Here is a 72,089-nt window from a genome sequence, read left to right as displayed (position 1 = left end):
CACTATGGACTATTTTAAACTCATTTATGTCCTGTGCCCAGATGACATTCACATACCACCCACCAAACCCTATACCAGTCACCCCCACAGCCTAAACACCCTACACCCCCAAGATCTTCCCTCTTGCCAGCTTAGTTTTAGTTGTGCTAAACTGGCTCAAAAAACCCAAAAAGACCAAAACCAAAATATTCAAAGTTTCCTAAATAGTTAGATAAATTGAGGCATAAAATAAGTGAAAGACATCTCCAATTTCAAATGTAGTATTGCTAATTAAATTATGTTAGGAGTATTGATACAAATACTTCTTGTGGGTTATCAAATTACTTAAACCACCTTCATCTGTGCAAAAGTAATGTGAGACATCATGTTTATGGCTTAAAGTAGGACATAAACTTTCCATTTCCACCGAGCATACATTTGATAAAGTTAAAGACTTAAATTGAGTAATATCTTTATAGGAAAACTGTAACCAATTTAGCTAATTTGTTAACAAACTAAATGTACTTATTTGAAAAACAGAATCTTAATAAATTAGTTACTGCCACCCTCCTTTAAGGTATAATGTATTACTATTCCTTGAATAGATCAACTTCAAAAGCACTGTTCATATTCAAATTACTGGTTGTACCCTGTCATACCCCCAACTACCCATATGATTTTCCTTTCCTTCCTGTTTTATCTTATATTCTCTCCTTGCTTTGAGCAATAATCAAGCTCTCTTTATGCTGGACGTGCTAAAAAAAAATGTGTCCTTTAATTAACGTCCTCTGATCCATGCTTTTTATATATCCAGGCAAGTACCGTGATCTCGACGTGTAGAACAATTTAGCAATGTTTTAAAATCACCTGGAGTGTTATCAGATTTTGAGAGACGGCTAGTAATGCCAGAGTCAAGTAATCACTGCTGATTTTAACTTGATCCTGTGGCCATCAAAATCAAGGCATAAAATTGAGTTGAAATGAAAAGCATAGTGAGACAAACAGACTTGGAGATATTCTTTTGAATAAATATCAAATGCAGTTAATCCAGTATTATTTGGGTGCTGACCTCAAATAAAATGAATAGATTCAGTGATTTAAATTCTTTTTAAAATTTAAGCAATTTCTTATATTTTAATGAGGTTGATTTGACTACATACTACATAAATACTGTATCGACGAATGGATAGATTTTCACACAAAGTAAAGCACTTGATGATAAGTAAGCATAAAACAACTTGCAAACTCATTGACTATAGATCTAGAGGTGCTGATAAGCCTTTGATTCACTATTAGTTTGACATGATATATACTGTCATTAATATTTGTGAATAATGCACATGTATGTTAATCTATCTAATTTATTTCAATGTCACATGCCTTTCATCAAGCATCAGCAATTCAGCCCATGACAGAATAGTCTCGTTTGTAATTAAGGGTAATTAAAGGTAATATAGTAAAGAAGATTTTATATGATTTGAACAAAAACTTTTTTTTATGAATGGGTGAATTTTTCTTTATTGTTGTAACTTTTTGCTATAACATTATCTTATGATATTGATATTCACATGTGGATAAAGGTAACCAAACGTGCATTTCTTTGAATTTTTGTTATTGGTCTAAGTCGTCTCTGACATAGCTTTCCTTTTTTTTTCATTTACAAGCATTCCAATCATGTATTGATATAAGTGATATCTGATATAAACTAAATCACATTATACTTCTGAAAATATTGGCCAATCTGACACAATACTGTATGCTCTCAAATTGTCTCATATTTGACTGACCAAATCCTCAGGCTTTAGCACTTATTTATAATTATTGTTAATGATCATTCTTAAGTCATCTTTCTCCTCCAATGGAGTATACACTCCTTCGGGGCAGAAATCTATTGGTTTTGGTCATTTTTCCACCATTGAAACCTTATATGCTGAATGAACCAAAGTCAATAATATTAATAATAACCACAAACATGGGAAAACAGAGCCTTTTGAAAAAAATTGTTTTACATACACTAAAACAAATTCCCCACAAGTTGATCTTTGAAAATAAAAACACAAAAATGTCGCTGTGTCCTCCTGTGTTTGTTTTCTAGGCATTGCAAATTATGATGACATTAAAATCAGTCATAATAAGAATTCATATAAATTATCTTCTCAGTTGATTCTTATTATCATAATTTCGTAATTCTCAAGATATGAAGGTGGAGAAAGTCTGCATCACATATAGCAGATGACTTTTTCTTTTCGTTCGGTTGTTATTTATCTTGTTAATATTCTAAGTGGTCATTTTATGCATATATTTAAAAGATCTGGTAGACAATGACATTAATGGTACAGTTCTTTAAAGGCAAAATATTGTCTTAATGAAGAATATTATCAGTTTAATGTGTTTTTTTCTCTTCCCTTGAATGAAAAAAAAGATCACCTGTTTAAGTAATTAAACAAAGCGGCCATTATACTGAGTGGCTCTAATGCCTTGGTAGCCTACATAAGCGAACCAAAACTTAAGCCAGAGTCAACGTAATTGAACTCAAGAAAATGAAACTTAAGAACAGCTGATCACAAACAGCCAAGTAAACTTCTTCAAATAAGGTAACTGCTTAAGCTGTAGACCATCAAATCATGTCTCTGTTTGCTTCTCCATCTTCTCTATAAAAACCTCCTTCCCAGCTCCTGTCATTGGAGCACTCCTAGCCACCTTTGGTTTGGTGTTGCCCAATTCCGATAGATGGGTGCTTAAGTAAACTCTTGAAAAAAATTGTAGGGTGCCTCAATTTACCTTTTAACACACCTATGACTTCTGATCATCAAGCTATTTATTCAGTATTCTTCAAAGTCTCTCAATGATTGTAATCTAATCATAGTCTTCCTCAAATTTGAGAAATTCTACTTTAATAGTACTCAAATTACATAAATTCAAAATCCATAATGTCTTATTCTCAAGGTTTATACAAGTGTAATCACTGAATTCTAAAGACATCAGTCAGAGTGATTTATACATCTACTAGGGCTTGATGATCATTATTTAATGTTATAGCACCAAAAGAGGCCTCCAAAAGTCTTTGATTAGACTATTTTGTCATTTTAGTTTGCAGAAAGAGCTAAATTTTTATTTACCACACAATTTCTCAATATCGTCAAACCACCCTAGGAAAGGCTTTGCATTTCCCCCCAAAATCTTAGTTTGGTGAAACAGAGACAAATATAACACCAGCTTTGAAGCATGAGAACTTCCGCAGAGCGCAACTGCAACAATATTAATGGAAGGAAAGTGGGTCCAAAATAAATAAATAAATAAAACTGCACTGAATCTTCATCCTTTAAATTATTGATGTGGTCAGAAAGAGTATTTTGATGTTGGAAATATCCTTCAGTGCTGGTGATTTTTGCAAAAATCATGCTATTATTTTTGGCAAATTATTTTACTCAGATTGTGCTTAATTTATATTTATTTCATTTAACACTTACAGAATATTTTTATATGCCTATTTTTTTATATGTCCTATGTTAGTTTCTGGAGATGTAAATGGAACATACAATCATTGCCTCTCATTTTGCTTAAAATCTAGTAGGAAAGACTCATCTTCAGTTCTAGTCCAGAAACCTCTGATATAATGTCTTTTGATACAATTATGAGAATAGATAGAAGTAAAGCCAAGTTTTGCAATTTCATTTTACTCTACCAGCCCTTCAAACACAGATTTGGAAGGGAATTTGCAAAATTGATGAGAAAGCCTTATTTTCAAACACTGATTAGCATGGTATTCTCTGCAAAGAGTAAAGCTGAAGAATTGACAAATTCATCCCATTGTTTGGTTAAATTAATTGTAAAGTTATATTTGAATTGTTTGAATGATTCCTTTGCAAACAGGTAGTATTTTAAATTTCCTAAATGCCTTATATTTATGGGTATATGGATGAATAATAAGGTTATAGCTCATAGATAATGCATATGATGTGGCAATAAACTTTCAAAATAACACCACCAAGAGTAGAAACAAATATAGCACTGTCTTCAAAATTCTGATGGAGATATATTTCTAAGCTAGACTTTCATCAACTGTGAAGATTAAAGTAAACCTTCTTCAAACATACAAGTTCTCAAAGAAAATTTAAAAATCCTCCCACAGATCATTTTCAGGAACTGCCATTGAATGTGATTTGACAAAACAAGCGAGGAGCACAAGAAAGAACATATAAAACCAGAGCTGGGGAACAATCCACCAAAGAAGATAGTGAAGGAAATTCCCAAGATTATGAAAAAAGCGAGTCCCAAGGATGAGAGCTAAGCAATCAGACTAGAATGCAACTTAGAAGGGAACCAAACCAAACCAAAATGCAACCAAAAGGGAAAGGGATTCAGGTGAAATACCTCCATCTCCAGGACTGAAATGAAGCTGATATTACCTGATTCCATTCTCTGTATCGGGATATGATTTTTAATTCTTTCCTGCTTTTGTGGAGGAATTCAAATAGGAAAAAAAAAGAAAACTAAAAATTTAGATCACAAAGTCTCAAGTGAATGTTATGAGAGGAAATACAGTCATATCACACTAACAAAACTTAGATAGATATAAAAATTAAACTCTGTATATCTATGAAAAGAGTTATAAAATATGCAGTGAGAATGGGACAACAAGAAGTGTGTCTGGGGGTAGGAGTTGAGGGGGATTATGTATTAGATTGCCTAAATGCTAATTTACCATAGTAAGAATCAATAGATTATGCTTAAAATTGAAGAATCAGGAAATAACAGAGTAGGTTTTTTGGTGAGAAAAATGGAAATGAATGAAATATAAAACACATAAGAGAGTTGCAGTGGTTAACTCTAGCATGGAAAGGAGTGAGTACAGGATGCAATTTTGTTATAAGCATCATAGCGTTATGTGTCTCTAATAACATGATGTTTTAATTGATAAAACAAAAAATAGATTAAAAATAAAAGAAATCACTTCCTATTTTTCAATTTTTTCTTGACAAAATGATATTAGGACATTCTTATTGCAAAAAGCTTCCTGATAAACAAAATAAAATAATGCCTTCTTTGGTAGATATTTTTATTATAATTTATGTCATATGAGAGGTAATCAGAAATAGAATGAAATGGCCTGAGATTTGAAGCGATGATAAGGCATTCAATTATTGTAGAAGAAATGAAATCGTATGAGAATTACAATGAGGCTCCTTGGCTTCATCAGCAATGCAGTTTTTGTTTTGAAAACTGGGCAGAGGGAGAGCCAACTGTATGTTTACCCAAGTTTTGTTGAACTGAATTTCACCTACTCTTTGTATTTGGGCAAAACTGTCAGTAAACCTGCTATGAGGCGCCCTTTGTGGGGTGCAGGGAGGGTAGAGGCCGGGAATAAACGGGGAACAGAAAGAATTCTACAACTGACAAATATGCACAGCTGGAAGTGGAAAAATCCACGTGGTTTGTTTTATCTCTCAGAAACTTCAATGAGAGCAGATAGGGGAGTGATGATGGAATAACATTTTCACTGTATTCCAATCAAAATTTACAAAGAATGGTAAAATATTTTAAGCATAATTTTTACAAGACTGTGCTACGTGTTCTTAAATGCCTAATTTCTTCTTTTACACTCATTTCATGTATAAACATCAATATATTCCCAAGTGTCTAATTCACTACCTGTTATAAAACTAAAAATATAAAATGTTACATTAAATTTTTCAGCTTTTATAACACATTTGATTAAAAGTAACAGATTCAAGTGCTTGTTACTTTGCCTTTTAAATAGGTCTTGGGGGAAAAAAAGTCATTAGAAATCACACTGGAAATAAACTGTTGAAATCTGTTACTGACTTCTGTCACCCATACAATTCCTTATATGACATGGTAATGAAAACAAATGAGAGAATAAAATATAAAATCTGACAGTCTTGTAGGATACTGGGAGCTGTAATGTGGCATACGTATGTCATAATAACTTTTCACAGTTTGCATAATAACAGCTTATAATGTAGTTTCCCCAGTTTATTTCCCATAATCCAAACCACAAATCCAAGATATTATTTTCCTAAAGATGTGATTTTCACTTTTTTCTTAAGTGAGGAGACTGGGGCTCCATGAAGTTAAATACTAAAATCTCAAGGCTGTAGAATATATGATGTCAAATATCATGACATCAAGCTAGTGGTCAAACAAGTAATTATATCTTGTCACTATTTTAATAGGAGCAATGTTTCTGGCAAAAGAGCTTTGTACACTCTGGACATCTAAATCATGTCTGAAACATCTGTTTAAGAAAATTTGGGGTTTTGCCTGTGACATAAAAATCATCACTTAATTTTTTATATGTCTTATTTTCATCTGTAAAATTTGCTTCAACATGCCAGGTAATTGTTTCATATTTGGAATGTCAGGAGCCTATCACGTTAGCTGAATCAACGTGACCCCTAAGCCACCCACGAGAATCAAGAGGGGAACACATACAGTTCTCTAAAATGGGTGTGCGACTTTTTGCCACATGGTTTTGCTTTAAGGGATACATGCAGACAGTAAATAAACAAAGGGACTGTAAAACAGTCACTGGAATCAGACTGGAGTGGCAATGCGACACACACATAGAAAGGTACATTAAACAAAAATTCACATTCTGTGACGTTGCCTGAAGTTATGGGGTCAGAGAAGGGTTTTAAAATTTTTTTTAATTCTAAAAAAGCAAACAGAGAAGGATGTAGAAGTCCAAAAAAGGGCAGCATTTTGAGTGAAACAACACTGGATCACCAGTAAATGCTCAAAGAATATGGTCTCTTGACAAACTAATCCTAAAAACTTAGGAATATTAAATGTGAAAGAATAGAAAATACAGTGTTTAAAAGGCAAAACAAAAAGAATACATCTTCTCTGAAAACAAATGTTTTATAAAAGATTGGAATTCTAATATAAGCAATATAATTATTAATATAAACAATAAGAATAACTAAAGCAATGTTATACAAGTACAGACAAATAGTTCAATGCACTGGAATAGAGAGCCCTGACAGACCTATTTATAATATGTATCCCCATATTAAATGAGAAGTTGAGGAAATATGACTGTAAAAAAATAAAACCTCTGTTTATCTGAAAATCTATTTCCAATATTATTAAAAATTAATATAAACTATAGTCAATTTAAAATGTCTTTGAGAGGGCCCAGCCCCATGGCTGAGTGGTAAAGTTCCCTCGCTCCGCTTCAGTGGCCTGGGGTTTGCTGGTTTAGATCCTGGGCACAGACCTACCCACTGCTTATCAAGCCATGCTGTGGCAGCATCCCACAGAGAAAAACTAGAATGACCTACAACTAGTATATTTAACTATGTATTGGGGCTTTGGGAGGGGGAGGAAAAAAAAGAGGAAGATTGGCAACAGATGTTAGCTCAGGGTCAATCTTGCTCACCAAAAAGCAGAAAAAAAAAAAAAAAGTCTTTGAGAAACTTGGAAACTGAGAATCCATATATGGAGCTGATTTTCTCCTTTGTGCATTAGAAATTCCTCAATTTTACATGTTGGAATGAACACACAAGATAACACTGACTAGATGTACTTATTTTGACACTAAAAGACAACATGTGATATGGAATTTTTATATACATTTGTATGCTTTCATATTTCTTAAGGCAAATAGTCTACGAGGTACAAAAAATATGTTTTACATCAAATATGGGAGGAAGGAGACATAGCCATGCTGGAGAGCAGAAGCAATGCCCCCTTAATAATGTGAAATCCAGACTCATGAAGGGCCGATGCAAGCCTTTGTGGAAAGGAAGAAAGGCTAGGTTCGCCTCTGGCTTTAGAAGTCTCTGCAGATCTGTCTTGGATCGATTAGATTTCAGGAAGCCCACTGTGCTTGTGAATGTCATCAAACCAAATCATCCCTGTCCCTTTAGATGTAACTTGTCCTTGAATATTTGCCTGTGGTACCAGAGCCAAAGCCAATTACGTGGAATCCTCTGGGTTTCCTAAGGAACGGCTAGAAATGTCACATAGCTTGCTTCTGAAGTCCAAATTCTGACGAATTGCTAGTGACTGCTTGAGACAGTATGTCCAGAAGAATTCCTCAGTTAATTCTCCACACAGCTGGAAAAATGCAGTTATCAATTAGGCAGCATGCATGCTATTTACTTGCCAACTCTGAGCTACATTGTTGCAAAACCTAGAATTCCTTAGTGGTCTTAATAGCTTGATCGGCAGTATCATGAAAGTATAGCGATGTATAACACAACATGGGGAAACCAATATTTTCCTCATCTCTGAATTTCAATCTACAATATGTCCACCATTTACAGTTTCATGAAAGTGAGACAATAAGGCTTCCACTGCTATGCAAATACTATTTGAGATGGTTAACATAGCAGCTTTTCATGTGACTTAAGCAAACTCTTAGCGGAATCCAGTGGTAAAGGGACCACTGATTGCTTTGCTCTATCTGCTCTTCTATGGAGAGATGAGATTGCTGTGATGTAGTCAGTACACATGAGGGCTGGGGAGCAACGCAGGAAGAAGCAGACAATGAAAGGAAAGAACAAGTGAAAATAATCCATAGGTCTAAACCCAAAGGAAATTTTCCCTCAGGTTGATTTCAGATACTTGGACTGACATCAATAGAGCTCAAGATTCTCTGGAGCTCTTTTATCTCTAAAATCATTCATTGGGTTTTTAAACTATTTGATCACAATCTTTCAACATTGTGACTCTGTATGTCTTTAAGACGTCCCTGGTTTTATCTCATTTTGACTTTGTTCTTTTGATCTCTCTTCTGTCTCATTTTCCATATTCCCCTTCTTATTCTCCCTTCTTTTTCTGTGCATGGATTATCACTTAAATCATTCTGTTTCTAATATTCTCAACTCCTTTGGCCTTTTCATCCAGCAAAACTGCTTCTCTAGACTGAAAGAATTGTTACTAATGATACCGGTGGAGATTGAAGAAGTGGGAGTTCATCGCCAATGTAGACGGATCAGTTAAGTCTCTAATCACATTCAAAGTCCAGTCCTGTCCTACAGTAACTCCTCCAATTTAGTAACTTTAATTTGGTCATCTCTTTCCTTGAAACTTTGCCACCTCTTTCTTCAGAGGAAAATAAAAAGGCCATCAGATGAGAATTTGGTCAACGTCCTACTATCCAACCCACAAAACTCTTTTTCTCTAGTCCACAGTTTTCTGTCGACTTGAATGCTGATGAGTGAGGAAGACCCGATGTGGAGGGAGGGTGGTCTTGCGCTCTGACACAGCCCATCTCAACCATGTTGTTACAATCATAATTTGTCACAATCAGGGCGTTGATGCTGGCAACATTTCATCTTTGTTTATAAACTGCTTCAGATCCAAAACTATCCTTACAACCTCAACATTCTCCCCTCTGCATGGTGAGTGCAAGGGAAAGGAGACTGTGGTTAGTGGCCATCAATACACAAAACCCAACCAGTGGCTTCTCTTATCCGTGCTGCAGCCTCCATTACCTCTCACTTGCCGACACCCACAGCAACTAAAACAGTGCCTGCAGTACATTAAACAGTTAGTTACTGTTTGAATTTAATACAAATTGAAGACAAATTAATCTGATCACAACCTAATGGAGGTAATCCTAAATCCTCATCTAAATGTTTCAGGCACTAATATAAATGAGAAATAAACACATGTAACATTGAACAATTCTGAAGTTAGAAATATAAAATTATTTCAATCACTGTTTTGAACATTTGCCCTCAAATAACTTGTGCATAAAGTAAATTATATTTTTTGATAAATGCTAAATCTAAGCATGTCCAGTGAAACCTAAATTTTTAGTAATAAAAGGTATATTTTATATAAAGTTCCTTTTTTTTCACATCTTCCAGAAAGACATAGTCTCACACAGGAAGATGGGTTGTACTTTTACTTTCATCAAGGTCATTAATCTGAATTAATTTTAAAGCTATTAAGTACATATATTTGAATGGCTGGGTAGATACTAGTGTGAAATTCTAAAAATTTCTTTAAAAAAAGACTTATTTTCTACTTTTCACTCAGTGCATGGTCACTCAATATTTGTTGTTTACCATTTCATTCTTACATGTATATTAAAGTCATAATGAACGAATATGTTAATATCAAACAATCTTCAGGGATAAACATTTGCAATAATTCAATTTTGTTTTTAACTCAGGGTTTAGCAGAAAAAAATCATTTCAGTCTTTAAGCTTTTAAGCTTTCTAAACTGTATTGATTTCTTATTTGCATATGAATAACACAATTTAATTTGTATTTGCTAGTATAAGGTACTTATGAGAGTCGTTTCTATTGTGAAGAACAATAGAAGGTAAATATGTACAAAATGTCTTCCAGTATGTGGAAGTTTTTCCTAGGAAATATTTTAAAATATATGTTTAGAAATTGAAAAATACGTGTTTTGTCTGTAATTAATTTTTACTTCTAGAAAGAAAAAATAGCCTCTTAATTGATGGATTCATTACTTATGCTTTAATTATTCAAAATATTACTGCATTCACATTTTGGCAATCTATACTTCTAAAATCTATTTTATATGTATCTATCTATCTATATATATACATAACCAAAATTTATACCAAGAACTGACCAACTTATTTTATGGCCTTATGCCTGACATACTGGCTGCTCGTTTGCGTTTCTAAGCTAACTAAATTATCTTTTGCTAAATTAATTCCTGGAGCTTAATTCTATAATGTGATTTGAAAATAAGTTTATGTATTTATAGAAAGGAACACAATATACTGTAGAAATTTCAATGTCGCTTTGCAAGTGCTACACATATTTTGATCTAATTCTTTCTTCTTTTTTTCCAAAACATCTTTGAAAGACCCAAACTTTCTTGCAATTCACAATCTTAACTTAGCTGCTATTCGAGTTCCCAATTAGGTGCCATATAGATTTCCATGAGTCACAAAGCCTTAAAAGGAATGTTTTATTAGTATAGCCTCATGTATCAACTTAATTCTTTGTATTAACTGTTTAATTCATTTCAAATTTCTGACAATAATGCACTCTTCTCATCTTCCGTTGTTACCTGATTTTACAAGAGGGCAGAGGGATGGAAGAACGAAGTAAGAAATAAAGAATTTGAATACTAAAACTACAGTATTAAAAGAGTAGAAAAAAAAATCTTTGTTGGGGCAGCCTGGTGGTATAGTGGCTGAGTTTGTGTGCTCCACTTTGGCAGCCCAGGGTTTATGGGTTCGGATCCTGGGCTGGACCTACCTACAGCTCATCAAGCCATGCTGTTGCAGTGACCCACATAAAAAATAGACAAAGATTGCCATGGATGTTAGCTCAGGGCCAATATTCCTCACCAAAAATACATATATTTTTATTTCAATATTTCAAATAGTAGAAAAATGACAATATTTAATCATTGGGTATTACATATGATGGATTTCTTTTTCTGTTAGTATGAAACACATGGTTATCACTATTTATATCAAAATTTTTAAATCAAAATAACCACAGAATAAAAATAGGTCCAGATACTTTTGTAGGCTATGTATTAATCACAAATAAGGATCTACTTAGAGGCACTGAAAACAGAAAAGCCCATAAACAAAAGTAGTCAGGAAAGCCCAAGGGAATGCGGGTACTAGACAGAAAAAGAATTTACAACTTTAGCTCTACTTCTAATGCTCTTCCTATTTGATTTCTTTTCATGGAAACTGGTGCTTATGAAAGCCTTTAGGGTTATATATGTTATATCAGAGTCTGGGGGTATTAAAGCAATAAAATAAATGCAGAAATCTGAACTTAGGAAGAACTTTTGTAAATTCTATTTCTAGGGGTCAAAAATAACTCATATTGCATTAATTATTGAAAGCCTCTGATTTTTATATTTGATTTTATATGTGATGCTATATCAATCAGGTTTTTCCAGAGAAACAGAAATAATAGAATCTACCTATCATCTATCTATACATAGTTAAAGAGATTTATTTTAGGGAATTGGCTCACATGGTCCTGAGGTCCAGCAAGTCTGAAATTTATAGGGCAGTCCACCAGGCTAGAAACAGGCAAGAGCTGATGCTGCTGGCTTGAGGCAGAATTTCTTCTTCTCAAGGACACCACAGGTTTTGCTGTTAGAGCCTTTCAAATAACTACCCCCATTATTGAGAGTTATCCCCTGTTCTTAATGTTAGCTGATTGTGTACCTGTTAAAAACATCAACCTTCACAGCAGTACCTAGAGTAGTGTTTGATTAAATGACTGGCCACTATAGCCTAGACAACTTCACAGACAAAACTATCTATCACAGAGGTTATGTATGTATGAGTCGTAACATCATATGTCTTATTAATAGACAAATTTTCTATGTTCTATTGCTTATGACACTTAGTAGGAAGTATTTTTAAGGCATTTAGATTGTTTTTGTGGCAGCATTATTGTATAAGGACAATCTGATTTAAAAAATGGGCTGAGTTTAAAAACACCATTGAAATTTAATGTTTTTAAATATAAGTATTCTTATTACTACAGTATCTGAATTAAATTTTATCACTCAGCGTATATATATATATGTCTTATTAACTGCTCTATTTAAAATGTAATGATTTTGATAAATATAAAGCATATAATCACTTATGTTTAAATGACTTAATATCCAGCAATGGACTTATTTTCCACAAATAGTTCCAAATGAGTTTTTATTCTTTCATTACATACAATATTTAATAGATTTTTTTATATTGGAGATTCTGAACCTTACCACCTTTAGATAACTGCCTCATATATTATTTACAACTATTGCAAATTTGTATTATAACAATTAAATCGCATCAGACTTAGATATGTTGATTTCCCTGGTCTGTTTTTGCCTTTAAAATACTTCCAACATACTGTTTTTCTCTATACTGGAACTACACCCAAAAACTCTATTTTAATATTTTTTCCCAAAAGTGACCTTCTGAGTTAGACAAAATGTTATTCCTATTATTATTATTATTCTTATGTCAATTTACAAATCCAATGAGCAAAAGTCTATTCAAGACCGAAGTGTTATTTTGGATGATAAAATAGGAGGTCCCTTACCTTTTTTGAGGTCACGAGCATGCTGTATCTATGATGCATAGAAGGGTTAATAGAGCTACTTAGTGATGATCATCTGGAGAATTTTGCATTCGCTACAATTTGCAATCGTATTTTATTATTTCAGTTAATAAAGACAACCTGTTATTCCCAATATTGTAAAAAATATTTTGCAATTTAAATCTTTTATTATTTTGGTTGGTCAACTGTGTCCTTATCTCCCATTGTTTTCAGGTCCAGGTGCCTTCATATTTTAAATAGCCAGTTCAAAATACTATGCAACTTTTTTGTTGGCATTGTCACAAAAGGAATTTAGATTCTTATATGTGTTTTTTTAAAATTTACCTTTTCATCAGTGCCTACAGAGAGAGCTAAGAGATGACCTTGGAATCTAGGCAACTAGATAGGAAACATGAAAAGAAGATCAGATTGAAATTGCAATGGCAAGGTTGTGCACTCCTAGCGATATTCTCAAACACAAAAAAGCAAGGCAGTTGTGATAAGCAATGAGGCAGAGACAGAAAGCTTTCTGCTATTAAATACCCAGAAATGGCAATGGTTTATTGAGTCTCACTTGGGCATTTAAATGAGTAAAGAGGACTTTGAAACAATATTTTTTTCCTATCTGCAAAATCGCTTCTGTAATTCATTTAAAAAATAAGCTCAAATGTAATCTAACAAAGAAGTATTTCTTTTAAATCTTAATACAGAGGGAGGGTACTAGAAATGACTTTCTACTATAATTTAAGCATTCCACAAAGATTTATTCAAGAGTTGATTGACTATTTGGATGATTGATGATTGGTAGAAAAGCCTCTATTCTTGCCCATGATAATAACAGAATTAATGCTAAATTAAAGCAAGTTTTACTTTGGTTGTTTGCCGTTGATATTTGGCCACCCGCTTCCAATTTGCAAATTTGAATTTGTATTATTATATCTTGTAATATACAACGACATTATCAAAATCTGTCATCAATATCACATTTCTAACACACTCAGAATTTACATGGAAATGCTATCAGAGTTTAAAAAATAGAACTTATCTACTATTTGGGCAGACAAAAAATATCTAGGCACACATAGCCAATAAGAGGTGACTGGTCAGGTGGTTTTCATGAAATAAGATCAGCAATAATAAGGTTTATTTGTATTTTTTATTGCCACTGCCATTGCACTAAACAAGTCTGAGCTATCCCAAGTCAGTATGGTCACCTGCAAGACAGGATGGGTTTGTAACCATAGCTGGAGGCAAACATCCACCGCATAGCTTCCCTGTAAGTTTTTCCTTCTTATGACTGCTAAAATCTCCAGCTGAATGAGGCAGGGAAATGAAATTCTTCCAAAAGTCAGGACAATTGAGCAGCTTCACTCACACCAACCGAGAATAGGTTTAGGTAAGAGTTAGTCCTGGTCTGGAGGTTTCCTAAGAAGAGCTGACTTCGCTTTCCAGGTTTTCTACATTAGCCTCTTTGAATGGGTTATCACAACAAACCGGACACCAGGCAGCTTCACTGTTTTCAATTGACATGTAGTTTTGAATATTATAGTCTTCCCTACTTTCACATTTGACAGGATATTGAAATATACTGTATTCATGCTTGTATTAAAAGTTGTTTTAATAACGTGTGTGTGAATATGATTTTCATTCATTCTTCATATTGATAATACTAGAATTTATATACAATCTTAATAATGTTCTTGAGTACATTTCAAGCTTTTAACCATTTAACATTGATTCTTTAAGTGCAAACAATTCTCTGACAACAATTTCTACCCTGCTGTATTACTTTCCTATTGTACTTAAACAAATTACCACAATGTATCAGCTTAAAGCAATGCAGAGGGGGGGCCCCATGGCCCAGCGGTTAAGTTCGCCTGCTTCACTTCCGGGGCTGGGGTTCTACCTATTCAGATCCTGGGCATGGACTTAGCACTGCTCATTAGGCCACGCTGAGGCAGCGGCCCACATAGCTCAACTAGAAATATCTAAAACTAAAACAAAGAACTGTGTACTGGGGGGCTTCAGAGAGAAAAAGAAAAAGAAAGGAAGAAGATCGGCAACAGATGTTAGCTCTGGTGCCAATCTTTTTAAAAAAAAAAAAAGCAGCACACATTTATTAACTAACTTTTGTAGATGAGGAATCCAGATGGGCTTAACTGGTTTTCTGCTTAGGGTCTCAGAGGGCCAAAATTGGTGTCATCCAAGCTGCATCCCTTTCAGGTGGTTCTGGGAATAAATGAGCTGCTAAACTTACGCTGGTTGTAGACGCATTCATTTCCTGGGACTGAGGTCCATGTCCTTGCCAGTTGTCAGCTGGTAAACAATTTTTCGTTCCTAGAGGTTGCCTGTATTTATTCTCATACTTTCCATGTGTCTCCAATACCTCTGTGCCACCCCTCCCCCACCAAACAGTAGGTAGATTCCCTCTCAGGCTTTGAATCTCTCCGACTTCCCTTCTGTTGCAACTCTCTGCCTGTCTCTTCTTCTTCCAGCTGGTGACAATTCTCTGTTTTTAAGGACCGCTGTGATTAGATTGGGCCCACTTAGATAATCGAGGCTACCCTCACTGAAGTCCATGGCCTTCTATCAGCAAAGTTCTTTTTGCCATGTAAGGCAATATTCATAGGTTTGGGGGATGAGGTCATTGCAAATTTGGTGGAGGGTATTATTCTACCACAGCTGCAGATCCTCAGCAACTGGTTTGCCTTCTTGTTGACCTTAGCATTTGTTTGTATTTGTCACATTTTCTGAAATATGAACATGTTGCTTACCATTATCTAATATAGCTATCCTAAAGTGAAGAAATATTTTGATTTTTTCTATCTTAACTATAGAATAAGTCACATGATCAATGTATTAATTGTAAGAAATCTTGAAACAGATTAAAAAAACACCTGCTATTTAAATAATAACATTTTAAATTTTAAGGTAAGAAAACCAATAGACTGAATATTAAAATACAAGACATCCTCCCTTCCAGTTTTCCATTTCCAATTCCCAAGAAAAAGTTGTAGGATCTGAAATTCCTTGATGTCTTGTACTTTTTAAATCCTTAACAATACGACCTTACATTGATGCTAACTGAAATCAATGAGCATGCAACTGAATATTCTTTCTATACTTAATTAACATTCTGAATGGACATTGCATTTAAATGGTCGGTTCCTATTTCCCATTTATTCCCTTAGAGAACGTAACATTCTTAGGCCAGAAAAAGACATTGTAATTTGTACTTTTCAAAATGTTCTTTCCCCTCTGCAACTTAAACGTTATTCATAGTCCTATGTTACACAGTACAAGTACATTTGCAATGAAAAATTTCTTGACTGTTTACCACTCCAAGCATATTCTTTCAAAACATCACATTTATCAGTCCTGAAAGTGCTGGTCTGCAAACAACTTTTCAAGTTTATTTTATTAAAGGTTACTATTTTCTAAAACGTATAAAGTGGAAAATGAAAATACTTTTCTCCATGTTTCAGTTTGGTTTCTACTAATTGTGTTCCACTCATCCCATTTTCAATCTCTCTAGGTAAACGTACATAAACTCTCTGTAGTTTTAAAGCTTGAAATTCTCCCTTGATGATTGCTGCTTTCATTGATGAGGTAGGAACTCAACTGACTACTGTAGTACCTTGTATCTGGTATTAACAGTAAGAAAATACTTGCCTCTAGTTTGGGATTTAATTTCTTTGCAGTCTGTCCCTGCAGTACCCAGGACGTTTCTTAAATGATGGATATCCTGTAAGGAAGGGAATGTCAAGCCTGCAAATATGCCTGAAACACTGTGGTAATTTACAGCCTACTTTTTTGGTGCTAATGTAGGGAGCCGCATCATATTTGAAGTTAAAGAAGGTAAAAAGCTGTCATTTCAGCATCTTGACATATATTGCTAATAGAAAAAGAAGTCATTTTCAAATGGATAAAAACCATGCACAAGTTTTTGTATGTTATTATGTACAGATATAAGTGGAATTAGACTAATCATGTAATACATTTTTTTCTAGTATTTTCTAGTATTACCATTTAAATTGATAACAAAACACAGGAAAATCAAGAGCTAAGTGAGCACTGATATTTTTTCTCTTTCTTATAACAACTGAATATGGAATATCTTTAAAAGCATCCAATATGCAGTAAAGTATTAATAATATCTGGAAGTTTTATATGTATGTATATATGTATAACATATGTGTGTATGTGTATACATATATACACAGACACAATGAAGACATCATATTTGGAATTGTTTTTCTAAAAGACGAACAGAAATTTTAAAAAGAATAGAAATTTATGCTAGGAAAACACATTGACAAGTTAGGGAATTATATTTCAGAATACCTTTCTTCTCTGATGACTATATATATACCTTTGTAAAGTCTGTCAAATATTATAATATCTTTCTAATGATTTTTACAGTTAAACTTTGGTGATGAATAAATGCATTCTGTTACTTGTCCAAGTATAATATCTTTTGTGTATGTTTCAAGCCAATTGCCATTTTCCTAGTGCTTAGTTAAAATTTCAGTTGCCAATAAGAAACATAAACGTGGAAAATTTATTTCAGTTGCTCAAATATTCAACATTTCTCATTCTTTTCTGACCAGGTTAAATAATCTCTGCTGATACATTACTATCTTAAGGTTTTAGTATAAGGTGGGTTCTGTAAAAACAACTGTAGTGATACTACTGAAAAAAATGTTTGCGGGCCTGGCCCAGTGGCGCAGCGGTTAAGTATACATGATCTGCCTCAGGGTTAAGTGCCCAGGGTTCGCCAGTTTGGATCCCAGGTGCAGACATGGCACCGCTTGTCAAGCCATGCTGTGGTAGGCATCGCACATATAAGTAGAGGAAGATGGGCATGGATGTTAGCTCAGGGCCAGTCTTCCTCAGCAAAGAGAGGAGGATTGGCAGCAGATGTTAGCTCAGGGCTAATCTTCCTCAAAAAAAAAAAAAGTTTGAGATAAATAGAAATATTTGTTCATTAATTTTTCAAAAGAGTACAACCATAATTCAAATACAACTGCTGTCTAAAAATCTGCTCATTTCAAAGTCCAAGAGGCCACAAATAAAGAAAAGGGCAGGTATTTGTTTAATTAATAGTCAACTTGTTATGCAGTACGCATTTTGTATAGTGGGCCATATGGAAAAATTCACACTAACATTAGATTTTTACTTTACTTACTAATGCATAATTTCCCATAGCTTTTGATATGTAAAGGTATTTCCTCACTTTCCCACCCACCTAGAATCTTCTCCATGAGATACTTGTGGACCTTTTCAACTAAAATCTAACTTAGTTAACTTCTCCTTCCAAAAGCCATTTAAAACTATAAGGACTACAATTTCCTGTGTTTCTAAGATAAACCACTATATGGATGAATACAATTACATTCCCCCAACATTCTGGGTTTGCGATACATCTAATCTCCTCAGCACCTCAGGTTTTAAAAAAATAATAGTTCTCAATGATGCAGTGGAACAATTTAATGTGCAGAGTAACTAAATCTTGTTTACTCCTGTTCGCTGCCTGCCGTTCACTGTTACTATTTTGCCGATTTATTCCTATTCTTCACTGCTTCCCAAACTGAACAGAGGCTTAAGGGAGGGGTTTTTAGGTTACAAGACTGAGTTAACTCTCCTCTGCTAGAGTAATATCCATAAATCAGGAAAAAAAGAAAAATTGAGTTGAAGAGAAAATGTTACAGGCATGTCGGCTGCTCATCACTCTAATTGAAAATACTTCTTGCCAATAAGGAATTGAAAGCTTGGTCTCCCCACCAATTATTTTCAAAAAGGAGATTTGTGCCTAGGCCGTATAATTGTCCAGTAACTTTATCAAATTTTATACAAGAAGCCTTTCTACATGAAGCCCGTATAAAAATATATATAGTCTGATACATTTATGAAGCAGGGAAAAGTCATTCTGTGCTGGTGTCCCAGATTTCTCTTTTCTAAATTCAGATTCACCAAATATTTTCTGGACCTCTACTGGTCTTCTGGGATCGTTCTAAGCATTTTCTGGAATGCCACCTCATTTAAGCTTTAATAAAATCCTATCATGGCCATGGTATTACAGAAATAATAAAGGGAAAATTACTAATGCCTCCAACAGTCTTAAGGGTCATGTGGCTTGCCTAAGATCCACAGATAATAACAGGCATATCTAGCAACCAAAATTTTCTGAAACCAAACCAATCAAAACCCAGATTTTTATCTGCAATTATACTTCTAAAATGTTAAATATACAATAATTATTCAAGTGAAACATTCATATTTGGTATAAAATATGGGCTGGGCTGTTTCTTTTTAAAAATGAGCAATGCTCTACTGCCATTAAAATCCAGGATGAGTTTTGGCATGCCACTGAAATCAGAAGTAATCCCAGTAAAATACTATGATTCTACACTTAATTTCTCCCCAAATTTGACAGGAACATTAAAACTCAGATGAGCAGAAGTGACTTTAAGGGGGAAAGTGCTCCAGATTTCCCAGTAACAGAAGATTGTTTCAATAATGAGATCCACGAAATCTTGGTATGGCACTCTCTTCCTATTGCAATATGTGGAGACCACTGAAGCCAGGCTTTTTGGATTCAAGCCCCAGCTTCATCACATGCTCATGTAGGACCTTGGGAAAGTTGCTTAACACTTCTGTGCCTTGGTTTTCTCATCTGTAAAACAGTGATGACAATAGTAGGATCTACTCCATAAGACCCTCATGGGGATTAAATGACTCAACAATGCCAGTGTCTGCCATGTGGTAAAGCTTCTGTAAGTGTTATCTGCTAAGTCTTACCATCCATCATTTCCTAAAGATGGACAAAACACTTTTAAGTCCACTCCCTTTTACTTCAGCAAACAGAACTAATAACACCCATTCAGTTTTCTTCACTGAAATTTCATAATGGCTCTTACCATTATTTCCAAAGGGTCCTGCTAAGAATAATGAGATTCTTACCCAAATTGATGAACTAGGACAGCACAGAAAGGAGGAATATACTATTACATGTATTAAGGATCTTTTAGGTTGGCCCAGTTGCATAGTGGTTAAGTTCATGTGCTCTGCTTCGGTGGCCCAGGGTTCAGGGTTTTGATCCCAGGCACAGACCTACACACCACTCATCAAGCCATGTTGTGGTGGCTTCCCACATACAAAGTAGAAGAAGATTGGCACAAAGTAGAGGAAGATTGGCACAGATGTTAGCTCAGCGATGATCTTCCTCAGCAAAAAAAAATAATAATAATAAAATAGTATCCTTTGGGCAACCAAAATTAACTTGATGTCATTAACTATAAAAAATGAACATCATTTTTCAACTTTGCATATGATAATATTATAATGATTAGAATGAGTAAATGTTAACTGTGCTACACAGAAGAATATAGTTTTAAAGTGGACTATATTGACATATGTATTTATACATTTTTAACTTCTTGTAGTATTTTATTTTATATTTTTTGTTTTGTCAGTTTGGAGCCTGAATTAGAAACCTTAACAAATTTCTGTATCTTAACAATATCAAAGAAAGTGAAATCATCAAAGTTAATGCTCTATCAAAATGGAATTACTGATACAATTGTTAAACTGAAATACCAGTATAATAATATTTTGCACTTATATTGTCTTTTTGCTGTCTCAGAGGTTTTATAAATTTCTCAAGTGTCTACACAGGGGTCGTGTTATCTCTCATTGCAGTGGAGTTTTCCCTTTGGTAAAACAACATTTCTGCAATAGAGCAGTGACCCCATACACAGTTAAATGGAACAAATTGAAATTATCTTTTTTTCTTTTGAAAATGCATAGGGAGTTTAAATCCATAGGATACAGCTATGAAAGTGTTATTAGACCAGGAAAGAACAAATACTCAAGCTTCCAAACCCAATCAGAGAAAAGCAAAAGGAGATAAAAACGTAAATGACTGTATTACCAAGATCTATATGATCTCCAAAGTGACCTGGTTGAAGGAGTTAGAGTTAAGGAGCCGTCCTTTTCAAAATCTAAGTGAGACTACTGACCATCGATATTTTGTTGTTGCTAGTCACACCTGTGCAATCTATTTATTTCAGAGGCTAGTCTTCTGGCAGGCGCTGATGGCCTGCTCTGACAATTTCTGTGAGTTTTCTAAATACCACAGGGACTTGAGTTCACCAGAGATTCTCTTCTCTCTTTAGTGTGTGCTGTCAAGAGCTGCTGTCAGATTACAACGGTGGCTGTAATTAAGTTGTCAATGAATATCTGTAACTTTGGCATTTTCCTGACCTCTCAACACACATGATGTCATAATCAGGTTTCAAATTCACTGTTTTTTATATGAAATTAGAACACTGCTGTCTCCTGGAGTTTAATCGTGTTCTTCAGTTCTATACTCACTTCAGTTCATGATCATAACAATCGCTGAGCACCTATCACGTTTCTGGCTTTGTACTAGTGCCAACACTAATAAAATATATAATCACTGCCTTCAAGACGTTTACCGTTTTTCAGAGAAAAAAATGTTTTCCACTTGATCCTTCTTCACCTTACATTTCTAGACTTATCACAACAACAAATTTTACTCCTAGGGACAATTTTCTTTTAATGTACTTACTGTTGTTATTATTATTAAAGCCTCTCAAACAAGGGTATGGCTAAACCAGCACTCTCATACACTGCTGGTGGAATGTGAATGTAATAAGGATTCTATGCACAGCTTTTGGAAATCTTTATTGAAATTATAAATACCATTCTCTTGAGTCCAGCCATTCTACTTACATAATTTTTTTCTCTATATATACTTCCTTATGTGAGAAATACATGATTATTCACTGTAGTATATTCTTGCAACAGAAAATGTTGGAAATACTATGAATTTCCTTAAATGACATATCAAATAAATTACAGTTTGTGTGTTTGTGTTTATATTTACAAACACACCTACAGAGTATACTATAATCTCATGAAAAGCATGAGGATCCTTTTAAATAGACTATTGGTGAACAGTCTCCATAATATATGGCTAATTGAAAAAAGCAAGAAGCAGAACAATGTATACAGCATGCTGCCATCTGTGTTTAAAAATGGGTCAGGTGGAAGTATACATGTACATATCTATTTAAATAATTATAGATACACAAGGGACACACAAGAACCTGTTACATTGTTTGACCCCTAGGAGGTGAATTGAGTGTCTAGCAGACAGGAAGGGAAGGAAGAATTCTTATTTTATATTTTCTAAGCCTTTTTTTTTAATCTTCCTTTTTTTTTTTTTTTTTTTTTTTTAAGAATTGACACGGGCTAACAACTGTTGCCAATCCTTTTTTTTTTCTTCTGCTTTATCTCCCCAAACCCCCACGTACACAGTTGCATATCCTAGCTGCATGTCCTTCTAGTTGCGGGATGTGGGCCGCCGCCTCAATGCGGCCTGATGAGCAGTGCCATGTCCGCGCCCAAGATCCGAACCCTGGGCTGCCGCAGCAGAGCACACAAACTTAACCACTCGGTCACGGAGACGGTCCATTTCTAAGGCTTTTGAAAGTTGAATTATAGGAATGTTTTACCTTAATTACAACCAAAACCAAAATGAAACACAATAAGAACTTGAAAACTGTTCATTTAATTTCTTTCTTTCTGAGTCTCTAAGTTTCTCACTCCATTAATGGTTTTTTTAACCCCAAAAGATTCCAGGGGCAAATAGAATGTTAATTTCGTTAGTCCAAAGTGCAACATTAGGATCCCAAATTGATAGTCACTACTTCTTTATTATTTAAGATTCAACACATTTAAAATTGAAGATATTTGTTATACTTAAGTATAGATCCTCTTTGGACTTTTATATTTTTACCACCATTTTTATAAATTTTGACAATCGAATAAAATTTAAATAACACTTGGTCATAAAAACATAAAATAAAATCAAGACCAGTTTTATTTTCTTAGAGCTGCCAAAGAATACTTAAAAGGCTGGGCTTATTTGGGATGTGAGTGGGATATTGCTTTTAAGATGGTTATTTTATCCAAATATTTATTTAAGAAAATTTGTGGATGTTTTGATTACGGATCTGGCTAGAACTTGCATTTTGAATTCATTTTAGGAACAGCTGGAAACCTCTACATGATATTTTAAGGACAAGAATCAAATTTACAGAAATAAGAGGATTAAAATGTTCAAATGGAAAATTTTAAATAATTTAAATTAAGTAAACATAGAAATTACCATAGAGTAATATATATAAATGAAATTATTATCTACCAGTAGCAAAAATAGTTTCAGAAAGCACTACAGTGTTTTGTTTTTTTTATGAACCCTGAGGCCACATTGCATCTTATGATCTTTAATAAGTCTGGATATAGCTTTTGACAGTTAGATAAATCTACTGACCTAGAGTGTTACCTTAATTTTCCAAATATAGCAATGCACTTATTAGTCATGAAAATTTTGCCCCGCCACGGTCATTTTGGTTAATAAATCTTTATGATTTAGTGTTTCTTTCTGTATCATCTTATGCCCAAGGTCACGTACTTCATGAAATGAGTGCCACAGCCCATTTGTAGCTGTGGAAAATATGGCCCTAACTATCCCAATTTGAGATACAACCTAAAAAAAAGATTAGAACTGGAACTAAAACAATTAGCTGGACAACTTTTTAAAATATGAGTGGTTAAGTACAGTTTACCTTCTTAAGTATGTAAGAGATGTAATGGTGGTGGGGGAAATGGTTCTCACATACATATGGAGAAGAGCAAAATTATAATTAAATTTAAATTGTGGGCGATATTTTGATCTAATTTAGCTACTAGTAGAAGGATAGTGATTTTAAAAAATTTTCTCCGTATTATAATTTTTATGGACCTTGTACTTAGAAAAAGAAAAACAAAATTTAATGAGAAATAGAGAAGGTAACTATTTTTTTGTTAATGTCTAATGTGTGACAGGCACTCTCTTAGCAGCTTTGCATTGTCCAATATGTTCGATTACTTAATCCCAGGGAGTAAGGTATCTCATTCGCTCATTCATTCATTCAGCAAATATTAGTGAACACCTACTGCTATGCATCAGAGATCCAGAAACACACAAAAACACAAATCCATGTCTCCATGCAGCATATAATCTGGTAATAAAATAATGGTACAAATAACATCAATAAATCAATGAATTGTGTGTATAGTATTTTATGCACCGAATATATCTATGAAATGTACAACAGGCTAAGCAGCCTGGTAAGAGTTGGGTATCAATTTTTAATAAGGTGGCCAGGTTTGAGCTTACCAGAAGGAATGTCTGAAGCTGCAAGGGAGAAAGGCTTGCAGCTATTTAGGAAAATAGTGTTCCATGCAGAGGGAAAGCCACACAAAGACCATATCTCATGACCTCCTTTCTGACCTATTTGAGGAATAGCAATGAAGCCAGTATGGACATAAGGAAGTGAGCAAGGAAAACTATTTGGAGATGAGATCAGAGCAGTGCATGGATTGAGGGGATCAGGCAGGGAAAGGTTGTAGGCTGTGTAGTCCATTGTAAGGACATTTCAGCTTTTACTTTGAAATAAAGTTGGGAAATATTGTAGGGTTGTGAGGGATTACAGCATCTAACATTCATAGTAAGAGACTCTTTCTAGGCTAATTTTCAGACTGATGTAGGAAAAATAGCATGTCAGATTCTTCTAGGAAACTCGGTCCCTGAGATGGAGATTTGCAAGCAGGATGTCTACTGAGGAAGAGCACCAAGAACACCACCTGTGAGAAGTGAGGACAGCAGGACTGGGCGGAAGAAGCATTTCAGATGCCGTAGTTATGGGAAAGATCTCAGCTGATCCCAGGATGCTGTGGAACTGGGAAATGCCCGTTGAATTTGTTCAAATTGGTGTTGCAGGACACCCGCAGGGAGGAGGCATATGCTTAGGAAAGGCAGCTACCTTTGGCTGAGGGAAAATATTTCCCTCATCTACTCGTGTGTTTCCAGCAGATGTGGAAATGAATGGATTCATGCTGAAGGAGAACTCTAAGCAGTGCACAACAGCATCCACTACAGTACACAGGAAGGAACCAGAGAGGAGTTCTAGGCTATTGAAGTGATCCAGGAAAGAGATTATAATAGGTTGGACCAGTATGGTGGCAATGGTGGGAGAGAACACTGGTTTGATTCTAGATATATTTTGAAAGTAGAGTCACAAATATTGTCTGAGAGATTAAATGTGCTGTGTGTGAGAAAAAGAGTATAGTTAAGAATGACTCCAAGGTTTTTAAGCTGCACAACTGTAAAGGAAAGAATATCCATTAACTGATATGGGAAACTTTAAAGTAGAAGAGGTAAGAGGGAGAAAGTTGAGTTCAATTTTATGCATGATTGGGAGATATCTATAAAATATCCAAGTGGAAACCTCTTGAAAGCTGGTCAATGATTTCCTGCAGACATCTATACTGGATATATAATTTAGGAATCATTAACGTATATATAGTATTTAATTAACATCACAGGACCAGATAAGATAAACAGGAAAGTGGCATAAATAAAGGAGAGAGGGTGGATTAAACCCCAGGCAATTAAAGTTAAAAGGTCAGGAAAAAGGTGAAGAAAGAACCAGGGAGCAAAAAAGAAAATTAAGAAATCAGTGAGGTAGAAGAAATCAGCACAAAATTGTGTCCAAGAAGCTGATCGAAGAAAAGGGTTCAAAGAAGAGGAGTGATTAACAGGTGCAAATGCTTATGAAATGCTAAATAAGAAGCAGATCGAGAATTGACCATAGGCCTTCACAATGTGGATGTCAATCATGACCTTGACAGGAGCAGTTTCACTAAGCATGAAGACAAAAATGTTACTGGAGTGAGTTGAAGAAAGATGCAAAATAATTGAAGGGAATGGATAATGGGAAATTCTTTCAAGGAGTTGCTCTAACATGGGAGGAAGGAACTAACACAGTAGCTAGCTAGATAAGTGGGGACATAAAGTTTTTTTTAAGGTGAAAGAAATTACAGCATATATTTATGCTAATGTAATTATCTAGAGAAAAAAATAGATGAGGCAGCATAGAGATAATTCTTGCTGTAGATAGGTCCTTGATTAGGCCAAAGGTAGTGGGATCTAACGTAGAATCATATGTGTGTTAGTGTGAGGCAAGGCCTTAATAATGAAGACCAACTGTCTCTAGCAGCAGGAGAGTAGACAGAGCATACGTTGTTAAAGATATTGATATGATGGATGATATGGGGGATAGATTGACATTCTCAGTGAAACAGTTAAGGTCATCCACTGAGAGAGAACGAGAGAAGAGATGATAATTAATGGCTTAGGATGATGAGAGGGTACATAAAATAGAGAAATACGTATAATTGCTGGTCAGCATTAAGGGACGGTGTGAGGTTCATTTATGAGAATTTAAAGTGAGACTAGTCAACAGTCCTGTGATTTTGTTTCTTCTTCTCCAGCCACGATCAGCAGGTGCAGCCTAGGTAAAGAACTGGATTTAGTCCAAGTCATGGCTTTGCCAAATAAATCAGCTGAAGAGCATTGAGGCAGTTAAAAAGGACTGATTACACATACTGGCCAGGGAATTTAACCATGATAAGAAAGGAAAAGGGTGTATAAGTGGGTATGAGGGACGATAAAACAGTGATAGAATCAGTGGGGTTTAATGCCAGTTGGGTCAAAGGATTGTTGGAATATTTAAATGCTGCAAACTTTTCTCTCTCAATATAGCAGACTAAGGAGAGACTAATTCAGTGGAAAATGAAATAGAGATTGGAATAAATACAAGCTTGATTTACAACATAATATCTTGAGATTTCCAATCTTAATTCAACAGGTGATGATCACATATACTTAGAAGTACATCTCTGGCATTCTAGCAGTATCTTACCACTTCCTCAGATATTACTCAAATCTCACCATTTTCTCTTCCTTGTCACCTACAGGTAAAATATTTACAAGTTGTATCTTCAGGAAAGTCGTTTTCTTGCTCTTTTTCCTCCTGTTCTTGACCTTGTTAAAATCAGAGGGAAGTCAATGGTCTTGCTCCTTCAACTCAACTCTACATTTTCATTTCAAAACTGCCATTGAAAGGACCATGTTAAAAGTTGCTGAGGGACCTTCTCATCCTTCCCAATAGAGTAGGAACATTGCCATGGATTTCCCCAGTTCAAAATCATAAAACCTGACATTATTTAAATGGTTCAGTTAAGTATTCTCATAAAATCAACATTTTATATGTACCCATATAGAAAGCGATGTCCTTAAAGAGTATTAAACAAGTAATTGGCTGATTTGAGATTTAAAATCAGATCAGGAAGTTGTTTCCACTAGACTGTGGTGAAAGTAAATAATAATAGTATTTAATAATACTTTACATTTCATTTTGTTAAACAAAACCAAACAGATATTTACTTTAAATTGTTTTCAGTTGTGGTCTAGAACAGAAATGGGCAAACTGAGAATTATTGCTACCTATATCAATTTATATATTTAAATATATTTATATAGGGGCTGGGCCTGTGACTGAGTAGTTAAGTTCTCAAGTTCCGCTGCAGTGGACCAGGTTTCACCGGTTCGGATCCTGGGCGCGGACATGGCGCCGCTCATCAGGCCATGTTGAGGAGGCATCCCACATGCCACAACTAGAAGGACCTGCAACTAAGATATACAACTGTGTACCAGGGGAATTTGGGGAGATAAAGCAGAAAAAAAAAAGATTGGCAACAGTTGTTAGCTTAGGTGCCAATCTTAAAAAAAAAAATATATATATATATATACACTTATATAATTATATTTATATATAACTTATGTATTTATATGTATAATGTATACAATTATATGTATTTAATTTTGATAAGCTTTGAATGTTTTCCCTGAAGTTTCCAAATGAAATTGATGATCTAACAATGATAAATTGTAGGATTGGAAATTTCTAGTTTTACTTGCCAGCTCCCTCTGTCCCCTAGATATTTCAGTAAGGCCTGGAAAAAAAGTAGGCCAGTTTTTCTTCTCTGTGTCTCAGCCTTTCTTTCTTTCTTTCTTTTATTTTTTTTCCCTATATGTGTTTGTGCTCATAAGTGTGCATATGTGCTCACACATCCATGTGTTTGTCTGAATGTTTGAAGCAGAAAACAACAAAGGGGAAAATGTTTGAAAATTAAAGCCTGCATGTAAGCCAAACAGAATTGAAGCAACCTGTCAAAAGGATGTCAATTGTACCCAGATTTTAGCAATAGTTATGTTCTTTCCAGCTCTTAGGATTAATTCTACACTCTTGTCATATCTACCAAACAACTCAGAGAAGCAAAATGTCATTGTTTTCTCCGGAAATAAAAGGTAATCCTACGTACATTGTTTACTAATGAGTTAAATCATAAATTTAATATTTTTAAAACATAACAATAGTGACAGTTTAAAAATTTTAAAGACACATGCAAATAAAAGGAAATATATGAAATATTTTAAGATGGTTGCTTGTGATGGAGGAGGTAAATGTCAGTAAGGAATGGGATATTATGAAATGATTATGTGTATATATATATATGTATTTATATACATACAAAGAGGGTGAAGATAATGACTTGAATAGGACAAAAGATAATATTTAACCATGAAGAGAGGCATACAAAAATCAATCATATGCACTTAATATAAAAATAAACTTTTATAATAGTATTCATTTGTAGCATAATAGTATTCATAATATTAAATCAAACCATATAAAATCGCTGTATTCATAGGTAAAAGCAGTCAGATATTGGCAATTACATGTTATTTAAACTTATCCTAATACTAATACCTCATATTCACCTGGGATATCATACATAGAACGTTTTACGCCCTCCTTACCCTATGCTGTAATCGAGAATTAACCATGCCAGAGATGATTGACTTGATGTTCAGAGAAGTTAAGTTGCTCAAAGTTAGAGAGCTATTATACATCAAACTAGATTTTTTGAGTCCTAATCTAATTTGCTTCATACTACAAACCATATGAAGGTGGCCATAGGCCTGTGTTTTAGCCCTCATTCCACCAGTCATTGGGAGAATTCTTACATTTAAATATCTTTATCTATAAAAGGAAAAGGTTGGATTATATGACTTGATTTATGACTCATAAAATCTGTCAAAGATCTCCAAGTAGATTTTTGTCCTTTTTTTTTTTTTGCTGAGGAAGATTCACCCTCAGCTAACATCTGTTGCCAATCTTCCTCTTTTTTATATGAACCACCACCACGGCATGGCCACTGACAAGTGGTGTAGGTCCACACCTGGGAACCAAACCCACGTGGGCCACTGATGTGGAGTGCACTGAGCTTAATCACTAGGCTACTGGGTCTGGCCCTGATTTTTGTCCTTTTAATAAAGGTATCATTATTATTATTTTTGCATTTACTCTGGGAATATGAATATACTTCTTTACTCACTACATTGCTGATTAGCAAACTAGGTCACTGAGATATTGGCTAAACAATCTCTCATACTGTTTAATTCTCCAAAGATCTGTTTAGGCTGATAAGTAAGGGGGTCATCCAACAGTAAATTCTGACATAGTTGCTATTTTCTTTGTTAAGTGGTCTTGTTCAATAACCTAGAGCAATGGCATTCACACATGTTCTAGTGGTAAAGTCTCTGATTTTTCAAATGAAATTTTATGCAGAATCTAATACTGAACAGACTCATATAAGGGTGTGTTCTAGTTGAGACAGCAGAAGATGAACCCGAGGTATTGCCCCTGTATAACTAGGTATAAACTTCCCTGAAATCCTGAGGGTCTAGGAAATCCAATTTGACAATCACTGTCCAATATTTGTACATTCTTTTGATTTGCATGTATAACAACCCTAACTAAATCTTCCACTCTATTTCCTCTAAATTTCAGGATTTACCATATCATTTCCAAACTGGCTTTAGCTTTCATCATCTATAAACAATGGTTAAAAAAAGCATTAGCTCATTCAACATGAATATTCTATGATGCTATGAGTTGAGTATGATTAGACAAATGCCAAACAAATATTTAGTGCATATGACAGTCATTTGGTGTATTTGATCCTCTGAAAATACGTTGTTAAATATCTGTTTGAGACAAAATATCTGTTGATTATCACTATCACTGACATTTCATACATAGACATGACAGTTTGAAATTCTTATATGATGTTTGTTACTGTTCCACATAGTGGTCCTTTATCACAGTGAACGCTGACACCAGCATGGAAACATAAGGAAGAAATCCTCCACTTACCATTCATTATTGTAGAGTGCCCTGAGGGATGCGAAAAATTTCAGCACTGAATATAAAAAAATGTTTTCACAAGGCACAAACTGTCATATACTCAAAGAATATAGAGATTCAAGGTTAATTATGTTTTCAATAAACTGTTTTATTTTGTTAGGAAACATTCCTCCTTATTCTGAGAGTGTTTTTCCTAGCATCTTTCAACATGTTGGATCATGTAAGTCATTCTAACTCTTCTGTATCATCTAAAGAACTAATTCAGAAATAAAATTAAATTATAAAATAAGAAACTACAAAAAGAAGTGTTTTAAAATATATTTTTCATGCAATGGAAAACCCTCTGATCCTCTTGAAGAACAACCTCTTTCTCTCATTTTGAAACTTACTTTTTCAGTAGTTGAATAATCGTATGCACCTGGCACTATTCTACCACATCCAATTTCACACACATTGTTGTGTTTCAATCAAACTTTATTAAAAAGACAGATAGCAGGCTAAATTTTGTCCATGGAACACAGTTTACTAATCCCTACTTAGAGAGAATCTTTTAAAATTGATTTTATGTCTTTCTTTTATTAATTTATCTATTCATTCAGAGGTGCAGAAGAGGAAAAGGGCAAAGCATAAATAAGGAAAGAGTAATGGTCAGTCTAAATAAATAATGTAATCTAAATTGTGTGTTACAGTGAGTAACAGTTCAACAGGGATCTGTGAACTGTAAGAAACTGAAGGTAATAAATTTACAGAAATGAAATTTACCTATTTCAATCTTATATACATAGAAATGAGTTGAAAAATTTATAAAGTCCATCAGTCTTTTCCTCACAATTCTCTCCATATAGCATTGCATGAGAGTAATTGCTCACTCCTCAACCAATGAAAACCTATGGGGAAAACAAAGCCAATGTCCCCTGGTAGTGCCAAGCTGCATGGCACAGCAGCGTATTATATTTACTCCCTGTTCTGTATTGGCACTTGTTCTAGAATCTGACAATCACTTCATTTCCCAGGCCTGCAATTTCCTCACCTATGAAAGCAATAGACAGGTTTAGATGATATCTAAAATCCCTTCAAGTTTTAAAATTCTATTAAATAGCAACCCATTTCTCACCTGATATCATCAGAGATCCCAATGGAAATTTTCTGTCCCTTTTTTGTCTTTATAATAGCAAATCTCATATTACGTTTACTGCCATTTCATCAATCTTAGGCAGGCTACTCATTTCCATTCTTATCTTTCTATTTTTTAAGCATCCTTATTGTTGTTGTTGTTACCAATGAAAAATCATAGGGATTATGAAGTCAAAAAAAAAAAAAGGATCAAGGAAGCAAAACAAGTTCTTAAATAATGTGACCTGAAAACTTTTCCTCTCGAAAAATACTCCATGGATAAAAATGACATTTCTTTTTTTTTTTAGTTTTCCTTTTTGTTGAACTACTTTTTGAATCCGTGGAAGAACATCAACAAAGGAGGCAGTCCTTGAAGCAAAACAATTGACAAATAGCTCCTCTAAGCAGCTGACAAAGACACAGTTGTGCCTCTGCACAGCACTTGGAAAGTTTAATGAAGAGAAGTAAAGAGCCAAATAATTGACTTTTTAAGAAAAAGAATCCCTTGAAAATTATGAGGAAGTTGTGGCATCATATGTGGCACACATAATAGGTTAACATTATTAATCTGTTAGTGACTAAAACCAATTTCTTAATAAGCAGAAAAATTTTCAGACTTTCAAGTATAGGTAAGATCCTTCTCCAACTTCACATGGGCAAATTTTAAAGAAAGGGGGGATAAAAATAAAAAGAGGGCAAACTAAAGAATTAAATGTACATTTCTATGAGCAGTTTCCTTTATCATGTCTTCAGTTATAGAATTTCTAATTGTGAAAACTAAATATTATAGACACCCACACTAAAATTTTTTATATATTACTAACTTCTTTAAGAATGAATTAAAATTAATATTCTTGCATCTAGTTCTGTTATGACTAAAATTTAAATTTATTTATATATTTTGAATAGAAGAAAAGAGACTATGGATAGAATAAACTCAAACAAAAACATACTAGAATTAAAACTCCAGCCTTCTGTCCTTTCAAATACTGGGATGACAGACATGACCCAAGAGGCATATGAGTAAATTGAAAATTGCTATTAGGCGTCACTGATGTTGTGGAAAGAGTGCCAAAATTGGCTGTGGAAAGCCTTGCTTCAAATTCTGGTTCTATCCCTTACCAAACACTCAAATTTGTACAAATTATTGAATCTTGTATTAGCTATAAAGTTGGACTAACCATCTGCCCCTCATACTTAACAGTTACTGTGAAATTCCAAAGAGATTGTGTATAAGTAAGATTTTAGAAAATGGTAAAATGCTAGAAAGTTGGAAGTCAAGCTCATCTGGAAGCATAGAGAAAGAGAAATAAATAAACTGAGAATCTGCAGAATTAAACTGATTGCTACTCCTGGTTCTGCCTCTAACCAGGTGACTTTGGGTGAGTCATTCCCTCTGAATCTTTGATTTCTTCGTTGGAAAACAAGGAACATGTTATTATAGATGGTTTCTATAACCTTTAGCTTGAACTTTTACTATTTACATAAGAAAACATTTTTTCAGTGTTTGATTTCTCAGTCAGCATATCTTCTCCCTGACTGAATTCACATACACCTGAATCGGCATAGCCATTCATGTTATTTATTTTTAAACCATAATCTTTGACTATTATGTTATAGGCTACTGAGCCCTAGTCGGTATCTCCAGTTCCAAATTCTTCCCAAAGATCAGAAACCTTCCCTTGCATATCCTAGAAATACAGCAAATACTACATGTGAAAATGAGTAAATCACTATATCCCCCATCTCCAGAAATCAAACAAAATTATGCTTCCTTTGCAATTCCTCCACTCAATCGGTAGCATGAAAAGCCATCTTAGTAACCTGGTTTTAAAGAAGATAAAGAAAGAGAGAGAAAGAGAATCAATCTTGACACTTCCTCTTCCATCATTCCCTAAACCAATTAATTACAAGTCCTATAAGACTTAGTTATTTAAATATTTATTTGTTCTAAACAGGCTACATTTTCTAAAAGATAGTATCAAAAACAAGCCACTTTGAAAAAACTCATAAAAATAGAAATAATAACCTAAAAAGAGAAATACACCTATGATCCCATCTCTCAAAGCTAAACATTGGTGATCCAGTCCTGATGGCCTCGTGGTTCAAGTTCAGAGCTCTCACCACTTTAGTGGCCCAGGTTCATCCTAGGTTCGAGTCCCGGCAGTGGAAGTACACCACCCATCTGTCAGTTGCCATGCTGTGGTGGCAGCTCACATAGAAGAACTAGAAGGACTTACAGCTAGGATATACAGCCGTGCACTCAGGCTTTGGGGAGGAAAACAAACAAAAGAAGAATTTTTTGAAAAAAGCCAGCTAAACATTAAGTTTACAGTACATCGTTATTTTCTACACATTTGTACATATATAAGTATTGTTATCTTATGAAACTAAAATATTATTTATAATACTTGGTAAATTTACTTCTTGTATAATTAAAAATGAAAATCTTTTTGTGACATATATATGAACATGTATTTCCTAACTCCTTCTTTTCAAAAGCCACATAGTAATTCATCCTATGAATGGGCTTTTAGATTGTTTACCATTTTTATAACATTCAAAAAATTGGAGTCAAAATATACTTTTACATATTGAGAAAGCAAATATCTGATCATATATATGAATATATGTATACACAATATATGTATATACAAAATGTGTATATACATCGCACACATTAGTCCTTTGTTTTTGAGAAGGTAAAACTTTCACTTTCTAAAACTATGTTTCTCCATTTCATTCACTACTGTCCTAATTCAGAGTCTTACAATGTCTTTTCTCTGTTACCATGACAATTTCTTAACTGTTCCTAATGCTTACAAGCGTTTAGTACTTAAATCTGTTTTCCACATCACCAGTCAAGTGTTTTATTTAAAACGGAAGTGAAAACATGGTGGTGCTCTGCTTAAGTGCATTAATGCCTTTTGGACCCCCTGAGGATACAGCCAAGCTTCACAGATTGCCTACAAACCTGCCATGATCTGTACTAGCCAATCTCATCTCTCTTGCTACTCCCTGGCTCCAAATTCAATTATAACATTACTGATTTACATTGATTTGGGGCAAAGAGCATATGTACATTTACATATGCCTACAGTGCCTTCCCTGCAGTTTCTGACTGCCTTACTTTCATCTATCCTCTAAGGCCTAGTTCAGATGTGATATTCACCAGGAGGCTTTCAGTAAACCCTCACTTTACTCATCCTTCACTTCCGAAGTCCTTTCACCACTTTACCCTCTCATTTTAGTGTTCTCAAAGGGCAGGGACTGTATGTCACGCCTAATCTCTTGCATTCTATAAAGTCTCGGTAATGATAGCCTACTGAACTTAATAGAGTTTAGACATTCAAGATTAATAAAACCTTAGGTTAACCTAGACATTGTCCATTGTCTGAAGAAAATTCTAAACTATGATTTGCCCTTGGTTCAGAATTAATATCCATGAGTGGCTCCTGTGAGCCTTCTAAGCCCCCTCTCTATGGTCTCTCTAAACTCCCAAAACAAGCCTTTTAGGCCATCAACTGTGTCCACCCTACTCTGGCCCTACAGAAGCCAGACCATGACCAAGCCTACTGGTGAAGAATCTAAGCTTTTTTTAAAAGCAAAAGACTACACATTTACCTTTGTATTTACTCGCACTTAACACAGTACTCCATGTTACTTTTGCTGAGGATGACATGCCCACAAAGGGAATGAGAGAAATAAGAATGACCACTTGAGATTAAACCTATAGGATCTTTACAAAGTAGACCAGAGCAAAGGCTTATATGATAGTAGGGCAATCTATTAAATGTATTTAATAGAGAAATAAAGCATTAGTCAATAGAAGAAAGAAATAAATTTTAAAAATTAAAAAAGTAAAGTCTTAGCAGCAAAATTTGGCATTGCCTTTCAATACAACTGTTTAAGAAGGATCCTTAGCTATGGACTTCACGTTCATGAATCATTAACCTTTTCAACCATTTTTGTTGTTCTTATCCCATGCTCACAAAATGGAGGAATCTTCAAAATAATTAATAGCCAGTATAGCTTGGGCACCAACCAATGAGTGATATACTCAATCTGAAAGAACCTAGCTATAGACAACAGCTTTGGTCACATTAGTGAATACTGGCTGGATATCAGCTTTGTTACTGTATTAGTTTCCTAGGCCTGCTGTGAAAAAAGTACCTCAAATTGTGTGTCTTAAAACAACAAAAATTTATTTTCTGACAGCCTGGGGACTAGAAATCTGAAATCAAGGTTTTAGCTGGGCTTGGTCCCTCTGAGCCTGGGTAGAATCCTTCTTTGCCTCTTTCTAGCTTCTGGTGGTAACAGTCAGGCCTTGCTGTTCCTTGTTTTGAAGTTGCATCACTGAATCTCTGCCTCCATCACCCCATGATGTTATCCTTATGTGTGTCTTTCACCTCTTATATGGACAAGAGTCATATTGGATTAAGGGCCCACTCTACTTCTATGTGACCTCATTTTTGCAGATGTAATTAATCTGCAAAGACCTTGTTTCCAAATAAGGGTCACATTCACAGATACTAGGGGTAAAGACTTCAACATAACTTTTGGGGGTACACAATTCAAACCATAACAGTTACCAAGCAACTATCTTCTTTCAATGTCATCTTGGGTACAACTTACTCCTTGAAATGCGTTATCACATGGAATTCCAGAATTGTTATTACTGATGGCGTATCTATGTGTTACTTTAAAAATTGGGAAATTTTCTGAGAAAATTACCAATACAGACAGATCATTCAATATATATAATCTATAGTAAATTCCTTAGACTACAAGCTTCAAAGACAGACCTTGGATCTCGGAATGTTCTCCCAGGTAATAAATGTCCTGTTGAGAGTCCTTTCAGGAGACAGGAAACCTTGTTACAATTCTATGCTATACTCATATTAGGGGTGCAAATATTTACTATGTGTTTGTTGAATATAACAAATAGGAGAAGAAAGTTATCAATAAAAAAACTTTTTGCCTTAATAATTACTAGCATGCTAATAGATCAAAATGTTTGTTCCAATAAGTACAGCTTTGAGGCTTCACTCACAGCCAAAAATATGCCCTTAACTTTCTCACTAATTATAACCCCAAGGTGTCACAGAAACAGAATGAAGATCTACCCATCTTATCCACAATGTGTAAGAGTTCTTCACCTCTGTTCCATACCATAACAAAGATACTCAGTTAACAGGGACAAGGGCAGTAAAAGAAAGCAGACAATCAGTCGCCTGGAGTTCCTTTTCAAACTGTGATTCAGATTCTTAGATCACCAACTACTCTACCTCTGTGACTCCCATGAAAGTCACAGTTCAAGGAGCCACTATCTCTGATGCTTGTTCATGGTATTCTCAGTTATGTTTGAATAAAAAAAGAAAAGTGAAGAATCATCAATCTCAAGAATGATGACTCTGTGTATTAGAGTGAAAGAATGAAATTCACCTGAGGTACCTGTCATGTCGGTATATTTCCTTTTGCGTCTGGAGTAGACAGTGATTTTTCAGAGGTGCATAGAGAAATATTAAGGTTAAGAAGAAACATATGCAAATGTATGAATAACCAAACCAAAAACCAAAGAACTACTAAGCACGCTATGGAACTCCACACATTGTGGAGTCGAAAGCTCTGGGTTTTATATGATTTGGCTCTAAGCAGGCCTTTTTTATTTTGTGCCAGCTCTGCATTTGCTGAACCATCTTAATTCAGCCATTAAAGAGAGGCAAAACATTGTGGTAAACTTGTGAATATCTATATGCTTTTACATTTGGAAGAAGCTCCCAACACTGAACAAATACTTAAGAGATTTACAAGAAGGCTTTTTGTTCAGCAGAAAGGGGAAAGCTAGGGCCTTGCTCTATTATTGGAGGAAAGCACTGCTTTGTAAGTGGAGCTACTTGCAGCTTTGGAAAGTGATGATGCCACACGTTAGGAAAAACAATAGAAATCTTTTCTGAAAATATTAGGGGAAACAGCGTCTGGCATCCAATGTTGCTTTGTAACAAGGAATAAAATCATTGCAGGCATTATTTATAAAACAAGCTTTGTAGAGAAAATAACCTTTCCAAGGCTTAGCAGCATTAAGTAGTACAAGATAACTGCTAAAATTTATGTGAAGCATTCCAACAATACTAGTGAGAAAATCAGTGCAATAAGTAAAATACCTTGATTCCCAGATACTTATAATGTTAAAAGTGTTCTACATTCCAAATGTAAAAAGCTATACCTTGTATTAATTAACCTAAATATTCCTTGTCAGGCTTGGTATCATAGCACTGAGGGCTGCCAGAACCGTAATTGTGTGTGAGTCCTGAATTTTTGCCAGTTCTGGATGCAGTCTCATTAGCATATTCATAAGTCACAGTCTTGTGCAGGTGCCAGAATGCTGCAAAATGTTTTGTGACTATTTGTTGCAGCAATAGAGGCAAATAGTAAATTACCCTTAAAAAAATCCCATTATATACCATAAAACATAACGTGTAATGCTATAAAGTAACTGCAAAGGCTTTTTAGCAATTATTCCACACCAAATGAAGCAATACTTTTTTTTTTTTCTGGGCAATGTAAATAATAGGAATCAAGAGCAGAGGAAATAAAATAGAGATTTTCTTATATTAGATGAATTAGAAATAGGTTTTAGTTTTGGTAAGTGATCAGCTACCATTTTCTGGATAGAAAAATTAGAATTGCCCACTAAGACTAAAGTTTTAAGTATCGTATTTCTTAAATATCTTGTTTCCACTAAATTCTTAAAAATTAGACATACTATTTAACATTCAATCCCCCTTTAAGTGTGCATGCGTGTGCACACCCCCCCTCCCCCTATAGGTTTTGTTAATGGAGAAGATTGATTAGGAAACAGTCTTCTTCCCTTTATCCACTTCAGAAAAGATCTGGTCACATTAAAAGAAAATCATGGTACCACAAGTGGTCTGTGAGGTTTTAGATCCATTACATGTTTCTGGACTCTAAAAGAAGAGTCTTACCAACACACGTGCACACACGCATGCACACTCACACATTTTCTCTTCTATTGCATTTATGGAGTCAGTGTCTTAGCTACTCTCGCTAAAACCTAAATAAGATGTTGTGTTTTTTTTAAAGAATATAGGAAATGACATCAGTTACCTTTGTTAACTCTAACATTTCAATCCCAAAATATAGTGTTACTATAATATTCCTATAATAAAAACATATAATTAACATTTGCATCTTGAACATCTGTGTATATATGTGTTGTGTCTATGTGTTTGAGATGTATATGATATGACATGATATATACATGATATGATATATATATATCTCAAATACATAGACACTACTATTCATATACACACATATATATACATATATACGCATATATATAAACCTAGATGACATCATTTTGACTTTTATACTATAAAAATCAGTTTTCCAGCTGAGGAGATTATTAAAAAATGTTATATAAAACAATAGAATGGAATAAAATATATACTACAGTTATAATTGAAAACACGACTTTTAATACTTCAATTGTTTGCTATACATTTTAATTTCTAACTGGAGTTTGTATAGATTTTTGAGATTTTTTGTATGGATTTTAAGATTTTAGAAATTAAAAGGAAAAATATCAACATTGAGATCAACATTTTTCTTATACTATATAGGCAAATTGTACCGTTCTTTGTGATCTTTTATTTAGTTCAATTCATTTCAACAAACATCTATGAAGTACCCTCCTATGTGCAAGACACTATTAAACACTCTAGGGATAAAAGATGAACAAAACACGGTCTCTAAAGGAGTTCACAGTTTAGTGAGGGAGATAGACAAATAGGTAGCAAATTTCAAAATAATACAGCACATGCTATGAGAGTTATGCCTGGGGAGATGCTCTCTTTAGTCTCACCTTTCCCAGTCATAAAAATGATCTTAAATTGAAATATTATGTTAGGAAATAAAAACTTCAGGCAGACAAAAATGAGCAGGGTAATTTGATCCTCCTATCTAAGTTTGAGTCATCAGACTGAAGAAGAGTGCAACAGATGAGGAAACATCTTAAAATCAATGTCAATAACAGCTGTGGAATTTTTACTGGCATTGAACCAACTAGGTGTGAAAGACAGGAGAGCTTGTGAACCTCAAGGTGCATGATCTTCAGACTTGGAATTTGTTATGCTTGGATAACAAACACTAATAAAAAAGGATCCATTAACATTACTTGGAAAATTTTCAAACTGACAGACTATTTCTCCCGTTAATCTAAAGCACTGTTTGCTGCATTCCTGGAATGAAAGCAAAAAGGGAACATATTAGTGATATTCTCTGACTCTTACAGTCTCTGCCTCCCCTTCTGATCTCAGAAATAGTCATCATAAAATTTAAACCTCATACTCTTGTCAATTTCAGATTTGTGTCCAAGAGAAAAGAACTTCTTACCTTGCAACTGACCCATTTTCTTTTTAATTGGACAGATGGGTACTGGTTATGGTCTTTCTCTCTCTCTCAGACACACACACACACACACACACAGAGTCGTACACAGCTTTGACACAATGAAAAACAAATAGTCGTCAATTGTACAATCAACATGATCTCTTCGGTCAGCCACTACATAGAACTTAAAAATCCAATCTGGTATATAGATTTTGCTTGCATTCATGATCAAATTACTTGTTTTCTTGATTTCATATATGACTGGTATTAGAACTTTAGAAATAGAACTCACACAAAAGCTATAAAATGTGTATTTAAACATTTTTGTCTATTTAAATAACAAGCATGTTTCTCTGAAAAAAATTCTGATGAACAGTTTTGTGATCAAAATTTAGATGAGGGGCTGGCCCCGTAGCTGAAGGGTGAAGTTCACACTCTCCACTTCAGAGGCCCAGGGGTTCGCCACTTTGGATCCTGGGCGTGGACCTATGTACCACTCATCAAGTCGTGCTTTGGTGACCTACCACATAGAGGAACTAGAATGACCAACTAGGATTTATAGCTATGTACTGGGGCTTTGAGGAGAAAAACAAAAAAGAGGAAGGTTGGCTATAGATGTTAGCTCAAGGCTAATTCTCCTCAAAAAAAATTTAGATGAAAAGGAAAATGCTCCATTTTTAGGACTAAGCTGATCTCCTTATATGAATATAATTTTATTTCTTGTCTCAGCAGTCACTGTAATAGACAATATCAAAATAAATCTACCAAATGGGCTATCATTTGAGTTAGAATACAGTCTGGAACGGAACAGCGAAAGTTCATTTTTGGTTTAACAGCTGTCTAAAGCACATAGATAAACTTTTTCTCAATTAGTTATGTCTTGTCTTGACCTTTTAAACAGACTCAAAATTACATAAACATATTTTAAGCTTCATTTTTTTCTATATCCTCTTCTTGCTTATGAAAATTCAATTTTTAAATGGTAATTTAACATTATCCATTCTCTCTGTGTTTTGGAGAAAATAACCTTTTAATTTTTCCTCTTAGAAAACAGAACATTAATTCAAGATCCTCCCTATTAAATATATTACCATATTCTACAGCATTTCTTTATGAGTAATATAAATGCAAAACGTGAATCTGCCACATCTCATTGATTCTTTTTCTTATTTCTCTTGACCTCTATGTGTTTCAGTGTCTGCTGCCTCAAATCAAAAACTCCTAGAGCAAAACTTTTCTGCAAGAGTAAAATAAAATGAACAAAAATAGGATGTCCTATTTTTCCTAAAGAGAATACACACACACACGCACATTTCTCTGATTAGAAATTTGTACTAGACAAGTATTATCCAAAATTGCCCCTAAAAAATCAGGACTAAATTACTGTAGGCAACATTTAGATCTTTTCCTGAATCATGTCCTTCAATGATAATGTGGTTGTCTTGTTACATCTGGGTTGACTGGCTTTGGGGATGCTGGAGCTCTCGGCTTAGGATTTGGAGTAAAGGTCATGACTAAGTGATGATATTATTTGCTCTTCAGAGATCTGTATCTAAAATATCTTTCAATTAAAGTAGCTTGTATTGTTGTTTTGTTTTTATGATGGAAGTAAGTTCTATAATACAGTCACTTTAGTTTCTTTAAAAGAATGTTTTTCATTAAAACATCAGTACAAATGTCCATATAATAAATATAGAGAGCCAGTAGAAATTATATCTTAATTTAAAGCATAAAGAAATAATGGGTGTTGATGAGAAGCAAATGATTCCCTTCTACTGTTGCCTCTTAGAATCTATTACTTCATGCATCTGTCAAACATAGATGGAGAATCTGCTTTGCTCCCATCCCAGTACTATACCCAGGAATTAAAAGATAGTAGAACATAGTATTAAGAAGGTGGCAGATATATAGTAATGCAATTATAACTAAATTATAAAAATTCAATAATAAAAATACTGAAAGGCCTTATAAAGGAGGGAACAAATTATTTATTATCTGCTTTCTATGTGCCCAAATCTACACAGGTCACTTTGTAATCTGCGCATCTTTCCTTTAATCAGCAACACAACCTAATAATACTGATATTACTATTTTGGTGCTTGACGAAAGATATGGAGGCTCAGAGAACTTTAAAAAATTGAAATATGATTCTTGACTACCAGTGGTTGAATCTAAACTGAGTCATTCCAAAACTCATGTTTTTTTCATTATACTTGAAAGCTAAGTAGGCCTGGAATGTTCACAAAAGACTTGGCAAAAAATGTGATGTGTGAGATGATGTGTAATCCAGGCCTCGAGGATAACTAGGATTTTGCCAGATGATTATGGTGTCAAAGGACATTCCAGGCTATGGGAACAGTTTATGCAAAGAAAATAAGTGACATATTTGTGGATCAGTGAGTTCTGTGTAGTTATAGTCATGGTCTGAAGTGAATTTGTGAAGACTTGTTGTGTAAGGACTTGACAGGGCATGCCAGACGTGGTTGAGATTGTTTTGTTTTGTTATAGGAATGAGAGTGGAAGGGTTTTGTTTTGTTTTGTTTTGTTTTAAAACTTAAGAATTAATAAAGACCAAGATTAGGGAGAAGCCAGGAGTGGTATCATCAGTTAACTATTAAAGTAGGCTGCAATTAGGGCAGCAACAGAAAAGGTGTCTACTCTTCTTCCACTGAATGGGTATAAAATTTCAGTTATGTTCCATGGATAAGTTCTAGATATCCGCTGTGCAATACTGTGCCTATAGTTAACAACATGGTATTGTGCGTTTCAAAATTTAAGAGGGTAGATCTTATGTAAAGTATTCTTATGGCAAAACAAACAAACAAAAAAGAGACACAGGAAACTTTGGGAGGAGTTGGATACGTCTATTATCTTGTTTGTGGTGATGGTTTCAAAGGTGTTTGCATATGTCCAAACTCACCAAATTGTACAGTGCAGTTCTTTGTATATCAATTATCCTTCTATAAAGCTGTTAAAAAATATTTCCCATAAAGATGGTCAGCAATGTCACATACTAGAAGAAGTCTAAAGAATGAGAATCAAAATGGGCCACTGGATTTAGCAAAAAGTAGTAAAGCTTTCTAAAAGAATATGGAAAAGTGATAAATTTAGTGAAGGCATTTTAAAAATGAGATAAAAGCAGAACCTTCATATTATGTGATGAAAGGTAAATCAGGTTTGTGGAAATAAAGGTAGGTAAAGTAGACCATTATATCAAGAGGTTTGCACAGTAAAAGGAAAGAGCAAACAGCACAGTAGGTTTTGAGGGAAGGGCAGTAGATTAGAAAGATTTTCACTATTTGGTTATTTTGTTTTATGCTGACAAAGATTTAAACAGGAGTCACCTCTTCAAATAAAAACCAGAGGTAACAGGGAAAGAAAGAAAGTGGGAGGGAGGAGAAAAGAGAGGCAAAGTGTGAGGGAGGCAGGGATGGGCACTGATGGTTTATGAGAGAAACTGAGCTAAGAATTAAACTCTCAGATAAGGCATTGTGGGATGGGATTCAGAATGCAGGTGAACAGATTGTTCTGGAAAGAAAGGAAAAGGAAGGAAATTCTTGCTTTAAGCCCAGAGGGAAGAACATAAATATTGTATTGATTCCAAAGGCAGAGAGGAAAGTAAGTTGAAGGAACTCTGACTGACGATCTATATTTTTCTTGATTATTTGAAAGACTGTCCTCAGCAGAGATAAAGTGAGCTGGAGGTAGAATAGGCATCCATGGAGAATGTAAATTAAACAGTCATTACGAAGAATGAGAGACGGAGAGGACCAGGGACAAATATGGCGTACCCTGATAAACAATCCAGGTGAAGTTACAGAGTATGAGTTCCATGGGTGTTCTCTCTTAGACACACGCCAAATAGTTTATATTTGCTAGCTCAGGGATAGTTACCTTGATCACGAAATACTGAGTTAAACATTAACCAGACTAGCACAGCTGCCGAAGGAAAAGGTCCCATCTTTCTGATACTTCCCGTTTGATTAATAATCAAAATGAATCTACAAGATGTCAGCTGTCCATCTCCATATGGTTTTCATGATATCCGTTGATGCACTTGTGAAGAATTTAGTAAGTATCAATTCCATTTTATACAGAAAAGATCTTTTACTTTTAACTCGTCTTGTACAACTGATCACCACGACCTGCAGGCTCCTGCCTCTTTCTGACCTCATCCACTTGCACACTCCCTTACTGATCAGCTACACTGGGTTTCTTAGTTTTCCACTTTCCCCTCTGAGGGTATTGTCTAAAATCCTGCTGGCAAACAGCTGGCCACACTAGCTCCTTCTCTTCACCTTTCAGGTTTCTGCATAGTTATCACTTTCAACAAGAGACCTTCTCTGAGCATTCTGGCTGAAATAGCACCATTCTTGCATACACGCACACCTCACCTCTATCACATTCTATCCTTTTATTCAATTTATTATCTTTCTATAGCACTGTCAAATCGTGTTATATTAAATGAAATTTACTATTGTTTTTAAGTTTTTTATCGGCTTAAAAGTTAATTTCATGAAAGCAGAGAGTTTGAACATTGTCTTCATTCTAATATCTGCAGTCCCTAGAATCATGCCTCACAAATAATATGGCTCAAAAAAACATTTGAATGAATGAATAAATGGATTGAAGGAACAGCGGTTTCTTGAGAATGTGCCTCTGACCTGACTGTGAAGTCAGCTCAATCCCAAAAGTAGTAATGAAAGAAGAAGGAAGAAGAGGAATGGGAGAAGACAGAGGAGGAAGAGGAACAACCCTTGGTTATGGTTTCCTGTTTCAGGCATGTCTTTTGGAACATCTCTATGGATGTCCTGGGAATAAATATCTCAAATACAATCCCCAAAAGTTTTAGGAAGGAGACAAGTAGGTTAAAAATGGGTATGTAATTGAATGGCAGATCAATTTGTACTTTATGGACTTCAATATTTACTTTTCTTTTTGTAAATTATGGAGAAAAAGTTGAACAGAAACAAAGAAGTTATAAAATGTTTAAATGAAAGCCATCTCTAAATATGCAGTTTAAAGATCTAAACATTTTGATTTCTTATCTTCCAATAAAATCAAAGTGAATTAATGATCTGCCATATAATTTTTAGTAAATTTCTCCATCAACTCGTTGGAGGAAGTGCTAGGGAAGTTCCAAAATCATCTTCATCAAACAAACTGTTATCAGCTCATTAGCACACATTCATTCTTTCTTTTTTTTTCAAAGATTGGCCCCTCACTTAACTACTGTTACCAATCTTTTTTTTTCCCCTGCTTTTTTCTCCCCAGATCTCCCCAGTACACAGTTGTATATATATATTTTTTTAGTTGTGGGTCCTTCTAGTTGTGGCATGTGGGACACCACCTCAATGTGGCCTAATGAGCAGTGCCATGTCCATGCCCAGGATCCGCACCCTGGGCCACTGAAGCAGAGCACTCGAACTTAACCACTCGGCCACAAGGGCAGCCCCACATTATTTCTTAAATACTGTTAATTTATTATCTTGAAAGTAATCTATTTAGGATTAGAATAGGTAAAGTTTGACTTAGTAAGCTAATAGAATATATAAAATCTTTCTAATTTGCCATGATAAATTTAGTGGGCTTTACTTTCTTATCCCTTTTACTGCCCTCATAAAGCAAATACTCTACATTAAAAAAAAAGAGTGCAACATTTTTTGTCTTTAACAAATGAGCTTTCTGCACAGAATGGCAGAAGTACAGCATACAAATTCTGGTAATTTCTTGAAATTTGGTAAAGAGCACGCAACTGTGCAGTTTTTCCTAATATGATGACTGGAATACTTTGGCCAAATTAAGATCACATTGATTTTGGCAGTATTGCAGAAGAAAATAGCCTTTGAAAAAAGCCTGTAAAGCATTTTCTATAAAAGGTAAGTATTTGGGTCAATATCAGTTTTGCATATATTGCCTATTGCAAATCATTCTCTGTGTGAAAAAGAAAAGTAAAATCCATTTCTTTCTAATATTTTAAACCCAGTTTAGCTGGGACCTACTAACAGCACAATGTGAAGTATCATGTATTTCAAATTTCCTTGTACCACAAGTATTTCACTTCATTTTAGTTTGGTTCCTATAAAAATCACTGTTTTTCCTAAAATAAAAATCTTCTTGCATAAATTTCACACAATGAATAAAAAATATGTATATATAAATACAAGTACAAAAATTTAAATAGATTGTAGTACTAATAGATATTGTTGGCCCAGGATAATAGACACTGTGTTTAGCCTCCAAGTTTCCTGATCCAAATCATGGGAATAATCACTGCAATGACCTAGTTGAAATCTATGAAGAAGGAGGCAGGTAGATTAAACAACTAGGTTTATAATTTAACTAATGGATCGATTTGACCTTTAAAAACCTAACATATTTTATACTGTAGAAATACAGAGGAAACAGTTCTAAGGAAGAAATATTTAAAATGCTTAAAAGTAAAACCACAAATAAACATGTGTACCAATATAGAAATTTTTAAAATAAAAAATGAATGTGCATATATTCCTTTCAAAGAAGATATTCTGAGCACTGCTAATAATGTTAGCATTTGACCTAAAACTGTGGAATTGAAATAATCTCAAAGAACTTCTAGTGTATTTTCAATATAACCTAAAATGTACATACAGCTTTACGTAGACTTCTATCTCATTTCATTTGATCTTTGCAAGGACATTGTTAATTGGGACATGTTTTTAGGTGGTGAAGGAGAGTGTTCTAGAAGTCACTTGTTCAAATATGCACCTGGGTTAGAATTAGGATCTAGAACAGCTGAGTTTTTCATTCATTCTTCTATTCACATGATGATTCATTCATATATTGAACCTGAATGCCTATTATGTAACAGATACACTGTGTTGAACATGATAGATTCTAAATACAATTCTTGCTCTTATGCAAATTAACACATTTCATTTTTGTAAATTACTATTGTTATGGTACACTTTAAAGAAAAGGAAGGAGCTGAATATTTATTATAAGGAAATCCAGCAGAGTGTAGGTCAGCAAAAGCCGCCCTGACACAATGGCCATGTTTATCATATGTCAAGATTTTCAAGCCATCCATTTTAATTTTAGCTTCAGAAAATGATGGGGTTCTTGTTATTTTGTTATTTAAAAAAATCTCTCTATAGGAGTATGTCAGGAAACTTCACCTCATTTGTATATAGGACCCTCTACCTTTGACTGAATAAACTCTCCTTCAAGTAAAAGGACTATTTGTAATACGAAGATTTCAAAATAGGGCTAAATTACAAGTCATCTGCTGAGGCTGTAGTGAGGAAAGGTATTTCCAGCAGACAACAGCTCGAGCTTTTTCATTGTTTTTAAAAATTAAGATGTCTATGAGAGTAAAGTGGAAGTTTGGAATGGAAGAGTAGGAATGGGGCCAAATTGCATATATTTCAATAACAGGTACAAGTTCAAAACGTACTAGAGAGTCCTCTGATTTTCTATACATGTGAACCAACTAAGGCTGATCTCATCAGATTCTCAAAATTGACTATTCTGGAGACGTTTTAAAATGGAGTCGGAGCTGCCTTTCCAGAGAAACTGCTGTGCTGTCTAGAACCTTGAATTGGCCAAACCTTTGGACTGGGCCGAAATGGGAATTGTTTTATAAGCAATTCTTTGAGAACTCAGCAGGAGAACGGACATCCTGATCACGAAGACTGAGGATTGAGGACTTTCTGAAGATAGAATCAATAGCCAATCAATGTTTAGCCAAGACTGGCTCTCTGCCTCCAAGTTCAGGTAAAATTCTCTGTAACACAAACTCCCTTCTTCGCCTTTAAAAGCCTCTGACTTTTACTCCCTAGTGGGACGCTATTAGCGTTTCTTCCTGCATCCGCGCATGTGCGCTCCCTGAATTGCAATTCTTTGAACCCGAATAAATGGGTTGACTCTGAAACTGGTTTCTGTTTTTGTAGATTGACAAGATCAAAATGTTTATTTACAATACAGAAAAGGACAGGACATCAAGGAGTGGCAAGTTTGGGTTCTAATCCTAGTTGTACCATTTACTAACTGAGTAATTTAATATCACTAAGGTTCAGCTTCTTATCTACCGAATGGTGATAATAACTCATAATGTTGGGAAAACTTCATGGCATAATATATGTGATTGTACTTTGTATAAAATAATATATAAAGGATTAATAGAAATATTATTGAAAGCTTGGATACAGGTTATAATAAACTTTTTCTAAAGATGTAAAATTGCAAATTTCTGAGATTTTTACATTCCTAAATTTCTCCAATGCAATTTTCTTTTTTCATCAGTGGGGCTTTAAAAATAGTTTAGTCTTCATCAAATTACAGGTAAATTTCCATCAACTTGAGAATTGCATCCTAAGAAATCTCATTTAAAGGATTACAAACTGTTAATTTTTTTCTCATCTCTTATATGTTGATGTGGACCACTGCCAAGTCATATTATATTCTAATGTTCTTGAAACATCTCAATATCCGTGCACTTTCTCAAACGACACTGGTCAGATTATCCTAATGTGCAACTTCACAAGAATCATAACTTTGAACTATTCGGTACGAGAATCGCAATTGTGGTAACTATGTAAGCCCACTTTAAAACTATCAGAATTGAAGACAATTGCATTGACAGAGAATGATTCTCCACTTCCAATGTGTAAGGAAAATTCCCTTAGCAGTTACTTTTTGCTAACAAGCCATAGTGAGGATGACTGATTTCAAAGGAATGAGACTGTTACAAAAATCAAATGTATTAGCGTGATGAGCATGTGTTAACGTCTGAAAATGACTGATAAAAAAATATAAAAAGCTAAAACATATATATTAGTCTTTAGCCTATTGTATCATATATCCTACCTCAAAAAACAGGCAAAATATAATCATGTGTACGTGGAAAATAAAAAGTACTTCCATATATTTATATTTCGACTGGAGGTGAAAAAAGAGCATATAAAGAGAGCAATATGAAGAATCAAATTAAGATGACATGGGTTTGAAGTAGAAGATGAGAACTTTTCATCTTCCTGCTTACGTCCTCCAAAGTGTTCTCCTATTATTTTGCTCAACAAATTGTAAGTGATTTTAGTGATGTACCTCACTTACCTCCTTTAGGTGACGACTCCATGGGCTAGCAGATTTTATTGTTTGGAAAGTAATGTTGGAACACACTTAATTTGTTCTCTTTGTAATCTGGAATACTTGTTTCTAGTTTGTTGGTTTACCCTATGTGATACATCTGAGCAGGGACCGTGTCTTAGGGCTGGATTTGGTGAATGCTGGGTAAGCTATTATTTGTTACTATATCTTTAAGTTGAAGGAGGTATATCTAATATCATTGAACTAAATTTTTAAAAATCAAAAACCACATGCAAACAGGCAAAGAGGCTTCTCTGGATTCTAATAGCAACTACTCTTGCAGGATCTGTTGCTATATCCTTTCCATCATACAAAAACACCCTATCTCCATTCTATGTCAGATTCCTGAGTCTGCCCCAGGAATTTTCAGGCATCATAAAGCTCTGCGGAATCACTTAACATTCTGCTTCACTTTCTCCTTAAAGCACTTCCTTTGCTTATTTTGCAGTCTTTGAAGGCTTCAGCAGCTTTCCAGCCCTTATGTCACTATCCAACCCCAAGCCAGGCCCTGCCCAGGGCAGAGCCATTGCAGTAAGTATCATTTCTATGCAGGTGAAATAGTTACATTCCAGGCTCCTTTGTTTACAATTCAACTTGGACAATGAGTGCTGAATACTGCTTCTAGGAACAGATGATGAACTGTTTAAGAAACCTGACTGAATATCTATCTTGAGACTATGTTTTGTAACCATACAATTTATTGTATACTAACACTTCTCTGAAAAACATGAATCTGATTCTGTACCCGATTGAGAACACAATTATGAGATCAAATGTCTACATAATTGAATCTTAAAATAAATGTGAACTTTCCACTTCACTTTGACAATCTTGACTAGGCTGCTTACATTTTTGATATATTGAAATGCTAGACCACTTTGTTTTCAGAGAACTCAGATCTGAGAAGCTCATATTCTATTTATATGCTGGTCTTATGTTTTCTTTTCTTATGAAAAGGCAATGTTGATAGTGACTGAGCTGAAAACTAGATCTAAGACATGTTTTGCTGTCAGAGGCATGTGATTCTGAATAGGAAGACATACTGGACAGTCCAGCCCAGTTTGTGAAGATCAATATGCTCATTTTTGAGTTGGCCCCAGCTAGGAAGGATCCTGGGTGGCTGTGCTGAAATTGTCCAGTTTACTAAACTAACTGGGTTCAAGGACCTGAATCCCTAGGACCAACTAACGAGGCATTCTCCTCATAGAACAAGGACAAAGCAGTCTAAAAATTATCTCCCTCTGGGCAATGGTAAAGTACACCTATCCCCTTTATTCGGCCTTTCAGAAAACCAAATTTTAGAAACTCTTGGGGGCCGGCCCTGTGACCCAGTGGTTAAGTTCACACACTCTACTTCGGTGGCTCAGGATTTTGATCTGGTTAGGATCCTGGGTGCAGATCTAGCACTGCCTATCAAGCCATGCTGAGGTGGCATCCCACATGTTAGAGACAGAAGGATCTCCAACTAGAATACACAACTATGTACTGGGGGGCTTTGGGGAGAAGAAGACAAAAAGAAACCCTTGGACATAGCTAGCTTCCTAATACTGATCACTTTTTATGGATCCTTTCCCTTCTTAAAATTTCCTCTTTCTTTTTCATCTATTTTAGAACACATAAGCACCTCATTAAAAAGACTTTTTTCTTTTGCCTTTCGTGGGTGAGATTGGGGGTGGAGTCTTAAATTCTCTTCTCAGTTTTATCTTTGAATCTTTTTATGATCATACCATATGTAACTCGTAGTTATCCAAGATTCTTTATCACTCTGCATCAACAAAATATGTATCCACCTTAGCAATATGTGACAAATTCAAATCTCTTTCTACTGCCTTAAGATTTATAAAGCTCCTTTCTTTTCAAATCTGTCTTAATTTTCTCTTGTTTATGCTTGTCTTCCCTATTTATGTAAAGTTCTGTCACATGCAGTATTTATACTTACCACTAGCTGCTTAATATTTAGTAATCTAATGATTTTCTTTACTATAAGGCTTTCTAAAGCCATGACATGATATTAACCATATAGTGAGCATTTTGAAATACCACTCTTTCTCTTACTTCTCAATATGTCAATTTAATAGTTGCTATAGATTCCACTAGCATAGAATTTTTTTCAGTCATTGAATCAAATATCTCCAAATGTCAAGAGACAAGTGTTTCCTCTCAGGACTTGCGTGTGTTAGTTTTGCAATAAAAATGTAAGACTATGAAAATCGATTTTACAGAACGTATTGGTAGTTGGAAAAATACCCTTATTTTCAACAAGTATACTTTAATTACTTTATTTTCCTAAGGAAATAGTGAGAAATACAATTAAATATGTATCCGTTATGAAGCAGAGTTAGAAAGACCCTGAATTCTCAGTAACAATCTATAATTATGCTATGAATCCAAAATATAGAGTAACTGACAAAATACATGACTGATAAAAATATTTTAAAATAATTTTATATTATCTTAAAAGGACTGTATTGTAAATACAGTGTGTCTCAACTGTATGAATATATGTGTGCGTGTAATGCAGCAAAGACCTTCAGAGAGAAGAACAGTCCAGTGTTAACAGTGGGTAGATCTAAGCAGTAAGATTGTAGAGGTTTCTGATATCACCTCTATCCACTTACGTGCTTCCAAATTTTCTACAGGCATATATTATGATAATAAGTAGAAAACAAATCTATCTTTAGAAACAGAAAAAATTCTGTCCTTTTTTGTAAAGAATAAAAATCTCTCAGCAGGCCTTCTCATTATCTGGTCTCATGTGGGAGATAGTATTTTTTAAAATACATCTATTTGCACAAGTGAAGTAACTACACCAGAGATACAAACTCTAGTCTCCCGTATTCCAAAGTTGCTTCCTGGGAATGAATTAAACAACAAGAAAGATTCTTGAACTCTTACAGAGAGTCAGGTGCCATTTAGTGCACCATCAAAGTGTTGAGTGAACCCCAGAGGCCCTAGATCAGGGCAGCAAGCGGGCCATCAACTCCACAGGAATCTATTAAGTAGCATCCCTGTGCACACTTAAACAAGCCTAGCAAACTTCTCTGACAGCAGCGATTAGGCTACATATGTGACTGAGGAGCAATTCTCCTGACTTCAATAGCAAAAATAAAGGAGGGACAAAGGAAGTTACCTTCCTTTTGTACTCAGTTGGTAAAATAAGTCTCAAAGAGCATAGTCTGGACCACTTTATTTCTCATATATTGCCTTGGTGCACACTTCATTTTTTTTTCTTTGAAGAAGATTAGCCCTGGGCTAACATCCAATGCCAACCCGGGATCCGAACTGGTGAACCCCGGGCCACTGAAGTGAACAACTTAACCACTGCGCCACCAGCCCACACACTTCATTTTTTTAAAGGTATTGCTTCTAAAATCATAAAATCTCAGATTCTCAAGAAATTTTACAATTAGACTTCTGGGTCTCACATTTTAAATTCATGAGAACCACCTGGAGATATTGTTAAAATGAATTTCCTGGATTCCACCCTGAGAAATTCTGATTTGATGGGGGGAATCTATATTGTATATAACATCCCAGGTGTAACTGGGATTCCAGTGGTCCACGGAGCACATTTTATAGGTTTGAACAATGATTCTCATACCCGTAAAATGCTTTCACAACACAGTCAATTGATGTAATTTGCAAAGAAGGTGGAAAAGAACAATCGTTAGCAAGTTTAAATTTGCATATACATCTTTAAATATATCTATTTTGCACCTCTAGGTGACTTCTGCAGCCTATTTCATGTCTACTTCACTCCACTTTAAGAAAATAAAATTAAAAAACAAAACAAAACAAACGAAAAATAGAATCACCCTAGTAGATTAGGCAAATGCAGCCAGCATTGACAGCTTCAATAGACCCCACATCTTTAATATGCGGAAGTATTACCTGATTTTGAAGAGAAAGGCAGGAAGCTGAATTTCTTTGTTACATGTACTAAAGCAAAGAAAATTGACCCATTAGGCACAGTGCTGAGGGCCCAAACCACTTGTAACAACCCATGAGCTGTTTTAATTTCTTTTGAACTCAAGAAAATTTGAACTTTTAAATAGAAGAAAATGTTTTAATATATATCATTAATATATTTGTCTTTAAAACACACAAACATAACATATAATTTTCAATAGTTTTTTAATGGAGAAGGGGGACCACAAAGGCACAAATGCTTTGGACTCATGAAAGAAATAGAGCGGCTCTGGTCCAAAGCTGTCTGTTGTAACTGTCCTGATTTTTGACCTAATATAGGCTAATCCACTGACAGTTCTCTTCTCTCTCCACCTTGTGCAGTGGAAAATGAGTGTGAAGCTAGTTATGAATTTGCATTTCTCACTAAATTATTTGTCAGATTTATCAGTAGAAAAGATATGGTTTCCTAGGAAAACACCACATCCCAAAGACATCTTCAGGAAATGCTTGTTGACTGACTTACATCAATAAAATCTCCTAAAGAATTCATAGCAATATGGACACCGCTTAGGAAGAGCTCACTTAGCTTGTGATATAGAAGAAAGAAAGTTATCTTTCTCCTATGTTTGATGAATTGTTTCTGTTCTTAATCTTTTTAGATCTTTCTCAGTATAGATTCTGCTCCACGAATGCCATTAAAGACAAATTTGAATAAAAATACCAACATTTTCTGAGTATCCATTTTGTTTGAGAAACTTCTTCATCCAGAAAATAAAAGAGGCAGTTGAGAAAAATTCACTTGTTTTTCCCCATAAGAAGTCCTGTATTCAGTTTTGTCTCACTCTGAACAGGCCATATCATTTTTAAAGTTTTATGTATCTTCTGGCTAATGAATTCTACTTCTTAGAATCTAGGTCCAATTACTGATTGAAAAAAACTAAAACTCTGAATTACAAAAAGATATTCACCAAGAAGAAACACTTAAGTACAAATAGTCCTAAGCAACCAGAAGTGCAATAAAAGTGATATGCCTAAATTAATAATGATGGCAGTAATCAAATGAATCATGTATTTGCATATTTATATTTTTTCCATTCCATATATTTGCGTTGTTGCCTAGAAGGAATTTGGGACAATGACAGAATAGATGTTTGTCATTCTGGGGTCCTAAGTAAATTGGTTGGGGTCTGAAGCAACTGGAATAGTCTGCTGCTGAGATTTCTTTCCTGGTTCTTTTTTATCTTCTATGAGAATTAAGACAATCCCAAAGCTAGCAATGAACATGAAAAAAGAAGTCAATATATTCACTAGATTGTTTATTATATAGCAATGATAAATTGTAATTTTGAAAATTGTATAACTATTAACAAATAATATAATTATTCTATAATTATAAACAAAATGTAACTGACAATAGGGAAAGAAAAAATATGTTAAGGATTCTGTATATAGTATGATTACAACCAGATTTTTAAAATGTAAATGACCTATATAAAGATTTTTAGAAAATAGGGAAAGTACCTTTAGGTAAACATTTAGGGAACATTTTATTCCTTTTTATTTTCACATTTTCCGAATTTACATAGTGGAATTTTTTAATGTAGGAAATAGAACCAAGGTGAAAATAGTGATGTGAGAATTAATTGAGAAAAATAAAATATAAATATACAATAAAATATATTCTATTTTTAATAATAAATAAATAATAATGTAAACTGTTTGAGTTGCTTTAAAATTTGTCAATGGGATATATAAAAGCCATAATTAATTAAAAATTAGTGTCCTGTAAGTTAAAATTGGTCATTTCCAATGGTGCAATCCTGCCTCTTTACCTATTTTAAATTCTCTATCTTTTGCTTCTTTTACACAAGCTTTATACTGCCTTGATGTTTGGTGGGTATGCCATCATTTCATACATCTGCCTACCCCCAAAAGACTCTGAATCAATCATTGTTGTTGTTGTTGTTGTCACCTGCTGTCAAGTTAGCTTCAACTCCTGGTGACCCTGTGAATGAATGATGTCCATAAAAATTATTAATGATACCAGTTCTCCTTGCTTCCCTTTGTATGCAGAGGGTATATCCCTTTGTCTGAGGTAAAGTGCTTGCCTTTTATAGAAGTCTGAGAAATAAATGGAATAGAAAATTTCATGGCTACTTTTATGCTGAGGAAAAGTTGCGATTTCAATACATCCCATGATGGTGTCTTTTGGTCCTCAAATTCTTCACTACTCCTTCAAATACCTAAGCTTGCTCTTACTCAATAGCCTCACCACCCTGACAGACATTTAATTCATTCCTTGCCAATCCTCTTTTCCTGAAAGACTACCAACCATACATCTTTGTGCTTTCAACCAGTCAAGCTCAGCTGATTGACATCACTGTAAATGTGTGTTAAATAACTTATTTGGGGCTTCACAAGGCCTGTCCTGAACTCGCAATACCCTTGTCAATCACTCTACTAGTAGTAATCCATAATCTTATCCACCTTCTTCAAGCTCCCAGTTTTTTCCTGGCTCCCTATTCTCTGCAGACAATTTTCCATCATCAAAGTATTCAAAGATTCCAAGATAAGTTTTCCCTTTATATTTGGCTTCCTTCCTGTGCACAATGTTTATAGCCTTACCTTTCCTTTTCCTTCCTCCATCCCTTGCTTACTTCCTTCCTATCTCTGAAGAAATCCTATTTGGAAAAAATCCCTCCATTTTTAAATTTGTTCGTGTAGAATTACCAATTACCCCTGTTGTCCTCTGCCTATGGCCTTCTTGATAATTCTATAAGTGTGTTTATTCTTGGCAATTCTTATTCATGCTTTTAAATCTCTCCTTTCTTCCAGTATACCCCCAAAGTCCTATGTGTGGCCTCTAATCTTTTTTTTTTTGACCTGTGTGAAATAACAGTCTACTGTGTTTGTCAAATTCATTATATTTACAATTATTTCAAATTATATTCATCATGTCTCTTCACCATTCACCCCATAACCAGCTAATATTTTTAATCTTCTCTGTCTTTGTTGAGGTCTTGCCTTAGGATCAAGGCCATGGTGTCATTTCTGACTAATCTTATGTCTTCCCTATTAACATATGTAATAATTTTCCAAGTCCAGCAGATTCTACACCCACAATATCTCTCTCACATGTTCATGGGGGTTTTTTTGACCTCTTAAAACTAGCACTAATATTCTTGTGAAATATTAGCATAACCTAACTGGTATCCCTTCTTTCATTTCCTCCTGTCTGATCTATTGTATATCCTACTCAAAAAAATTAATTTTAATTGATTCAAAAGACTTCAATGACTCTCATTACTTATGAGATTTTGGGTTATCTACAGTATTACTCCAACCTTGAAATTTTATAATTACATGTAACTATTATTTTTACCATTTGATGCATTAATGCTGAGAAATTATGTATACCATCATGTGGTAGAAGCTAATAATGCAGAGGAAATAGACTAAGTTTAATTTTGTGTTTACCATATGCCAAACCAGAGCTAGCTGGTCTATATTCATTTCCAGAGTTTTTCCCTGTAAAATACCACAAGGAAGGTTTTATCCTTATTTTACAAGTGAGGACCTAGGATAAAGTGATGTTGAGGAAGTTAAATAGGTACACAGAGATTTCAAGTCCACTCCTATTTTCATACCACCTTATACATGGCTTCTCCTTGCTCTACAACTTCCACAGAGTGACCCCAAAGGTTTATTAACATGACTGAATCTCAATCAGAAGGGAGCTCCTAGAATGAGGATCCTTAGTTTTGTTCTCTTTAACCAACATGTCTGACAAAAGGCTTGGCACATAGAAAGTGTGGGAAAAGATATTTTTTTGAATGAATTGGATGCATGTGGATTTTTTTAAATTGACAACTTAAACCTTAAAGACAATCTTAAATCTTTAAAGACTTGGGAAAATTATGTCAATAAATAAATGAATACATTCAATAACTGTTTAAGCGCTTTTGGTCCGACTGGCACTATTCTAGACACTGGAGATATACTAACAAAGTAGAAAAAAATTCCCTCATAAAACTTAGATCACAGCAATGGGAAATATAAAAGAATAATAACGAAAATGTGACATATAGATATATAGATATATATATACATACAATGGAATATTATTTGGCCATAAAAAGGAATGAAATCCTTCCATTTGTGACATCATAGATGGACCTTGAGGGCATTATGCTAACTGAAATAAGTCAGACAGAGAAAGATAAATCTGTAGGATCTCACTTATATGTGGAATCTAAACAAACAGAAAAACAAACAAACAAACAAAAATACAGAGAACAGATTGGTAGTTGCCAGAGATGGGAAGTGGGGGTGGGAGTGCAAAATGAATGACGGTGTTACAAACTTTCAAATATGAGATAGAAAAGTTACAAACTTTCAAATACAAGATAAATAATTTTGAGGATAAAATGTACAGCATGGTGACTATTGCTAATAATACCATACCATACCATATATTTGAAAGCTTCTAAGAGAGTTAAACTTAAAAGTTCTCATCACAAGAAAAAATCTTTTGTCTATGTATGCTGATGAATGTTGACTAAACCACTTATTGTGGTTTTCATTTCACCATCTAGACATATATTAAATCATTACATTGTACACCTAAAACTAATACAATACAATGTTATATGTCAACTTTATCTCAATAAAAACAAAAATTTTTAAAAGGCAGAAGATATAGATACATAAATTATTAATATGGTGATGATGCTATGGCATAAAACTAATTAGACAAGGGAAAGAGATAGGGTATGTGGCAGTCAGAAACTACAATTTTAAATGCAGTATGGCAAACCTCCCTGAACAGATGTCTATTTGAACAAAGACATTGAGGATGTGAGGGAGCCAGCCATGGAGGTATTCTATGACTGAGAATTCCCGGCAGAGGGTGAAGGAAGTGCAGACGACCTGAAGCAGAACAGGTACATACCTAACACTTCTGAGGAAGAGCAGGAAGGCCTGCATTTGGTAACAGAATAAGACATGGATTCAGCAATTAGAAACGGGGTCAGAGAAGGTCATAATACAAATCACGGAATGCCAGTGGGCCTTTCTAAGGACTTTGCCTTGCCTCTGCATAAGATGAGAAGTAATTAAAAGTTTGGAGCAGAGCTATGGTATGATCTAAATTGCATTCCAAAGGATTCCTTGGCTGCTACAAGAGTATGTGGAAGTTAGGTGAACAGGAGTGGCAGACTGGCAGAAGTGGGAAGACCAATCAGGAGGCTACTGCAGTAATGTAAATGAGATAGGACATATGAGAGTGGTTTCCCAAGGTGAAAACTGTGGAACTGGGAGAAGAGGTCAGAATCTAGACTTGCTTTTTCAGTAGAGCCAACAAAATTTGCTAACGTATTGGACATGGCATGTGCCAGAAAGAAAGGAATTAGGAATGATATCAGAAACTTTGGCCTGAGCAACTTGACTTGTCAATTTCTACAGTGCTGGAGGTTGTAAAACAAGTTGGTTTGAGGGGAAGTACCATGAGGCCAGTTGTGTATATAGTATGTTGGGATGTCTACTAGATATCCAAGTGGAAATGCAATTCTGCAGATAAATGTATGAGTCCAGTGTTTGAGAAAGAGGTCTGGGCTGGAGATATAAATTTAGCAGTCATCACTGTTCAGATGGTATTCAATTTTGTGGGACCAGATAAGAACACCAAATCAGTGACTGTATACAGAAAAGAGAAAGGCAAGAAGTACGTGCTGGGGGTGCTCAAAGGTGAAGAGCTTAAGCAGACAAGGAAAAATGAACCAAGGGACTGAGAGAAAGCAGTCAGTGAGGGAGAAAGTAAACTGGAAGATAAGTGAAAAAAAGTGTTCGAAGAAGAGAAAAATGATGATCTATTTCAAATGCTATCGAGAACTCAAGTAAGATAGGACTGAGAAAAGCAAATAAAGTAAGGTAAAATTTACAACGTGACGGTCATGGTCACCAGTAACCTTAAAAAGAGCAGTTGCAGAGGAGTGGTAAAGACAAAAGCCTGATGGAGGGGTTTAAAGAGAAAATAAAGAAAGAGAAATCGAAGACAGCAAGTATCAAAACCCAGAAGATGTTCTGTTTCCGAGGGCAACAGAGAAATGTAGTAGTACAATGGTAGAGATATGGGCAAGAGAAAAAGAGAAGGGTACTATTTTTAAAAGAATATGGGGGGCGAGCCCCATGGCCTGGTGGTTAAGGTGGGCGTGCTCTGCTTCAGAGCCCGGGTTCAATTCCGGGCATGGATCTACATCACTCATCAACAGCCATGCTGTGGTGGTGACCCACAAATAAAGTGGAAGAAGATTGGCACAGATGTTAGCTCAAGGTGAATCTTCCTCAAGCAAAAAGAGAAAGATCGGTTGGGGCCAGTTTGATGGCATAGTGGTTGAGTTTGCATGCTCCACTTCAGAAGCCCAATGTTTGCAGTTTCAGACCCCAGGCACTGACCTACCACTGCTCTCCAAGCCACATTGTGGCAGCATCCTGCATAAAACAGAGCAAGATTGGCGCAGATGTTAGCTCAGTGACAATCTTCCTCAAGCAAAAAGAGGAAGATTAGCAACAGATATTAGCTCAGGGTCAATCATCCTCACACACACACACACACAAAGAGGAAGACAGACAACAGATGTGAGCTCAGGGCAAATCTTCCTCAAGGTAAACAAGAAAAAGAATATGCAAACATACAAAAACAAGTATCTCCTCATTTTCAGATATTCCATATGTGTTATATTTACATTCTTAAATAGCAACAACTAGGTCAAGATACACATAAAAAAATAATAGAAAATTATTCTAATGATAACTTTCTCTTTAGCAAACAGTCACACTAAAAACGTAGAGGACTAGTAGGACTATTACATGTTTAACTTAGAAATTTTCTTTAAGAAAATATTGATCAAGAAATATCTATTGATCGAAAAGTAAATTGTAGTCTAGATATCTATGTGGTGAATGAATAGACTGGAAAGTCATATTTAACAATATGCGTTGATAATTCAAAATTAAGTAATCAGGATGTAGGAAGGTGTTATCGTGATATATAGCCCAAGTGTTATAGTTTCTCATATTTTTATAAACTAGTGAATGTATTATAAAGAGAAGCAGTACAAAAAAAGCATGGATAGTAATTTCTAATCTATTGAGAATTTACAGTTGTTCGGATTTTTTCTTATCAATTAAAATCACAGCAATATATGGCACACTTAAAAGAAATAGTAAATTTTCAAAACAAAACTTTTAGTGGAGAAAAAAATCAAGAGAGCTTTTCCCCATTACCTCTAACAACCAGTTATCATTCCAGTAGTAAGAAGGGGAGATCTGGGGGCAAATATTTATCTTTCTAAGCACTGGTTTCGAGGATACTACATTGGGAAACTTTAAGAGTTAGTAAACCTCATTGCACATATCTAACTTATTAGTATCCAGTTACTTTGACACTTTTTTACTGGAGAAAATTAAATAGAGTAAGGAAACAAAAATCTTTATATCCTATCTAAAAATTGAGTATACATCAACCACTTAATGAGATAGTGGAAAGATGACTCAATAAGAATGAAAGCTTGCAAACAATTTGATAGATTCCCTTCTACCTCTGTGCTCCATCCTCCACCCTTCATCGTGGAGGATGGCCTATCATGAAGACATTTGGAGAGGGACTAATATTATTTTCTCAGATGATCTCCTCAAGTGAGGCCTGAAGGAAAGAGCCAAGCTAAAAGACTCCATTAGATATTCCCTTGGAGAATAATATGGTTATTCTTGAAATGCTGTAAAGGAAATAACTATAGTAAATCTGATTTAAAGAGGACAATTACGTTAGAATTATTCAGTTCCAAGAAGTGGCTAAGGAAATATAGTCTATAAATGTAAGAGCTTGTTACTAACAAATCACTCCTTTATTTCACAAGAGTATGACCTAGAAAGCTATAGTTTCAGTAAGCTTATGAACCCGTGTATTTACTGCTATTTCTTATTTAACCTTGTGATTGAGATTGAGCATCAAAAAAAATCTCTCCATAAGGCAATGTATGTCAAATTACTATATAGATTAAGCTAGTCAACTTATGGGAAGCATGGGATAAGAATAATGCAGTTCTATTAACTTAATGAATAAAAGAAATTCAAGAAATATTTTAAGTAACTTTGCCAGACCACACACATTCTGGGTGTTAGAAGAAATATGCATTGAATATTTATAGCCTAAAATAATGTACTGCACGTATTCTTTATGAAGTCAACTCATTTTATTTGGATTTCTGTTTGACAACTTCAAATCCTAAACTTGCAGGTTTTTTTAATTGCACAGCCATATATGTAGATTTATTTGGGACATTTCTGATGTCAAATATTATGTTATACTGTACTAATAAGAGCTAAATCATTTGTTTTGATTTTTGATTTAGAAAACATGGTCACCATGTTGCTAGATCCCTTTAGAACAGAGAAGAGAGTTAAAGTAATTATTTTAGGACCAAGTTCCTTAACCTAAAAAAAAAGAGAGAGAGATTCAGATCCAGGTAGAGAGGTCACTTCAGAGATTGAAGAAAAAAGCAGCCATTAATTTTAGTAAAGTAAAGAACAAGACAGTGTACTTCTTAGAAATTTATATCCTTCACAATGTGAAGCAAATACAGAAACCATTCACTTTCCAAAGTCAATTCTAATATTAATAGTTTTTAAAGCACGTGTATGTGTGTTCTCTGGAGAGACATTTATCCCAGTTCATCCCAGCCTTTCCCGGTTTAAAAACACTGAAGGTCCCACATCCCTGGAAATTCCTCAGTCCAGGACAAACCGGGAATGTTGGCATGTATTGGTGATCTCAAAAGAAAACTTTTCATTTAATTAATTAGTGATTCTAAAATAGGGTACGTATTAAATTGAGAATCACTTTGTTCAAACAATAAAAAACAGGTGTACCTTGGCTACCGATACAATATATAGAGGGTCCAAAACATCCACTGAATCACATTGGTAAAATGCAGAAATGCCACATTTCGAGAAGGCTTATAAATTTAATCTTCTTATCTGGACATACTTTTTTGCTATATCCTAGGAGAACTCTAGCCTAAAATTACATAAATTTTAGCTGAAATCTCCATAACAGCTTCCTTATTTTCCTCCTTTTCTCCATTTATTCCAGAATATATTTTCACAAATTTTTACTTTATCATGCACTCTACTTATAAAAACAATAGAGTGATCACATTTTAACACCCAATCAAAGCATATGATGCTTTTCAATACTTTACTTCTTTTTATCTAGATTGCTTTCACTCCAGTTATACAAAGAAAGCACTGTGACTTGGGATGTTCTCTACCGCCAAGGAAGCCCACTTCCTGACCCCCAGTTACTCTTTATTTCTTTCCACTATTACTAAAAGAATGATATTTCTATGGTCTGCAATCGGTACCTTCCCCAAATTACATTATCTGACTCAAAAAAGTCTTTAAAGACCAACTCTTACATTAGGAATGCCTAGATCATCCACAACCACCCCTCCAATACATGACACTCCAATCTTTATCCATCATGGCAAGATGACTGTTTTCTAACCAAAAGTTGCTTTTTAAATTTTCTGAGACTTTGTGATAATTTGGAGGGAATATGTAAAGAATAAAATAGTGATAGTCAAACGAAAATAATGGGAAAATTTAAATCAATAAGAAGGTAGAATTTAGGGGTACCCTGATGATGACCATAAGTCTCTCTAAGCTCAAGTTCTATCTGATGCATGTTCAAGATCAGATTTACCTAATTGGTTACTCATTTGAAGATCTCTATTAGTCCATAATGAATTACAAAGACTCTGAATTCTAAATAATTGAACTTTTAGGTGTATATTTTACCCAATATATGTATATGGTCTTCCCTAGCATTGATACAGAAACAGGTGTAATATCTTGCTGAAATATGAAAATTCATTTCTTATTTGTCCTTGTATTGAAACATGTAAAAATATTTTTATTTTTATACATAATATGACTTATTTTTAATGTGGAATAATTAAAATTAAATATTGGAGCTATAATATTATAAAGTACTAATCAGTTCACAAAACCATAAAACCTAAACTCACTTTATGTAAAGGAGTTCCTTTTCAAAATCAGACAAAAAATAATTTGACCTCATCCAAGTTACATTTAAAAAATTTTAAACATATCCTCACAAACACTAATACACACTAATGAGAAATAATCTCTTCCTTCTTTCAAAACATTTTGGTAACTAAGCCACAGGAAGAGATGCTTAAATATTTAAAAAGTTTAAAACAAATATATAGAATTACATAGCAGTCAATACCCAATGAAAAATCAATTATATACAGCAGTAAGATTTCTGGAATACATATATATATTCTTATTTCTTAAAAATCAAGTAACATCTACAAGAAATGCTTTAAAATAGCATTAACAATATTCTATACATAATACCTTATGTTGGAAAATGCATCATTTCTGCATAAATCCGTATGTCTGAAGTTTATATTTTTGAAATTGGCTTCAATTTTCATCATAGCTATCATTTATGAGAGATTGTTAGGTAGAGAATTGGTTTCCTAGTTGAGTGTAGCAACCAACGGTTGGACTATGAATATTGGAAGATGCTTGCAAGAACAGAACCACATATTGTGATGTATATGTACTTGTTTGGGATAGCATATTGTAAGGCATATTGATGTTTAGAATAACCATTATGGTTTCCAGTTTTTCTCCAGCAATTTCATAATTCCCTTTGGCGTACAATCACTAGGACTATTCATACATTAATCTATTTAGAAAATGACAGTGTTTTTGACATTTTGAAAGATTTGTTTATTTGTATCTGTCCTAAAGGGGCAAAATCTTATAAAATATATAATCAGCAAAGTATTTTTTCCCAGCCAGGGACTAATCTAATGTTTTCTAACACCAATGAGAAATTCTCTGAATGGTAGGATTCTTCTGTCACTCCCCTATCGAACATATTCTAGGAAAAGTGAAAATAGCTCAGGTTACTTTACAAAATATGAACCCTGATATATTTTCTCCATGGTAGCCTTACCTAGGAATTCAGTCTTTGTGACCAGGACAAACTGTTGCCGCATATGTCATTTTAGTTTTTAAGTTCAATCTAAATTTATGATTAGTTGACTCATATTAAAATGTGCTAATTTAAATTTATTAGCAGATAAGTTAAACTGAAGCATCTGAATTTTCCTCTTGACAGATTTAGGGAAAATAGAAATACATATTGTAATAGTAAAAATAAGTTGTGTTATATTCACATTTACTAGCTGAAATATTTTCCATCACATGCTATATGTCATTGAGAAGTGTTAAAGAATGTCACTATCCTTAAAATCATTCATAGCTCCACTGAAAATTCACTTGATTCCATTTTGTTATTATAGGAGAAATAAAAAATTTAATGAGATAACTTGCAAAGGACAAATACAAATGAATCCTGAACTATGGAAAATAACCTGGAATGCTGTAAAATAATGGGGATCACCATAGGTAAAGCCAATCACTGTGGATTGTAAAAAGGCAATTACATTGTTCCATGAAAGAGCATAGAGAAATATGAAGAGAAAAACACTGGTGTTTAAAGAAGGAAAACTTGGTAGCACTCTATATCAGGAAGAAAACTCTTCAGGAATAGAGCTCTACATTCCCATCCACAACATAGATTGCCAACTTGAAACAGATATTTAACTTTGGGCTAATTTTATTTGGGAAAGTGCATGGGGAAAGTTGTCTTGCTGTCCTTTTAGTAAAATTTGTGACTCATCAACATGATCTCAAGATATTCTACACATTTGCCATTTTTTGCAAATAATATAATTATCACTGAAGAATACAAATATTAGCATTGTTTTAAAAGTTATATTTCCTAGAATACATCAAGAGAGCCTGGAATGTGTTACTTTCCATCAAATAGAGGAAAATGCAACATGCTGGACCCAGAGTAATCCTTGAGGGGAACTGGATGCTTATCTGTGTTTCCCCAAGAATGGAATGACTCTTGATTCCTCTCTCACCTACTAGCAAAATCTGTCACTCATCTTTTCCCATTCTGTTATCTTTAAGATGGAGACTATGCTGATGACTTTATGTTTGCATGGAGATACATCTTTATACAACTTACACACAAATATGTTCCATGTAAGTTATATCTTAGGCTTTCAGCAATATTTGAGAGATGATTGAAACTCCAAAAACTCTCCAGTTAATATCACTTTTAAAAAAAGTAACAATACCACCATCCCTATCATCTTCTCTAACAAAAACAACTCCAGCTCAATATAGATAAGAAAATTAGTACGTTGACTTTAAAAAATATATTTACAAATTATACAATTATATGCAATTATTGTTGCAGGAGTCTATCTATAAAGTTTATTTGATGATATATAAATAATATGACATAAATAATAGAGAAAATAAGAACAAGTTTATTTACTGGTCAGTTAAGATCCTTGAGCAAAAGACCATGGTATTATCTCTAGCTCCCAGAACAGTTTCTGTTGAATAAATACAGGAATGAATAAAAATCCATAACTTGTATATGAACACTCTCTCAAAAAGCAATTTGTGAATTCATCTTATTTAGTACAATTTGTAAATTCATCTTATTTAGTACAAAGGTGAACTTTTGCAAAGAATCAATAAAGTTTAAAAACGGTAGGGAGTTAGGTCCACTCACAAAGCTCCACAAAAGACCTTAATACAACTTACGTCTGGGTCTGTACCAGTAACTCTACAGTCACCGATCAACATGTATAGTCCTATCTATCGTTGTACCGCGTTATTATGTCTTGCTTGCTGCCAAATAAACATGACACCTGAGAATAATTGACCCACTTGAAATATGTCAATTAAGCAATTATTATTATGGAGAAATTAAATTAGAACTGTAATATTTCAGAAGTATGTTTCTGCCACTTCAGTAGGATTGGGGTTTTCTCTACACTTGACCTTTCCACCTGCCACATAATGAGAACACATTTTCCAAACGTAAACCACCAATGTTGACTTTGAGTCTAGCAGAATGTGAAACAGAGGGTGAGAAAAACGGCTGTAAACGACAGGAGCAAAAAGGAACAAAAACTATGGCCCTCTGCCAATGCAACCCTCTTCTCCTAGAATTTAAACCCCAATTCCAGTCACCCAGCCTTTTTCTCCACCTGCCAATGAGAGGATTAATTGTGCCTACTATACTTTCCATTTTCAATACCAACGAAATATGGCTGAAGTCTCCTCTTTGTTCTACTGAGAATCCAAAATGTCATCTCACAATCTTATTAGCTACACATGAAATGCATACAAAGTATTTTTAGCTAAACCAATGAATTACCTTAATGGTAAATAACAATTTGGAAAACCAGAGAGTGAACATTCTCCCTGATTTGTTCTCCCAATCCTCTTATTATTTCTTCACCTACATTTCAGAGAAGCAGGCTCTGGCTATAATAAGAATTTCAAACTAGAAGCTAGGAAAGAATCAAGTATTTGGGTCGTTTACAAACAATTTCCCTATTTAAAATCTAAAGATGGAGAAGTTGGTTTAGACTGATCTCTAAGGTATCTTCCAAATCTATAACTGTAATTTAATCCTGCAAAAAACAGAATGATTATTAGGCAAATTGCCACTTGGTATAATTGCGGTCTACAAGGAAACACAACCCATACCACAAAATGCTGAACAACTCAAAGAAAACTCCAAGCTAATTTAGGAAAATAATTGTTGATGAGAAGGAAATGAAAACAAGTTTATCTTGTTATATTTTTCAGAGCTGAAAATATTTTCTTAGAGAAATTTAAAAATCTTAAAAAGAATATAATTGTTCATAGTCTTTGCTTATTTAGATGTTAATTCTTTATAAAACATTTGGCTGTAAAATCATGACCATGTTTTTTATATATGATTGGCTCCAAAATATCTTCAGATTATGGCCAAAACACTTGGTGGTGTTTTGTTTTTGTTTTTGTTTTTAAGGCACCTCTTGAGCTAAAATTCCTGACATCATTCATAGTTTTAGTTTTTCACACCTTCATCAAAACTAACTCATGATAGAAATAAATCCCTGCCATTGGTTGATATACAAGAAATTTTTGTTACTCCTTTAGAATAAGAAGTTTACTTCCATTCACATGCTTTGAGGGTATTGCCTGAATTCTGCTTTTATGATATTCATCTCTCTTGGAAGTATAAAAAATTAGGCTGTGTTCATCTTAAAATCGATACAAGTGTTTCTTTAAATGTGCAAGCAATATCCTATGTCTCTTGAGAACTATTTTGAGAAATACTGTCAATTTACTTATTATCTTTTAGTGTTGAAACAACTTCTTCCTTAAAAATAATAAAAGAATCTTGTGTTTCCCTCTTTGTTCAGAGGATTTCCCAGTTGTGGTTGAGAGATTATGCTGATGGGTGGTGTCCTATTTGTAATGTTTCCCAAATTCTCTTCAGATTTCAGTGCATGAGGACCTTCAGAAAGATTACTATGACCTCTAGGTGAAATCGATGTGAACATCTACAACTACTCCTTCTGTAGTTGTCTTAGTGTGTCAATTGTCCTGTAGATTAAGACATAGAAGGAGACTGGAGAAGGCAATTTATTCAGTGAGCTACAATTGGGCAAGGGAGAATAGACTTCTCTCTCTTTCTGTTTATAACATTTTCTTTAAAATGCTACAGTTGATTTCTGATTAAAAAAAAAATTTGAGCCAGCCCTTACCAGCCTAGTGGTTAAAGTTCCATGTGTTCTTTTTCAGTGGCCCAGGTTTGATTCCTGGTCACGGAACCACACCACTCATCTGTTAGTAGCCATGCCATGGCCATGGCTCATATAGAAGAACTAGAAGGACTTATAACTAGAAGATACAACTATGTACTGGGCCTTTGTGGAGGAAAAAAAGAAAAGAAAAACAGAAGAAGATTGGCAACAGACGTTAGCTTAGGGCAAATCTTTCCCAGCAAAAAAAAAAAAAGAAAAGAAAAATTCATTCCTTACTGGAGAAGGTAAATTAGCTCTATTTCCATTTCATGATTACAGTATTTAAAACAGAAAATTTAGATGACCCTTTCGTAGTTAGAAGTTAAATAATTGACAGAAGCAGAGGATTCGTTTTAACTCCTAGGCCTTTGTGTCAGAATCTTAACCTGATCTTTGTAATATGCATAATATGTTTCTATAAAGTAATGATAAATACCCAGCTAACAACTAACAGCTTTTGACCTGTCTGGAGAATATAATATCCAAGACTTTCGCCTTTATTTCAATTCAACCAGCCACTTCTACTAACAGGGGGCATTCCAGCTTAGAAATCTAATCCACAGCATCCTCCATTTTGACTACAAACTCCATTTCTTCAGTTCTTTCAAAAGCTCATTTCTGCGAAATCTGCTCTTCAAAGTCTTAGAGATTATCATTGTCTTAATTCTTCCAATTTGTTCCTGTCTATTAGAACTACTCTTCCTCTTTCCTCTTGAGTTTGGACCCAGTTTTTTATTCATTGAGTAGTTCTCTACTGAGATTATCTAAAGCATTTTCATCATTATGCTCCTACCAAATAGGTCCAGCAAAGTCATATCTGGGTCAGTGTCATTTATATCCTTTCATCCAATTAGCTAAGCATCACTTAAAAACACACACACATGCACACACACACACACACACACACTTACACGCATTCTTCTGCTAATCAGCATCATTACAATATCATTTTTTCCTGACTTAGCTGGAGCCTCTGTTCTCTCTGTGAATTCTTTCCATCTGCACTTTCCACTTTTATTCACAGAAAAGAAGTTAATTATGAACATTTTATCAGTGAAGAATACTCATTCATAAATTCCTGTCCCCAAAACTAAAGCTTATATACAGCCACATCACCCATATCCTCTTATCCTTTAAAGAGTAATCCATGCTCCTATGCCTTAAATCCCTTCTTCCTCTGATCCTGGTCAACTAGTCATCACATTCAACTTAGATACCTTCAAAGTCTTCCTCCATACTGTCTCTTTTTCTAATCCAATAAATATGATCATATTTATCCCATTCTAAACAAACAAATGATTTTCCCTTGATCTTATTTTGCCCCCAAGCTGTGTCTAATACCTTCATACCCAATTTTCCCAAAAGATTTATATTTAGAATAATCACTTACATCCACTTCCATGCCTACCATTCATTCATCAATGCACTGGCATTCGTCTTCCTTCCCAAGAAACCTCCTTTCCCTGAGTTTGGCATACTGCTAATTACAAACACAGTGGACTTCTATCTACAGCACATCTGCTGAGTTAACATTCAAACTTCCTTCAATTCTAACCCATTTACTTTCATGATGAGTCTAGTCTTTCACCTCTTTCATCAGCCCTTGAATAAGTATTTTTGCCAGTATTCTGTCCTATTATCATTGCTCTTTTCAATCTACACCTGTTTCCAGGTTATCTCGATGCTTTCTTCTATAATGATGTTTCATTTTTCGTATCCTGTAAGTCCTAAATCTGTAATTCAAACCTCTCCTGTACCTTTGGTATTGATATTAAAAAGCGTGCAGTATGTCAAGGCAGAGTTATCACTTAGCATGTGCAAAATGGACTCATCTTCCCCCCTAAACCAATGATCCTTTTGGTATTTTTTTTTGTCCAAATTAGTGGTATCTTAATCCTTTGAATAAGTCAACGTGGAGCCCTAGGAATAATTCCTTAATTCTCTCTCTCTCTTTTACCCAACAACCTAGTCATCAAGTCCAGACAATTTGACCACTTAAATAGTTTATGAACACATCCCTTCTCTACCTATTGAATAGCTTATTCTGCTCCTTAATAATATCCAAAGACTCCCGTAAACAAACTGGTAGCTTAGAGGCTATGTATGACTCAAACATTTTTGTTTTCTAATAATATTAGTACTGATCATACACAGTGATAGACAGATAGATAGATAGACAAATGATAGATGGATGATTGATACTTAATGTTTCATAAGTAATTGAATCTAGTACAAAACGCTTCTATTCTCCCAATATCCATTCTGCATTTTCTCCACTGTAATAAAATGTTTGGTGAGCAATGGTTGCTCAGAATAAAAAATCTATTTCACAGTTCTCCTTGCATCTGAACATGTAGACAGAGCAGAATCCCGTGGCAATTTCCAGTAACTTTATCTAAAGGAGAACACTCTCCTCCCCTATTATCTTGGTCATTTTCTCTGCTGCCTGGACATGTTGAATCAGAACAAGAGTTGTAGCCAAGGGATGTTGGAGGAGGGAGCTAGCCAGAATCTGGCCCCCAATAGTTTTGGCAGAACAAAACTGACATTCTAGCCTAGGACTGCATTTTTCCAGACTAATCTGTGAGCAGTAAATAATTTTATTCTTGCTTAAACACTTATTTTAGGATATCCTGTTATTTTCAGCTGAACCTAAACCTCACAAATACACTAGATTTTTTGGCTACTTTTGAAAGACTGGACAAGCTGGCAATTCCATGCCACACTTCCCCATGGCAACGACTGGCTGGAGCAGAGCAGCTTTAGTGTTAAACATTCTGCATTGTCTCCCTTTCTGGACTTGTTTTTTTACTAATTAATTTTATTTGCATTTGAATATCAAAACCACTGAAACACAAGATACAATCCAATTTCTTTAACATAACGTGCAAAGTCCTTGATGATTTGGTGCCTAATCATCTTGATATTCCTTTTTTTGTGTCCTTTATTCTCCCCCTAAACAAACTCCCTGTATTTCCCAATCTATACCAGTCTCTTTCTAACCTCTTTCCTTTGGTTTATGAATTAGCTGAAAATCCCCAGAAGGTTCCCCATTCCAAACAGGACCTGTACTAGTGGGTGGCCTCATGTGACAGTCAGCCTTAGTTGTTCCTTCTTACAGAGGGCCTTCCCACCCCTCCAAGCTGGGTTACAAGTCCCTCATCCACACTTGCAATTCCCTAGCATATCTATTACTACATCACTTTAAAAATACATTTCTGCTAAAAAGGGACTGGCCTATTGGCATAGATGTTAGCTCAGCAACAATCTTCCTCACAAAAAAATAAATAAATTTCTGCTAAAGAATCTATGATTCAACAATATTATAAGCACAAATGCTGAAGAAGTATGTAGGATGTTATTTTTAAAATAAGGCTTAACAGAACTTCAGAGATTGTGAATCAGTAAGTTTAAGACAGGGCTCAAAAATCTGCACTTGAAACAAGCACCTCTGATGGTTTTGACACAGGTAATCCAGCAAGCACATTTTGATAGGAAATGTCTTTAGAATGTGAGCTCCTTGAGAGTCTGGGCTGTATTATTTACCATATTGTACCCAACACCTAGCACATTGCCTTTTGTTCAATAAATACTTGTTAACACAAGTGTCTTTCAGCACTTGGGAGAAGCAGCTATCCTTGCAGGTCATGAGGTCAATTTAATAAAACACAGCTTAGCTGTGAGGCGTCATCTCTGTACCTTGGCTCAGTCTGGCAAACTCTCAGCACAGAAGTTGGTTAGCATTATTTCTACTGAACAAAAATATGAGTGTTGAGTGCTTTGTCTGTCTTGAACTGTTGTACACAAAGATCTATCTAAAGCAGTAGTATAATGCCTACTTACTCAAAGGTAGTATTTATTTGCTCATAATTAGAACTAATTATCTATGAATATCTATGAATGTCAAGACAGCACTCTGTACATATTGGCCATTCAATAATTCTATTGACCAACCACGTACACTATTTTCAAACTAATACATTTCATTGTGCTTTGGGAAACCACACATAAAACTATTATGTTTCTCAGCTTAGAAATGGAACATATTCCCACTTGAGGGAGATTTAAATTGGCTAATTGAAAGGTAAATAGCTATTTTAGCGCTCTTGATTTCAGTTGCCTCATCGCCCTAGACATTCTTCTCACTTGTTTGATTCACTAAAATCACATAGAAAATTATTTGTCTCAGTTTATAACCCAAAAGTTTGGGAGTATTATAGAATATTTTTTTGATTAAATCTAAATAAGTACCTAAAATTGTTTACTACAGAAGTCTTCAAGGAAATAAGATTTTAAAATAAACTCATATCTATTAACTAAAATTATTTCTATTCAGGTAGAAGGTGCTCACTTTTCTTATTCTTGATAGGTAGCTAATTTTTAAAAATCTATCAAACATTAATATTTGTTCCTAAATAATCAGCTTGAGTTAAGAGACACACACCTACAGCTGCAGTATATACTGCCATTCTGGGGAGTAATCATTCTTCAACCACAGATCAAGATGCTATCTGGATCGGCCCTGGCATTCCTGCCTCTCTTATAGCATTTG

The sequence above is a fragment of the Equus quagga genome, chromosome 6 (assembly GCF_021613505.1).
Source record: "Equus quagga isolate Etosha38 chromosome 6, UCLA_HA_Equagga_1.0, whole genome shotgun sequence".
Lineage (NCBI taxonomy): Eukaryota > Metazoa > Chordata > Mammalia > Perissodactyla > Equidae > Equus > Equus quagga.
The sequence above is the reverse complement of the archived record's forward strand: the minus strand, read 5'-3'. Positions refer to the sequence as shown.